Source organism: Mesocricetus auratus, unplaced genomic scaffold (genome assembly GCF_017639785.1).
Source record: "Mesocricetus auratus isolate SY011 unplaced genomic scaffold, BCM_Maur_2.0 Super-Scaffold_6730, whole genome shotgun sequence".
NCBI classification, from domain to species: domain Eukaryota; kingdom Metazoa; phylum Chordata; class Mammalia; order Rodentia; family Cricetidae; genus Mesocricetus; species Mesocricetus auratus.
Genome location: NW_024429184.1, coordinates 31,021,670 through 31,093,758, shown reverse-complemented (window position 1 = coordinate 31,093,758; position 72,089 = coordinate 31,021,670).

Here is a 72,089-nt window from a genome sequence, read left to right as displayed (position 1 = left end):
CTATGTCGAAGGAATTGGCAACAGGGTGGGAGGCTGGGGGGGGGGAATGGTGTGGGGGTGTGGGAGGACAGGAGGGAGAGGGAACTGGTATTGACATGTAAAACAAGCTATTTAAAATTAAAATGATAAAAAACAAGAAAAAATGAATATATAAATAAAAAAAAAGAGAATTCCCTATTTAGTTCTGTACACCACTTTTTAATTGGATCCTTTGGTGTTTTGGAGACTTGCTTTTTGAGTTCTTTGTAAATTTGGAGACCATCCCTCTGTTAGATATGGGGATAGTAAATATATTTTCTCATTCTGTGGGCTGCTTTTTTTCTTGTTGACTGTGTCCTTTTCCTTACAGAAGCTTCTCAGTTTCAAGAGGTCCCATGTATTAATTGTTGATATCAGTGTCTGTGAAATGGTATTATGTTCAGGAAGCAGTTCCCTGTACCAATTTGTTCAAGGGTACCCCCACTTTCTCTTCTAAGAATTTCAGTGTGGCTGAATTTATGTTGAGGTCTTTGAACAATTTAGAGTTAAGTTTTGTGCAAGGTGATAGATAGGAATGTATCTGCAGTCTTCTGCATGCTAATATGCAGAAGTTATGCTGTACCATTTGTTGAAGATGCTGTCTTTTTTCCAATGAAGCTAATAATTTAATTTCTTTGTCAAGAATCAAGTGTTTTGTAGGTGTGTGGGTTAGTCTGGGTTTTCAATTTGATTCCATTGGTCTACCTGTCTATTTTTATGCCAATACAAAACTAGATCAGGACTATAGCTCTATGATAGAGCTTGAAGTCAGGGATGGTGGTTTCCCTGGAAGTCCCTTTTTTGTACAGGATTGTTTTGCCTATTCTGGGTCTTTATTTTTCCATATAAAGTTGAGTGTTTACTGTTTTTTGCTAGGATTTCTTTCAGGATATTTTATCTCTATTTATCCACGTAGTGGATTGAAAAAATGGCCACCAAAGGGAGGGGCACTATTAGGAGGTATGGCCTTTGGGATTAGGTATGCTTTTGTAAGAAGTCTGTTACTGTGGTGATGGGCTTTGCAGTCTCTTTTGCTCAACTTTTCTTCAATGTGATACTGAGTCCACTTTCTGTTGCCTTCTGATCAAGATGTAGCACCATGTCTGGCTACATGCCACCATGTTCCATCATGATGATATACACTTAACCTCTGAAACTGGAAGCAAACCATCTCAATTAAAAGTTTTCCTTTAAAAGAGTTGTAAGTGATATTGGCCTTTAATTTTCTTTTCTTGTAGTTTTCACATAGCTTTATCATTAAAATAAATTTAGATCACCACAAAAAATTGAGTATATTTTGTAGTCATGGTGTTCAATCTCTCCTATTCTTTCTTTATACTACTCTTTATTCATTATTTTTGTAGTTCAATAAAAAATTTCAGATATTTACGTTTCTGTAAACAGACTTTAGAGTTTGAGATGCCATTGAATGTACAGATCTATCGTAGGATTTATATTTTAACATTGTTAATTCCTCAGTCCAAGAATCCAGTCTGTCATCACATTGATTTATGTATCCACTATGTAGAAGTTGAGGACTTCATTCTATGTCTGAGGCCAGCAACATGAAGCTATTAAGACAATACCAGCAATTCCAAGATTGCAAAAGACCCAGGTTGTTCTCACACCAGAAGGAATGGGTTGTGGTTTTTGCCTTTAAAACAAGTCCTCCTCTTTCAGCTCTATCTTAGTCATATTACTCAACTCAACTTTGTACCATGAAACAGCCATCAATGATTCATAAGGAAAGTTGGAATATTTTGTTTTATTACCCCAGTTTGCAAAGTGTAGCAATTAAACTCATAAACAAATTTTATCCATAAATTTTAACTAATTAAATTAATAATGCTTTTAAACTTTTGTCAAATCTGTTTATGAGTATGTAGAAAAAATAACAAATTTGGAATTTCATTTTATTTTCATATAAATAAATGAGAGCAAAATGCCAATTTTATTTAACTTCTTATAATTTCCATTCTTTTTGCAAACATAATTATCTGAAAAATGAACACTATTTTACAGTTCGTTCAACAACATGATGTTCTAACTGAGGCTTTCTGTGTCCTTGTAGAACTGCAAAAAAGCACAGGTGCCTGATTTCACTGAGTTCTCAATAAATAGAATCCAAAAAATTATATTGTTTGCATTCACAGGGAATAACTTTGAAAATAGTCTATTCATATTGAAATCAACTCCTGACTAGGGTTTTTGTGGTAGCAAAAAATGTCTGTTTTGTAATGATTGACACCTGTGTGGCCTCATATAGCACAGGACTTGTTTAGGCAGATATGCAGTCATATTAAGTCCCTTAACTGCAATGTCACATTCAGTATTAGAGTGCAAGTAGACCATGTATTCAAAGAAATGTATTGAACAGTAATTTATTTTCTCTATTTAATAGAAAAATATTTTATATCTTAAGAATTCATCTGATTTCATTAAGCAAATAATACATTTTATATTTTAATATAATGTCTTATTACAGAGTAATCATGTGATTATAAATAGTACTTATTAGTATCCTTTATACAATTTCTCCTAACAACTTAGTGAATATAAAAATATATCAAAGGGATTACTAATTAAAACAAAAAGTGTTTTGAGACTAATCAGGATTGCTTGGGTTTAGTAGAATCAAGTTTGAAAAAGTCCTACTTGCCTCTCCATGTAGCTGGACCTGTAATCATGTCCCACTATGCTTAACTTCTGTTTTAATTATGTGTATATATGTAAATATAAATATATATGTAGATATAAAGACATATACAAATGCATTGCTATCCAGCTTTATTCTTTATGTTTTATTTTATTTTATTTACATATTTATTTATTATTGGTTTTTGAGACAGGTTTTCTCTGTGTCACCCTAGCTGTCCTGGAACTCACTTTGTAGAATAGGCTAGGTTCAAATTCACAAAGATCTACCTGTCTCTGCCTCTAGAGTGCTGAGATTAAAATCGTGCATCACAAACACATGGCTCTTTAAATTTTAGTGTATCTAGGTTCATCACTTTCTTAAGTTATGCATGCTGGTCTATTCCATTAGGTCATTCCAAATGGGGAAATGTATGTGATGTCATTATGTGTTAATAGTCTAATATGTAGCTTGGTATGTATAAGCCCTACACCCTACCACACATACACTTAAATACAATCAGATACTATTTGATTATTTTCCTGTAATTTGTGTCACTATCCAACATTCATCATATTTTGAGGTCAGTTATTATTGCATCTAGTAATATTTTTAGGTCTTATGGATGATTATTTAGTCTGAGATTTGTTTGCATCTTCCACTACCCAGAAAATTAGCCAGTAGGGATTAATGTTCCAGGTGCATAGCACTTTGATTTCTCAGTGTTCTATAGCTCAATTATGCGGTGATGGAAGGAGTAGCAGAAGGAGGGGAAGGAGTGGGAACTGAGATGCTATGTAAAATGAGAAAAGATTAAAAAAAACTAGCTCAAAATGGAATGACTTAAAAATGAGCTATGAATGCCGGGCGGTGGTGGCGCACGCCTTTAATCCCAGCACTTGGGAGGCAGAGGCAGGCGGATCTCTGTGAGTTCGAGGCTGGGCTGGACCGATAGCCTCTGAAACAATACAGAGAAACCCTGTCTCGTAAAAACAAAAACAAAAACAAAAAAAAATGAGCTATGAAATAAAAAGAGAAAAATGTTTTCAAATATTATAGTTTATCAATGTTATGTAAATTCCTACAAACAGATGGCACAAAGAAACAACTTACAAGTTGGATCACATTAAATTAAGAAGAACATGAAGAGTAAACAAGTGAAGAGGAGACACAAAGGTGAGATGAAATGTTTGGTGACTATACAGTGGAAATGAGCTAATGCCCATAAAATATAAGGGAATCAGGAAACTCAAAAGCAAAATGCAAAAGCATGTAAATAAACAAAAAGTATTAAAAATTTTCAGGTGATACATATAACATTACTCAAGACATACAATTGGCCAAGAAATTTGTGAAATTTCCTCTGCATTCCTACTTATCAGGGATACATGAAATCAAAGCAGCAAGAGCATGCAGGAAGTTGAGTGGTAGTATAAGAGCTTAGAATATTTGTTGTTGCAGAAGAGAAGGGTTTGATTTGCAGCACCCGACCATCTATAACTCCAGTTTCAGGAGTTTAAACACTGTCTTCTAGCCTCTGTGGGGCTGAGACATGCATGTGGTAATAGACATACAAAGCAATCATACAAATAAAAAATTAGATACGAAATTTCTGTTTAAAAGAGTATTATTAGAAAAGGAATTAAGATAGAAGCAGACATTGAATTTGAGTGAAAGAATCTACTGAAGACCAGAGAGGGTGCTGTATAACACACAGCTAGAGTTACAGGTGTTTGTGAGCCATTTGACATTGGGGTTACGATTTAAACTCATATTCTTTGAAAGAGCATTGCACATTTATTTTGTTTTTTTTATGAGGCTAGACTTCTCTGTATTGTTTTGGAGGCTGTCCTCGAACTTGCTCTGTAGACGAGGCTGGTCTCGAACTCACAGAGATCTGCCTACCTCTGCCTCCTGAGTGCTAGGATTAAAGGCATATGCTGCCAATGCCTGGCATGAGTACTGCACATTCTTAAACATTAAGTCTTCCATTAAACTCTAGTGAAAACTCTTGGTAGGATATTCTAATTACAGGGTATGGGTTGAGAGGAAATTATTTCAGTTTATCAAAGAAACATCTGCCATCAACTTTTGTTGACCTATACAGATCTGCCTGCAAGACTTGGTTCTTGAAGTTGTTAAAGAATGCAATGGACTATAGTGTAATACAGGCATAATACAAGTAATCAGATACATTGGAATTATGGAATAAGCTCTGGAGAGCATTAGACAACTCCATGCTGTGGAGACAATTGATTTTCTAAGCTCAATCCTCTGGAATTAACAAAGAAAACCTCTCTCTCATTTTAGCCTTTGGTTTACTGTGCTTTGTTATAACAGCCTTAGAAACCTGTAGTAGGTAACAAATATATTTGGAAGTAGGCAATGAATGGGTAAGAGGTAGAAACTGATGTGGTTCCTGTGACACATGAAACAGGCATAATGCTCGCATAGTGGAGCCTTGCAAACTTACATAAATTAAATATCACAGACCAACATTTTGCAATCTTTATAAAGCATTAAAAAAGTACATTGAAAATCCTGAAATATATAACCCTACTTCTAAAGATTAATTTTAATGTTCTAAGACTGAAAATTCAATCATTTGACTGCTAATTATCAGCATTGCTAATATCCCTTTATAAAAAGACCTTCCTTATTATTAGCTTTGAATGCTAACTGACATTCCTAAAGATTAGGGACTGTATCTATCCACAACCTCATAGAATATCCACAATAACAGGCTTCAGATGGTTTAAATGAGATAACTTTTACAAGAGGAAAAGTAAGAATCTAGACTAGTATTTCCTGCACAGATAAGAGTGTAAAAGCTTCTTGTTCTAGTAAATGAATTTATTGACACCTTTTAGTTTAGCCTGAAACACATGGGTATTGTTACTACGAAACATTGATGTGCTCATTTGGCCAAGTATTTGATAAAGTAAGAAATGGGGCTTATTAAAGCACTTTGAACTTATATTTGAGTAAAATAAAATAATCAAAGAAAAGGAAACTACTAATTTGAGATTGGGCAGTATGATATTATGTGGAGGAATGGTACATGGGAAGGAATAGAGGGAGGAAAGGTAAGTGAGGAATTAGTATAGTTCTATTTTCATTAAAAGTAAGGTTTATGTAAAGATATAAATACAAAATAACTGTAAAAATGAGATCTTCAAATTTTTTATCCAACAAAACTGACAATTTTACAAAGTCTTCATTTTCATTATATTTTGTAAATTTCCATCATGTATTTATGATTACCCTTTACTCTATTTCATGGAAGGCAAAATAAAGTGTGGATAAAGTTGAAATGCAACACTTGCTTATTTCACAGAAGCCTTGACTAGGAGTTAAAGACATGCAGTGTGATGAGGAGTTATTTGAAAATTTTCAGTCATTCAACTCAGAAATGTTCTGTTTCCAAGGGTAACTGAAAGCTGAATGGATCATGAAATGACATTGTCCCATCTGTGTATCTGAAATGATTCCAGTGGATGCAAGTTAATATTCCGAGTCCCAATATATATCTGACTATAGCATCATCAGATCAATTGTAGTAAAAATACTCTTTCTGAATTGATAATTTATTTGATAAACTGATAACGTAGACACTGTATTCAGCTCACACTTGATAATAAAGTCATTTAAATTAATTACTTTATTTGAAATTGACTGATAATTATCATATTGATATAGTTAGAAGGCTATATATTTTTCTATTTATTTATTAATTTAATTTAGAAACGAATTTACTTCACATGTCAATCCCAGCTCCCTCTCCCTCACCTCCTCTCCTGTCCCCCTTCAATCCTCTCCCAACCCCTCCCCCAGTCCCCACTCCACACTTCTAAGAGGGTGAGGACCTTCATGGGGGATCTTGAAAGTCTGTCATATGACTTGGGGCAGGGCCTAGGCCCTCCATCATGTGTCCGGGCTGAGACATCATCCCTCCACATGGAATGGGCTCCCAAAGTCCACCTGAGTGACAGGACTAAATGGTGATCTATTGACCAAGGCCCAAAAGAATGCTGAGGCCTCCTCACTGATACCCACATTCAGGGGTCTGGATCAGTCCCATGCTGGCCTCTCAGCTATCAGTCTGAAGACTATGAGCTCCCCCTTGTTCTTCAACAAATGGTGCTGGCATAACTAGATATTGGCATGTAGAAGACTGCAGAGAGATCCATGTCTATCTGCATGCATAAAAATTGAGTCCAAATGGATCATAGAGCTCAACATAAATCCAGCCACACTGAAACTCTTAGAAGAGAAAGTGGGAGGTACCTTGAATGAATTGGTACAGGAGACCACTTCCTGAACCAGTAGCACAGAAGCTGATGTCAACAATTAATACATGGGACCTCCTGAAACTGAGAAGTTTCTGTGAGGAAAAAGACACAGTCAACAAGACAAAAAGGCAGCCCACAGAATAGGAAAATATAATCACTAACCCCACATCTGACAGAGGGCTAGTCTCCAAAATTTACAAAGAACTCAAGAAGCAAGTGTCCAAAACACCAAAGGATCCAATTAATAAAGGAGTTTAAAATGGCTGAGAGACACTTGAGAAGTGCTCAACATCCTTATATATTTTTCGTGTTTCAAAATAGTAACACCTTAAAAGTTAATATAGTTCAATCTAGTACAAATATACTTATCATGTCTTACCTGAAAACTTCAAAAATTCAAATGTTTAATTGAATCATATTTGGCATTCAAAAACAAATGAAACTTAAAAAAGCAAATGCAGAAATATTTGTCTAAACATAAGTCAACTTCTGTACTTAATAATGTAAATCTGGGTACATACTATTAAGCACTAGTTGTTGAGTATTTTATACATTGATGGCATTGTCCTTGTACTCTCATTAAATGACATTAATTGCTTTCACACTACTTTTAAGGATACTTCTTTCCTTCTCAACAATACTGACACCATGAACTTGTTGTGCCATTGCTTCCTATTAAACTCTTACTATTGATGAAATCAAATATTACCTCATTTAGGGAATTGTGAACTCAAATTATTTGGATTATAATAATAACAACATGATATTTTTGTATCTCCACTATTGGCTTGCCTATTGATAAGCTATATGAGATTAAATTTAGACTATAAGAAATTAGCCAGTTGGGAGGAGTGGATGGGGATTGGGCTAGAGGAAGTAAGGGGAGTGGGATTAAGGGTGTGAGGGAAAGTGTGGTTGGGTTGTAAAATAAAATTAAAATAAATAAAATTGCAAAAAGAGTTATATGAAATAATAGAAGCAGAAACCTTGAAAATGTATCTAATTATTTTTTTCTACATTAAAAATAAAAGAAATTAGAGTTACGAATGAGAAAATAAAATGAAAATTCTACAAACTAACTTAAGTTCTATTATACAAGGATGGACTAAAATTTTATCCTACTCTCAGATTGAATGCTTTATCAATGCCGTATTTGTGTGGACATGTGGCATAAACAGCATGCTTTCTTCCAGAGATATTAATAGAATGCAGTAACAAATAAATACAGATATCAGAATATTCTTCACATTTAGTATATTAAAGGGTATCTTTACTTTTATACTGTATTTGCATTTCATATTTCTATGTCATGTTTGAGGGAATCTGTTTTTTATATCATGAAAAGTCATTAATTACCAAAAGTATTATTTTCCTCAATAGGATCTTGAAAAACAGACAGAAGGCATTTTTGTTCCTGAATTATGCTCTATGATTTTGTTAGATAAAATTATTTTCAGTTTTAACATTATGCACTTTCATTTCCTTTTACTCACTGTTTCATGAACACAGAAACTTGTCTATTTTTCTTCTTAGGTCCAGCTTCACCATCTCAAATGCTACCTAGTGGCCTAGATCATCATGATCTTTTCCATGTATTAGTATGGCACTGATGTTCTTTTCCAACTAATACTCTAACTCATCATCAGTCTAATTTCTGCTCCATGAACCTTTCCCTGCACTGTGGCTCTCTGAGCCCTAGACGCAAGGAAGTTTTCCTTTTCCCTATGCAAACCAAGTGCAATGCTGTTGTTCCCATTTTCCTTTTCTGAAGTAGCCACTCTCCATGCAAACCATATAGTTACTTCCTAAATCCTTAATTCTCCATTCAACCTTACTCCCAAGTTCTTTAAAATCCCTTCTCATATTAACATCATAAAAGAAAAGCATTCAGTGGACATGCCATTTTGTGAAACTTTATTGACTTGCCATAATTTATTATTCACCTAAGCACTCAGTGGCTTCTGGCTGTTGAGTTGTTCCAATGGTAGCACAAATAAAGCAAGGAAACAGTTATTTTGTCACTTTTTCTCATCTTTTGTATCCAGAGATCCTAATATAGCAATACAAACATAATACCCAATGAGAAAGCAGCTACTGTGTGTATAAATGGGTGTTTGACTTGTCTCCTTAGATTTCTATTGACCTTGGATGAACATTCCAAGATGACATTCTTCAAAAATTCTAATTAAACCTATAGCCAACTATATTTAAACATTACTTCTAATTTTTAAACAAATTTTATTTTTAATCCAACTGATACTCTAGATTTTTATATTTTTATTTATTTTTCTAAAAATTGTACCTTATCCAGATAATTTACCCTATCGTATATTTTTATTTCTTTATTCACCAAGTATTTGAATTGGTCTTTTCTTGGTTTTCTGTCACAAATAAAAAGAGCTTCAAAAAAGGAACCAGAGCAATGAGCACTTTAAGTTGTATATGTATGCCAGCTAATCTCTCAGTTAGTGATTTAGTGGTTATTTTTTTAAACAATGGGTGCTGCTTATTTCTAATGTTTATACTCTAAGGTATGACATGTTTTCTGTTTTTTCTCTCAGTATGTTTTTATATAAATTAGAAACATGCATGCTTCAAATGTCAATGCAGCTCCCTCTCCCACCCCTCCACCCAGGTCCCTCTACCAGCCCCACTGCAGGTCCCCACCCAATCGCTATATCATTCCCCAGGGAGGGTGAGGCCCTACTTGAGGAGAACTCCAGAGTCTATTATTTCATCCATGGCAGGACCTAGGACCTTCCCAATGTGTCCAGGATGAAAGAGTATCCCTCTAAGTAGAATGGGCTCAGAAAGTTCATTCGTATGCCATGGTAAACACTGATCTACCACCCAAGGCCCCAGAGATTTCTGAAGCCTCCTCACTAACACTACATTCATGGAGTCTGGATCAGTCTCCTGTTGGCCTCTCAGCCATCAGTCAGGGGTTCAAGAGCTCTCCCTTGTCCAGTCAGCTGTCTGTGTGTTTCACCAGCGTGGTCTTGATCACTTTGCTAACCATTCCTCCATCTCTGTTACTGGGTTCCATGGGATCAGATCAGTGTTTTGCTGTGGGTATCTGTCTCTGCTCCCATCAGTCACTGGAGGAAGGTTCTAGGATGGAATATAAGTTAGACATCAATCTTATCAACAAGGAGGGAATGTCAATGTAGTCTCTCCACTATTTCTCAGTTTGACAGTTGGTGTTATCCTTGTAGATCTCTGGAAATTTCACTAGTGACTGCTCTTTCCTCATACCTATAATGACTCCATCTATTATGGTATCTCTCATCCTGCTCTCCTCTATTCTTATCTCGACTCAACCTTCCTGCACCACCATGCCTTCTCCCCTCCTCTTATCCACCTCTATTTTTTCCTGGTTCCCTCTGAACTCCCCCTATGTTCCAAATCTGCTGAGGAGATCTTGGCTTATTCCACTTTTCTGGGGTATCATGTATATCTTTTAGGAATCTCCCTGTTTCTGAAACCCACTGGCACTGGTATTGTAGGCTGATACTCCCCTGATCGATGTCTAAAATACATATATGAGTGTGCATACCATGTTTCTCTGTTTGTGACTGGGTTACCAGGATGGTTTCTTATAGTAAAATCCTTTTGCAAGCAAATTTCAAGATTCCACTGTTTTTTTTCACTGAGTAGTACTCCATTTTGTAAATGTACCACATTTTCTCTATCCACTCTTCAATTGTGGGGTGTCTAGGTTGCTTCCAGGATCTAGCTATCCCATATAATGCTCCTATGAACATAGTAGAACAGACAACCTTGTTATGTGAATGGGCATCTTTTGGGAATATACCTAAGAGTGGAAATGCTGCGTCTTGTGGTAGACTGAGTCCCATTTTCCTGAGGAATCTCCATACTGATTTCCAAAGTGGCTGTACAAGTTTCGACTACAACCAGCAATGGACAAGTGTTCCTCTTTGTCCACATCCTCTCCAGCATAAACTGTCATTGGTGTTTTTGATTTTAGCTGTTCTGACAGGCGTAAGATGATATATCAGAGTTGTTTTGATGTGCAATTGTCTAATGCTAAGGATGTTGAACACTTTTATAAGTGTCTCTCAGCCATTTTAAACTCCTCTATTGAGAATTATCTTTTTAATTCAGTCCCCTACTTTTTAATTGGATCCTTTGGTGTTTTGGAGACTTGCCTCTTGAGGTCTTTATAAATTTTGGGTATCAACCCTCTGTCAGATGTGGGGCTAGTGAATATCTTTTCCCAATCTGTGGGGTGCCTTTTTGTCTTTCTGAACATTTCCTTTGCCTTGCAGAATCTTCTCAGTTTCAGGAGGTCCCATTTATTAATTGTTAACCTCAGTGTTTGTGCTACTGGTGTTATATTCAGGAAGCAGGCTACTGTACCAATTCATTCAAAGATACCTCCTACTTTCTCTTCTAACAGGTTCAGTGTGTAATGATGATGGTCAGTGCAATAGGGAATGCAATATATTTATTTACCAGAGAAAGAAATAATAAATCACACAAGCTGGAAACAGAAGGTTGGCCAGCTTACAAAAGAGGAGGTCCTTTTTCTTTCACTTCCTTTTATCTCTACCTGAGCTAATTTCCTTATTCCTGCCCTCATGGGTGAATAGCTTTTTGGGGCTCACTCTTACAAATATTTCTGGATTTATGTTGAGGGATTTCATCCATTTAGACCAAAGTTTTTTGTACTGTGATAGACATGGATTTATCTGCAGTCTGCTACATGCCAACATCCAGTTGTGCCAGCACCATTTGTTGAAGATGCTATCTTTTCTTTCCATTGTCTACTTTTGGCTTCTTTGTCAAAAATCAGGTATTTATAGATTTGTATATTAATCTCGTTGTTTTCAATTGGATTCCATTGGTCTAGTTGTCTATTTTTTGGCAATACCAAGCTGTTTTCAAGACTATAGCACTACAATAGAGCTTGAAGTCAGGGATGGTGATGCCTCCTGATGTTGCTTTGTTGAGCAGGGTTGTCTTAGCTATCCTGGATTTTTTGTTTTTCCATGTAAAGTTGAGAATTGTTCTTTCTTGATCAGGGAAGAATTGTCCTGGGATTACATTGAGCTGGAGATTTCTATTGGCAAGATTGCCTTTTTTACTATATTGATCCTACCTATCTGGGAGCTCTTTCCATTTTCTCATGTCGTCTTTAATTTTTTTCTTTAAATCTCAAAGTTCTTGGATGCAGGTCTTCCACTTTTTAGTTAGCATTACCCCAACATATTTTATATTGTTTGTGGCAAGTTAAGTCCATTAATATTGAGGGAAATTAATGACCATTGATAACTCATTCTCGGTTGTTTTGAAATGGTTGTTGTCGGTGGAATTGTATGTTGATTTCAACCACTTTTTCTTTTGCCTGTTGGTAAAGTGGGATTAGCTATTGCCTATGTTTTTCTGGTTGTAGTTAACTTTCTTGGGCTGGGTTAGTGGATATGTATTGTTTAAATCTGTTTGTTTCATGAAATATCTTGTTTTCTCCATGTATATTGGTTAAAAGGTTTGCTGGGTATAGTAGTCTTGGCTGTCGTTTAATTGGTAGAATATCTATCCAGGATTTTCCAGCTTTCATAGTTTCCATGGAGAAGTCAGGTATAATTCTGATAGGTTTGCTTTTATATGTTACTTGCTCTTTTTCCCTATCTGCTGTTAATATGCTTTCTTTATTCTGTATGTTTGTGGTCTTGAGTATTATGTGTCAACGGGATTTTTTTTTGGTTCACTCTATTTGGTGTTCTGTAAGCTTCTTGCACCTTCATTGGCATGTCTTTATTTAGATTGGGAAAGTTTTCTTCTATGATTTTGTTGATTTGTTTTGTATTTTATGTATTTGTTCTTTTTTAATAGGCTGTCACTTCTGTCTTATTCCTAAATATATCTACTTTTTCCAACAGATATTTATAGAGCACTTAATGTTGTCAGAAATTGTTATGATATGGAAAATTTAAGTGAACAAAAATTATTGTCAATGTAGTAGAAGAAATAAGTATTAATGAAATAAGCTAATGTAGGTCTCAGGAAATTTTTAAGGGGAAACATAGAGACTGGAATGATAAATGGAATGGGCAGAGGTCACTAATAACCAATATGATGGATGTGTGGAAAGTTAAGAAATGGTGGAGAACAAATGATCTAATTATTAAGATATGTGGGGGCTTTCTTTTGATGTATTTTTCATTTGTATAATGTGTTTACTTTTGGTACCTGCAAGGTTTCTTCAATAAAATAAGCAAGTGTGTTGGAATGTGAATAGTTGGCTACATCTTGAACTTAAAGGAACTCCAGCTCTGAATGACAAATGTATTTGATATTTTGTTTGTGGAGAAGACTTGATTTTCAACCAATTATCCCATAAATAAACATAATTCTTGATTACTGAGCTCTTTCCTAAGGCCTGGGTCATTTTTATACTAATGTATTTTCTCACTGATTCAAGAGTAAGGATACAAAAAGGAACAGGTTAAAATTAAAATCATAAGGGATCAAGTACAAAGTTGATGAAGTTGATTAATATTCAACTAATTTTATAATTCAAATTTAATTGACCTTACTTTTTATGAAACTACTTATATGTGATTCTCTTTACAGGTAATGTGAAGAATTCCAAGAAATTATTGTATTGTGAAATTTCATAACGTGTGTGAAAATGTATGCTGACTGAGGTACTGATGGCTAATTCCTAAATGTTAGGAAGGAGAAAAGAAATGAATAAAATATAAAAGGTGGTTAGAAAGATGGAAGAAAGAATGAATGTGGGATCAAGTAGGCATAATTAGATAATTCTATGAGCCTGTAACCTGAAGGAAATAACAGATTTATGTATGTAGTGACAGTATGAATCACCCTGATCAACAGGGAATTACAAATGGAAACCTTAACACTTACCCTCAGTGTTTTGACTTTGGAAGTAAAATCAACTGAGACAATACAGGATCACACTATTAGATAATAAAGTTGTAAAGAAGAGTCTAATTTAGAAAGGCTCAGGTGGGTTAAGTCCCTCAAAGACAAGCTTTTGGTCAGTAGAGAGTTGATAAATGAATTGCTCATGAGGGATATTGGTCTGAAGTTCTCTTTCTTGGTTGTATCTTTCTGTGGCTTGGGGATTAAGGTTATTGAAGCCTCATAGAAAGAGTTTGGCAAAGACCCTTCTGCTTCTATTGTGTGGAACACTTTGAGAAGAATTGGTATAAGCTGTTCTTTGAATTTCTGGTAGAATTCTGCACTGAGGCCATCTGGACCTGGGCTTTTTTTGGTTGGGAGACTTTTGATTACAGCTTCTATTTCCATAGGGGTTATAGGTCTATTTAAATTGCTTATCTGTTCTTGGTCCAGGAAGTCATCCATTTCCTTTAAATTTTCGAATTTTGTGGAGTACAGGTTTTCAAAGTATGACCTAATGATTCTCTGGATTTCCTCAGAGTCTGTTGTTATGTCCCCCTTTTCATTTCTAATTTTGTTAATTTGCATGTTCACTCTCTGCTGTTTGGTAAGTTTGGACAGAGGTTTGTCTATCTTGTTGATTTTCTCAAAGAACCAACTCTTCGTTGCGTTGATTCTTTGTATTGTTTTCCTGGTTTCTACTTTATTGATTTCAGCCCTCAATTTGATTATTTCCTGGCATCTACTCCTCCTGTGGGAGTGTGCTTCTTTGTGTTCTAATGGAAACTATGCAAAAATATTCACTATAAAACAAATAAAGACTTGTATTTTAAAAAGTTGGTAATATTGCAGTTTGATGTCCTTTCCTACATTTTCATTGATTTTTCTGAGAGACCAAAGCTCTATGATATGACTTTTATTCCTATTCCTGTTTTACAAATAAAACCAAGTATTCCAGATCCATCTACATTGTCCTTCCAATATTTATCACAGATTATAATTAGATTATACGAAAATAGTTGTCTCATTTCTACATCTGTTTCCTAAATGACGCTTTGCTCTGGGGAGTGATTTTACCAGGTTTGTTGCCCAGAGATCCATCCTCAGATTCTGTTCCTGAACTTTCTTTTTCATAAGAATTTGTTGGTGCTCATTTCGAACAGACCTGTTGGAGCAATATTGCTTGGAAGCTAATGGAACAATGCATGAGGCTTCCTCTTGATCCACATCCTTGCAAGAACAAATTGCCACTTGTTTTGTTGAGCCTAACCATTCTGGAATGTGTAAGATGAAATGTCAAAGTAGTTTCAGTTTACATTTCCATGATGGGTAAGGATGTTGTACATTTCTTTAAATGTGTCTTAGTCATTTTAATTTCCTGTGTTGAAAAGTCTCTGTTTAGGTTCATGTCACATTTGGTGAGGGGTGTTTTCTTGATATCTAGTATCTTACTTTCTTAATGTATACTGTATATTAGCCCATTATTGAGTGTGAAGTTCTTAGCAATCTTTTCCCATTCAACCACATGCCAGTATCCTTTGTCTTAGAAAAAATTCTCAGTTTCATGATGTCCTATTCATCAATTGTTGGTTTCATTCCTGTACTAACATTTTTCATGTGCCAGTGAGCTCATGGCTCATTTTCGTTTCTATCACATTCATTATATTTGCTTTATGTAGTATCCTGACCCATTTGAAGCTGGTTCTGTGCAGTGTCCCAAGTACAGAACTATTAACATTCTTCTACAAGCAGGTAACCAATGTGATCAGCAACATTTGTTGAAGATGCTGTCTTATTTTCCAGTGTGTATTTCTATTCTCTTTATTAAAAAATCAGGTTTCCATGGTTGTGTAGAATTGTGTCTGAGTCCTCTATTGGACTGAATTGATCAAATGTATATGTTTGTGTTGTTGTTTTAACAATACCATGGTGTTTTTATTCCTATAGATTTGTAGGAAAATTTGAAATCAGGGAAGGTGACACCTTCAACAGTCCTTTACTATTTAGGATTGTCTTAGCTATCTGTGTTTGTGTGTGTGTGTGTGTGTTTGCGTGTGTGTATGCCTGTATATATTTCAGTATGAAGCTGAAATTTCCCTTTATAGTTTTTTGATTAATTGTGTTAGAATTTTTATGAGAATTGCATTGAATCTATGATTTCTTTTGGTAGGATTGAAGTTCGTCTAGGAGATGGGCATTAATCTTTCTCAAGATCCATACATCCCACTCTTTGGCATATACTCAAAGAATGCTTAATTCTAACAGAAACACTCATTCAACTGTATTCATAGTTGTTCTATTCATAATAGACAGAAAAGGCAAACAACCTAGATGTGTCTCGACAGAAGAATAGATAAAATACATATGCTATATTTGCACAACAGAATATTACTCATGCTTTAAAATAATGAGCTTTGTAGATAAATACATGGAAAGAGAATAAAAAATACCATACTACGTTAGGTATACCAGAGTCAGAAAGGCAAATCCAGTATATGTTTGCTTACATGTGAATATTTGTTATTAATTCAATGTACTCAAGCTACAATTCATAGATATGCAGAGAACAATTATGTTGGTTTGAAAGAAAATGGTCCAAAAATGGAGTGACATTATTAGGAGTTTTGGCCAATTTGGAGTAGATTTGACTTTTTTGGAGGAAGTGCGTCACTGTAGGGTTGGGCTTTGAGGTCTCCTATTCTCAATTGATGCCCAGTGTTACACTTCACTTCCTGTTGCCCAAAAATCAAGATGTAGAACTCTCAACTCCTTCTCCAGCACCATGCCAGCCTGCATGTTATCATGCTTTACACCATGATGATAATGGACTAAACCTTGAAAACTGCAAGCATTCCAAATTGAATGTCTTTCTCTATAAAAGTTTCTGTGATCATGGTGTCTGTTCACAGCAATTGAAAACCTAACTAACACAGCAGGTATAGAGTAAGGGGTTACAGGCAATATATATATTTTGTTTGGAAAGAGAGATAGAATAGACAGATATAGATTAAATGGTTCAGTGGAATGGAAGAATCCAGTGAGGAAGGAGAAGAAATACATTAACAGACAGCTAAAATCAAGTGCCATTTGTAAGGTAATATGAAAACCTAACAGAATGGAATAGATAAGATGATCTAAATGAAATCACCAACAATGTAGAAGACAGATTCTAACTGTATATCTCTTATCACTAATGATTGCAGTATCTAGGATTTTATTATATCTAATTGAGCTATTGGCAAAAGGAACTCCCTGGGACTTTCCAAGCAACCCGTGATGTTGTCAAGACAATAGCTTGATCTCCACAAACTGTCAGTAAGGCCCCATTGCTTAAAACAGCACCTATATATTTCAATGAAAATGGAGATGTCAAACTGGTACCTACCAAAGGTCTTCATCCCAAAGTTCCTGGATTTTTGTTGCCACATTGTACTTTGCAGATTCTCAAAAGAGAAAGGTAAACACCAAGCTGAACTCAAAACCTTTCTCTGTTGTGGTACTCTATCTACAAGATGTGTTAGGGCAATGGAGCACAAACCTTGTCGTAGTGACCAACTAATAACTCAGTTGAGTTTAGTACGAATCCATTGGATGAAACCTGACATTGCTTGGATGACCAAGTATTTGAGATCTGAGACTAGATAGTTCAGGGACCTAAGATAATACCAAATAAATACTGGCCTGAAAAGAATAGATATATTTTTTGGTTGTTGGATCCAGAAACCCCTCCATCCAACTTGGGTGTCAGAAAAGAGGCCTCAGCAATCTATGGGACCTTGGAGAGTAGAGAAATATTTATTTCTGGCATACAAATGGATTCTGGGAACCCATTCCACATGGAAGGATGCTCTCTCAACCTGGACATATGGGGGAGATCCTAGGCCCTGCCCGTGATGACATAATAGACTCTGAAAATCCCTCATAGAAGCCCTTGCCCTCCCTGGGGAGCAGAGATGGGAATGGAGTGGTGTAGGGGTGAACCCCACAAAACTATCCACCCATCAGGGTGGGGTCAAGGTAGAGATGAAAGGAAGTGAAAGAAAAAGGGGCTTCCCTTTTTCTCCTGGAAGCCAGCCATGCTTCTAACTCCTGGTCTGTGCGACTCTCTCCCTCTTTCTCTGGTAAATAAATATATTGTTTTCCCTATATAGCATCAAATATCGTTATATCTGGTGTCAGAAGCGGGATTGAATTTCCACGCAAAACAACAAAAGCTTTAAAGGAATTTTAGAAACAGAAGAACAGAGAGAAGCACAGATTTTGGTAGCAGCATTTTTCTCAGGTGTGCTCTGTTTTGCTAGCCACAAGGCGAGATTCACGCGGCTCACTTACTGGAGTCTTCCTGACTCGGCATAAAAAGAAAAAAAACAGCAAGGTTGTTTTAAGAGATTCTGCTAATGATTGAAAGGTGTGTATGTACAGCTGGAAGTGGCAGCTTTTGCTGGATGTCAGCATGGACTGAGGCAGTGAGCTAGAATCACGCTTACGCCCGCCATCTTGGAAAAAAAGGTAGTTTAAACTGCCGCGGTTTTAACAGATAAGACACGTGGCCAGAAAAACATGAAGATTTACAGTAAAGTCAGACTTGGATGAACAAAACATTTAAAGGTTTACAGTGTGTTTAAAAATATAGGACTGAGAGAGAAAAAGAATCGGGCATAGTAAATAAATAGAAAAGCCGGGTGTTGGTGGTACACGCCTTTAATCGCAGCACTCAGGAGGCAGAGTAAGATTTGCTGCAAAGGCAGAAGCAGGCAGATTTCCAAAGAGAAACCCTGATTCAGAGAAAAAGAAATAAAAGTAAAAGAAATAGAGTAATAATAGATAAATAAATAAGCCACGTAAAGATGGAAAATACACAGAAAATCTGGATACTGTACGCTATTGTGTTTTTAAGTTTTTTCATTGCTAAGGAAGGAACAACTGATAAAGTACACTTGCTTATAAATGCTGCTGAATTAATTCAACTTATATCTTTTAAAAATGCCTTGACTTCAAAATTTAAGTATAAGGATATGTTACTTGGAAAAGGAGTTTTTATTTATGTTTCTACAGAAAATGAAAAGCTGAGGACTCCTTCCAGGCTTCTGTGGTTTGACAAACCAAAACCCCCGGAAGCAGTGGATCAGATGTTCCAACAATTGAAACATCTAAGATGACGCAGTCTTACAGACCCCGAAAATATGGACTTATACAGGTTTCTGAGTTTTGTCATGATCCCCATGGTATAAACAGCGCCCCCCTTACAGCACCAAGCAGTTTGGAATGAGCGACGTCCTAATTCCCATCTTGTTTATAAATCTTTGTTTTCATTTAAATGGGGCTGTTTATAATTGGTTAATGATCACAACCAATCTCTTTTTAATGGTAAAAATGGGAATTATGGTATGGGTATGGTTTTTCATTTATTGAGACAAATTCAAGGTCAATTTTGTGACATGTATATTTCTCCTCTTGATTAAGTATTGTGCTTATACTGATCTTTTAAAATGTAATGGGTAATTAAATGCAGATTATAGATAGTTACTTATAATAGTCAGAACTTATAGTTAGGTAAGTTAGTTTTTCTAGATACACAGAAATATATTTGAGATAGATAAACAGTCTTCAAACCTCTCAAAGACCTTCAGAATATGGCATTTAAAATGATTTAGGGTTCTTCTTGACAATGAGAAATGTCTGCTCCTGGCAGCACCAATTACGTCTGAGAGGAAGATGGGCATTGAAGAAACTTGTTATGGAGTTTGCTTTCAACATGGCAAGATTAGACATTTGGGCAAGAAACTGCTCTTGCCTGTACTGCTTGACTGTTGTTGTATAATTTGGACATGCAGGACCCACAGGAAAGTGACTGCTGAACTCAGTCTTACAGGGATCCTGCTTCATGAAAGAGTCTACTAGACTTTCTGTAAGACAAAGAAAATGACTGACAGACTACCAACGCAGATGGACAGTTTGAAATTTCATGCTTTCCTGAGAAATCTTCTGGACACATTGTGGCCTATGGGATGAAGATGGACAATACAGAGGAACTTTGGGTGACTGTCCAGGTAGCAAGATGTCTCAGTCAATCCTAGTGTTTATATATTATCCTTCTGTGGTCTTTGATAGAGTTGAAGACAGATAGTTATAATTATAGTTTTCCTTAGTTATGATAAAAGATAAGCTACATATAGGGCTTTGGACTCACAAGAATGAGATAGATGATATTTTCTTTAAATTTTGCTAAATGTTAATAGACAAAATGTTGTAATTGTGTTCTTACTTGATAACTGTTATGTTATATATAATTTGACTATGCTAAAGTTAAGACCTTTCTTTTTGTTTAAATAGAAAAGAGGAGATGTTGGGGAAGTCCTGTGCATTTGTCAATAAAGCACTGTCTGGCCAATAGGGAATCTAGATAGGAGGGACTAGGAGTCCAGAAGGACTCTGGGTAGGAGAAATACAAGGAGAGTCAACATGTAACTTCATGGGGTAGGAGCCCGGAACTATTCTCTGGTAAGAGACATACTTAGATTAACAATTATGGGGTAATTACTTAAAGCAGAGCTAGCCAGTCAGAAACAAGAAAGGCCAACAGCTTCATAATTAATATAGCCTACTGTGTGTGTATTTGGGACTGATGCGGCTCTAGAACCAGGCTGGTGGGAAGGCTTTCCCACAAAGAAAAAGCTTCTCTTTACAGAGTGGAGTGGGGGTTTGGGAGGATTGGAGGGTTGGGGAGGAGGGGAGGTACAGGGTACTGAGAGTGACATATGTAAAAAGTTAAATAGAAAAAAAAGAATATATGTGTGTATATATATAATAAATATTATATATATATATATTAGTAAAATGACTCAAATGGCACAGTGTTATTCTGCCATACTCATAGATCTCATTGATTAGTGAATCTTCTTTGCTCAGCCATCATCAGAGATGGTGTGCTTAGCCACTATCAGACAAGGATCTCCTGAAGCCGCAAAACATTCTATCAATGAGATAACTTGGAATACTCAGCCTTAAATTGTATGACTCCATCAAAGTCCACCCCTAAGAGCTCAGGAAACCCTCTAAAAGAGGACGCAGAAAGAGTATAACAGCCAGAAGAGATGGAAAACACCAAAGAAAACAAGGCTCTCAAAATCAACATAAGCAAAGCTCATATATATTCACAAATTCTGGAGGAGCATGCATAGATCCCACATGGGTCTGTACTGGGTTCTCTCTGTGTCTCCATGATTTTTTTTGGTTTTTACCAGACAGGGTTTCTCTGTATTGTTTTGGAGGCTATCGGACCAGCACGGCCTCGAACTCATAGAGATCCACCTGCCTCTGCCTCCCGAGTGCTGAGATTAAAGGCGTGCGACACCACCACCTGACTCAAAGGACTCTTCAATGTATGAATAAATGATTCTCTGATTCTTGAGAATTATCTCAGGATCTTTTACTTCTGTTGGCTTGTCTTGTCCAACTTTGAGTCCATAGTTTTGGTTTAATATTATTCACTTTATTTTGTTATTTGTTTACAAAAATGAATGAATGAAAACCTGGCAGGTAGAATAAAGGTTAACACCTAACAATCACTTATACCTTTTATCCATTGTCTATAACAGAGTGATATAGAATACACCAACCACTTCACTACACACCTCATGGTTCATGAGTACCTGAATAGCATATAACAGATTCCGTAGTTTTCACCATATGTTTTTAATATGGTTATAGTTTGTTGGTTGTTTTTGTTTGTTTGGGTATGAATTCATTTTTTTAAATTTTAATTTACATTCCAACCACATCGCAGCCACCTCTCCCCCTACTCCACCCCCAACCACTCCTCCCAAAGGGTAAGGGCTTCCATGGGAGTCAAAAGTGCCTGGAACATTAAGTTGAGCAGCATCAAGCCCTCCCTTCCTGCACTAAAACTGAACATGGTGCTGGGCATTGGTGGTGCATGCCTTTAATTCCAGCACTCAGGAGGCAGAGGCAGGCAGATCTCTGTGAATTTGAAGCCAGCCTGGTCTACAAGAGCTAGTTCCAGGACAGCCTCCAAAGTCCCAGAGAAACCCTGTCTCGAAAAAACAAAAACAAAAACTGAACATGGCATCCCACAATAGGGAATGTTTTACAAAAAGCTAGCTAATGCACCATGGATAGATCCTGGTTCCACTGTTAGGGGCCCCTCATATAGACCAAGCTACAGAACTGTCTCTCACATTCAGATGGCATAGTTAGGTATCATGGATGATCCACATCTGTTGATCTGGAGTTTATAGTTTCTAACATGCTTGAATCAGCTGTCTCTGTAGATTTCCCCTCCCTGATACTGTCCTCCTTTGCTTATATATTCTCTCTTCCCTATTATTAACTGGATTCCTCTAGCTCAACTTGTTGCTTTATTGTAGATCTCTGCATCTGGTTACATCAGTTACTGGATGAAGGCTCTATGATGACAGTTGGGCTATTCACCAATCTGATTAGAGGGGAATGCCAATGCAGACACACTCTCTGATATTGCTAGGCATCTTAACTGGGGTCATCCTTGTGGATTCCTGGGAATTTTCCTAGCACCAAGTTTCTCCCGATCCCCAAAATGAGTCCCTCTATCAAGATATATCCTTCATTTTGCTTTCTTTCCGTCCCTCTCCCATCCTGTCCTGTCACGTTTTCATTCCATATCTACCCCCCTCTACCATCCATCTTGCCCCCAGTTTACCCAGGATATCTCATCTAATTGCCCATCTGGCAGTGAAACATGTTCCTCTTAGGGTCCTCTTTGTTACCTAGTGTCTTTGGAGCTGCGGATTGTAGTCTGTCTCTCCTTTACTGTACATCTAGTATTCACTTGAGTGAGTACATACCGTGTTTGTCATTCTGAGTATAGGTTACCTCACTCAGGATGTTTTTTTCTAATTCCGTCCCTATGCAAAATACAAAATAATCCAATTTAAAAATGGGGCACAGAAATAAATGGAGTATTTTCAACAGAAGAAAACAAGTAACCAAAAGATATTTAAGGAATTGCTTGACATCCTTAGTCATCAAGGAAAGGCAACCCAAAATTATTCTGAGATAACATCTTTTTTTAATCATTTTTTATTTTAATTTTAAATAGCTTGTTTTACATGTCAATCCCAGTTCCCTCTCCCTTCCCTCTTCCCGCACTCCCCTTCCCCCCCTCCCTCCCACCCTATTGCCAAATCCTTCCACATAGGGGATATCTAGAGTCTGTCATTTTACTCTTGGTAGGGTCAAGGCACTCCCCTAAGAGTCCAAGCTGAGACAGCATCTCTCTTTGTGCTATAGGCACATGAAGACAGTTTGTATACCAGGGATAGACACTGATCCACAGCTCAGGGCCCCATGGGTTGCCCAGGCCTTCTCACTGACACTCACATTTGGGGGGTCCAGATCAGTCCCATGCTGGCCTCCCCACTGTCGGTCTGGGGTCCAAGAGCACTCCCCTGTTCAGATCAGCTGTCTCTGCTGGTTTTGCCAGCCCATTCTTTGCCAATTTGCTCATCACTCCTCTCTGTCACTGGGTTCCTTGGGTTCAGTTCAGTGATTAGTTGTGTGTTTGCCTCTGCTTCCATCAGTCACAGGATGAAGGCTCCCGGATGGTTATAGACATCAAGTTCATTATCAGGAATGAGCATTCGAGGTGGTCCCTCCACTATTGCTTAGCTTGCCAATTGATGTTATACCTTTAGATCACTCGAGGTCACTCTGGTGCCTGATCTGTCTTCGATCCTATGATTCCCTCTTCCCCCTATTCTACCCCCACCCCCTCAACTTCCTGTTCCCCCATGACCAACTCCCTTCCTCTTTACCCCCTCTATTCTTCCCAGGTCCCACTCCCCCCCACCCCTCATCGTGTTCCCCATCCATTCAGAGGATCTTGTCTCCATCCTCTTCTCTTGGGTACTAATGCATATATGCATATCTTTTAGGTTCTTTCCTGTTTCCCAGACTCTCTATCTGTGGAAGTGCAGACTGGCACTATCCTGATCCATATCTAAAATCCATATATGAGTGAGTACATACCATGTTTGTCTTTTTACACTTTTCAAAATACTTAAGTTAAAAAATGCTGAGGACAGCTTATGCGAGAAAGGATGTAGAATAAGAGGAACATTCCTCACTGCTGGTGTAAATGAAAACTTGTGAAGCCATTTTAGAAATCAATATTGTGCCTTCTCAGAAAATTGGGAATTTACCTCAAAATCCAGTGATACCACTCTTGTCCATATACCCAAATGATGGTCAATTATACCACAAGGACACTTGCTCAGCACTGTTCACAGCAGCATCATTTGTAACAGCAAGGACCTGGTACCAACCTAGATACCTCTGAACCTAAGAATGGATAAAGAAAATGTGGTACATTTATACAATGGAGTATTATTCAGCTATTAAAAATCAATGGTTTTATATTGTTTTCTTAATTTAGGGGTTTTATTGTTGCACTGAGTTTTTATTTGTTTATTGAGAAAGAAATTAAAGTTGGGTGGATAGGTTTGCAGAGAATATCTAGAAGGTCTTTTGGAAGTGGATGAATATGATCAAAATATGTTTAAATTTGAAAGCTTTTTTAAACAATAAAATACATAATTATAAAGAGGAATTTCAGAGTATCTTACTCTTGGGAAAATGCATACAGTACTATCAAAGACAACTTCAGTCCTGTTTTAATAGTGGAAAGTACATATGATCAACTATATAATATTTAAACTCCTGATGATATACTATAAATTACTTGCATATTTTTGAATATGGTAGTTCAAAAGTTATTTAAAGAGATGCATGAATAGCAGTAAGATTCTCATACTCAAGTTTTGTAATTTATATGAATTATTTAAACCTACATTGTGAATCTGTTATTTGTGCCAAACAGACAAGATTGATCAACCCATTTAAAAATTACATTTCTCTTTCAGTTTTATGGAAAACATGTCAGAAAATATGGTTTCATGTAGGCTAGGTGAGTACCCTACCACTCATCTCCACTTTCAATTTTTTTGTTTGGTTCGTTTTCAATAAGATATATAGACAAGTCTTACTAAGTTCAGTCTGGTATTGAATAACTCTTATAATTCAGGAGTGTATTTCCCTGTGATACTCTGCTTCAGTCTCTCAAATACCTTGTGTACAGGTTTGAATGACTTTGCTACAAGTCTCAAATTTTCCTCCACAGTAAATGTCAAAATAGCCATTACTTGATTGAATTTATAGAAAATTTACGTTCATATACCAAACATCATAATTGTGACAAATGATGAAGTAATGATTTCTGGTCCAGTGAACTTCTGTATTTGCAGAAGGATATCTCTACAGTATATTTAGCTATGGACCAATAGTATCATAGGAAATAATGAAATGGTTGGTATCCATACTCTGGTATCATTTGTGATTCTTTCTCAGAAAGTAATATATAACAAGTCTTTTATTTTAGAGCTCTTCTCTTTAATGCTGCTTTCTATTTCATTCTTGTCTCTGTCTCTTTCCCTCACTTATGCAGCAGAACATGGGTATATACATAAATAGGTATAAAACACATATTAAATTTATCCCCAAATGACCACAACTATCCCCTCATAATGTCACCATTAATTAGCTACTTCTGATTGGCATTGCTTATATTTGACATAGAACACGATTTCCATCTTCTTGGAAAATATAAACATCAAAGTTTGGCAAAAGCTTATCCAAAAAGTCCTGCAACCAGACAACATGGTAGTTTTCTTTAAGAGGATATAACAAATACAAACAAACAAAACAATACAAAAAACGCATCAATGTGTGCTAATGTGACTAACAAAAATCATAGAAAAATAAAAGTCACATGTATATCATTTTTTAGTTTGTAAATTTATATCAATAAATAATATGTTAATTGTGATATTTAAATGGTTGCATCTTTGTTTTCCTATCAAAACTGTTGGAACATATTGCCTGCAATATAGCAGGTTCTTAGTGAAAATTCAATGAATGGCTGTTTTGAATCTCGGGTGAGAAGACAAAATTCACAGGAAGTGACTGGCATTTATCCAGTACAACAAGAAGCAAACCATTGTGAAGATAATAGACCTTCAGAAAGACTCAATAGAAGGGAATATAATGATTAATCTGAAATTTGGAAAAAGGAGAACCTGATGATTTATATTTATTGAAACTTCATAGAGACCTAGAGTCACCATAGCGAATAAACTATGAGAATATTTATGATAATTTTCTAGATTAGGTTATATGAGGTGGGAAAACTGACCGTCACTGCAAGATAAATAGTTCTCAACCTGTAGGTCGAAACCCCTTTGGCAAACCTCTGTCTCCAAACATAAATTACATTACAACTCACAATAGTAACAAAATTATACTGATGAAGTAGCTACAAAAATAATTTCTTATCTTTTGGGGTCACCTCTGCAAGAAGAATTCTATAATAGGATCACAGAATTAGGAAGATTGAATACCACTGTTCCATTTTGAATGAAAAGAAGAGTATTGCATTTTCCACTGTTTTCTGATGCAGTTTGATGGCCAGATGCCCAAAGTACCACTGCTGTGATATCCTAGATGTGAAGTGTGAACCAAATAATCTTGTAATGACATGTTCAGTTGATATCCCTGAGGGGCGTGCTCTGAAGAGAAATGGAGGAACGGATCTCAGAGAGAGGGGAGTGGAGGGGGAGTGGATGGAGGGTAGCTGTGACTGAGAAGTATAGGACCTAACCAGGCCCCTTGAATGTGGTTGTCAGTTAGGAGGCCTTGGCATTCTATGGGGCACCAGTATTTATCCCTACTGCATGAATTGGCTTTGCAAACCCATTCCCTGTGTAGGGATACTCTCTCAGTCTAGGTACATGGGGGAGGTCCTATGTCCTGCCCCAAATGATGTGACAGACTTTAATGATACCACATGGAAGGCTTCACCCTCCCTGGAGAGCAGAAGTGCGATGGAATGGGGAGCTGGTAAGGGGGCAAGGGAGGATGGGAGGGAGAGGAACCTGGGATTGATACATACAATAAGATTGTTTCTACTTTAAAGGAAAATTTATAAAATGAAAATAAATAATTTTCTCTTGAGCTGTTTCTGTTGGGGAGCATCAAGGTAACAGCAAAGAAGATGCAGTGTAACAGCTATTCTAAGACTGAAGTTCATGGATCTGTTTGTGGAAAGTTCGTTTTGAACCAAAAATTGATAAAGGAGAGAGGAAAAAACTTAAATTCTAGTGTAATGATCATTTATAGGTATGAAGAAGAGGTGCGGTTATAAAATGGTGAGTTGATACATACAAGTGGCATAAGAAATAAGGTGACAAAGGAGAAACATACTTATAAATTGGGTAAATGAAGGCATAAAACTTTGGATTCCATAAATTCTGTATGCCACATTTTGTGATATCTCTCAAGAAGTAACTTAATATCTTACTAGGAAGACAACTGTTCCATCCAGATGATTAATTAATCACAGTGCTGAAAGTGTGAAAAATCTACAGTTAGGGCTTTTCCACCTAAGAGGGAGTCATTTTGCTTTAGTGATAACAAATGAAATGGTAGAGATTAATCACTAAAATTGTACTGTGAATTTGGGACCATGCAGAGCCAAACAACAGGGACACAGAAATGGTAAATGGCAGTAGCCTTTTTTATGAGAATTCCTTTGTAGAGTTAATCTGAAAAACTATTAGAGGATTCATTTTGATGAGTTTTGGGTTGTGTTTTTAAGAGAGAGGGAGCATAATTAGGGATTTAAAACAGTATTCATACAAAATGTACGGTTAAAAGATAATTGGTTAATATGTATTTTTATAGATGACTCATTTTATCTACAATCAATTCAGTGCCATCATGTGCTGCTTAATAATGGAGAGTATTCAAAAATATGTTTAAAGGAATCCGTAAAACATAACTGGTGACTTTTAGAAGTTCAGAAAGAGTTTATTTGGAGACAGCACATAGTTTACTGAAGTCTCCTGGGCTTGTTGACATGCTGGCCCTTTGTGAATGAGGCCTTTTTATTCTCCCTTCATTTGTTTAGCTCTTTACCTAATTGATTTTCTGTGCTAATACACTAAAGGTCTAAAGAAGGCAGTGCCTCAGGTGTGACAGATGAAATAAGGTGCTTTTAGGCATTGCTTTTATCTTCCATGTCTAATGTGTTGGTTACAGCTGTGCAGTTTAACAGCAAAATCGATACATCATTTACTGCCAGTACCTGAAGGAATTTGGAAGTCCTTCAGTATTTTAACTATTAGATTTCCTTAGAAAATTTATTTAATACTTACTTACTTGTCTGCTTTCTGCTCCTAAGTGCCACAAGGTAAGAAGTTCTCTTATCCTCCCAGATTTCTTAGGCAGTGTTATTTCTACTAGCTAGTTAAGTTACTTTCCTTTGCATCTTGGAACATCTGCCAATTAAATGAATCCTAGAAAGCATAAAATAAATGTTTAAAAAATCTTTTAGATTTTGTTTAAATCATTTTTGAGCACAGGAATTTAGCAATTAGCATATGTTCCACGTAAATAGAAACACTGTATTGTGCATGAAAAGGAGGATATGTGAGGGCACTTGGGCAATTCTTCATTTAAATGGATATGTTTATTGCCAGTTTACCATTTTGCGTCAGCATTTCTATGATGTCTACATAAAGTAGAAGCAACCCATGTTTTACTTCAATAGAACATTCACTCTGTGCAATATTTCCCTGTCTTTCCTCTTCCCTTCTCTCTGTGTCTGCCTCTCTGTTTCTCTGTGTCTGTCTCTCTGTCTCTCTCTGTCTCTCTCTGTCTCTCTGTCTCTCTCTCTCTCTCTGAACTCCAATTCCTCATGTGTGGACAGCTGCCATGTTTGTTCAAATGAAAATGAAGACACTGAATCAGTGGAAACTTCAGTCACATTGTGTCTATTTACCACACAGTGTTTTTTGTTATTTCAACTTACATGACTTTAATGAAGTATGTCTAACTTTTATTAGTGTTATGTTGTTAGGTGTAATAATTCACTACTATGCACTCCTATTTGGTGGACCAAAATAATTCAACATTATCAATATTTGAAGATTGCTTTTCACCAGTTAGTTATTGTAGATTCATAAGTATTATAAACAATTATTAACAATTAATTATTAATTCATTCTTGACAATTTTGACAATTCTGTCAAAAAGGAAAGCATATGTTTATATAGTTGTAAACAAATCTATGTATATTATCTGTAAAATATTTATGTCAGCAGTTACTTAGTGTAAAGTTTTTATTTATTGTCCAGAATCATGAAACTTGTGTCTAGGCAGATTCTGTTTGATTTGGAACTGGACAAATTTTATCCATGTTTGCTCTAAGGGCAAAGAGACAAAGTGAAACTTACTTTGACCCAAATCTATTTTCACAGTGAAACAATTTTCATGTTGAAATGGTATATCTACAGTTTGTCCTCATTAGTAATTTCATATATTAGCATACTGGTGATTTGTTTTATATCTGAAGGACTAATTCTTCTGCCTATTATGTTGATGTCTGCATTTTTTTCGAATGTTGGCATTATATGTAAAACAAAAGTCACAAGGGAATGTAGGTGAAGAGGATTACGTATCAAGAAGAATATTCAACTGGAATATTTAAACAACTGAATCTGAAAACTCCTTCAAAGCACTTCATGTTTTAGTCAAATAAGTAAGTAAGAAAAAAGTCTTATTTATATGAAGCAATAATTTTTTTGCTCTGGGAAATATTTTCTTATATGCACCTAAGATGGTCATAGTCTCAAGCTGTCTCTCCATTTTTATACTAAGCAGCACAATCAAATTGTTTTACACAGGTTTCTTTAATCCACTTAATTGTTTAAAATGGAAAGCTAACCAATTTTATCATTTATTATCTTGTAAAGTTTGAACTATCAATTGTGTGACATATATAGCTAGAAACATGAACTATATATGGGTTATCTCATGAGAAGCAACATCAAAAGCACAAAATCCTTAATTCTTTCAGAATTAAAGTCTTTCCCTATTTCCCAAAATACTTGTGTTAAATATAACAGATATGCACATATATATGTTAGACATCATATTTCTAATTACTTTAGTACTTTTGTGAGCTACTAATATGTCATAGTAGGGGACTAGGAGATTTACAGAGGAATTAGAAATGGTCACTATGCCCTAAGAATTATGAAGTGGTTTGGAAGCCATTCATGTTTATAAGCAGAATTTTAAAAAATGAATGGAAGTGGTGAGAGACTTGTCCTAGTTAGGGTAACTCTTTTTGATAAAACACCATGGTCAAAACAACCTGGGAAGACAAGAGTTTATTTGGCTTACACTTCTATGTTGTATTCCATCATTGAAGGTAGCCAGTGAAAGAACTAAAACAGGGCAGGAACCTGGGTGCAGGAGTTGTTACAGAGGTCATGAAGTGTCTTTGGTTACTGGATTGCTCCTCATAGCTTGCTCAGGATACTTTCTTATAGAACTCAGGAACATCAGTCCAGGGTGACAAAATCTACAGTGGATTGGACCCCTCCACATCAATAACTTTTTAAAAAAATCTCTACAGGTTTGCCTATGACCCTGTCTTATAGAGGCATTTTCTCAACTGAGGTTCCCCCCTTTAAAATGACTCTATCTTATGTCAATTTAATATTAAACTCGCTAGTGCAAAACTTTATGAAACATAGTCTGAAAACCGAGCTCCTCTGTTGCTAAGGAATCCACACTAATTTCCTCAACAACTATTCATGCCATACTGTATCATGGTGGCATTTTTTCAATTATATATTGAACTGATTTAGCTGTTCTTAGATACCTGGGTTTATGTTTATTTGTGATACTTATATTTGTATTGTATACTCTGAACCAATTCTGCCCATGTCTTAACACTACTTTCGCAGTAATTTAATATATTTAAAATAACAATGTCAGTAATTCATAAAGAGTTCTTAACTTTATGTTATCCTACAATAATTATAAATAAGGAATAAATGTGGAGATAATGTATATTTTGTTTGTGTATGTGTTTAGGGTATACACATGTGTGTATATATGCACATGGGTAGAAGGTGATGTTGTATGACCTTGTTTAACATACATTTTGAGACATGGTCCTCATTAAACCTGGAACTTGCCATTTAAAACCACCCTGACTTCACAGCAAGGCCCCAGGATTTCCTTTCTTTTATGCTACATCTCAAAGCCTACAGACATGTGACAATATACCCAGATCTTTCACGAGTGTTGACAATTCAAATTCACATCCTTACTTTTGTCTATCAAGTATGTTAGCCTTGGAGGCATCTTGTCAGCCACCCAACCACATTTTAATGTAATATAATATCTCTTTGCTTGAAATTATGTTTATCAATTTAATCTTTAATCAAAGCTTGGTGCTTCAGAGGTATTTTCAGTGTTTTATTGTGTTGTTTACTTAGCTACAATTTATGCATAGGATAGCCTGGAATAATATATTGAAAATGCGGTGCATAGGCATGTTCTAAAATCTTTCAGTTCTTGTGGGTGAACACAGGGCATGCAGTTAGGCTTTAGTTAAAGTACTTTTCCCCAAAATCTTATGTATTAAACAGTGCTTTAAGAATCTTTGGTACTACTGCCCACCCCACCCTGCCTCAGTTTACCCAGGATATCTCATTTATTTCTCCTTCCCAAGGCAATCTTGTGTGAGCTCAGGGACTCTAGATCTGACAGTCCTTGAGCCTGCATGGAACCAAACCAGACCCTGTTTATGTGAGCAACAGTTTTGTAGCCTGGTCTGTTTGTGGGACTGCTGTCTGTGGACCCCTAGTGCTGGAATTGGCTTTTTGAATCCCATTCCATAAGGTAGGATGCCTTGCTCAGTCTTATTGTGTGGGGGGTTCAATATTTGGTTTGGGGATGGGGAAGGTCCTGCCTCAACTGAATGTGCCAGGTATTGTTGACTCCCCATGGGAGACCTTACTCTTTATGAGGATTGAATAGTGCTTGGTTGGTGGGAGGGGGATTTGAGAGGAGAGAGGGAGAAATGTGTTTGGTATGTAAAATGAATAAAAAATATAATTATAAAAAGAACCTGTGGTATCTGCAAAATTGTAGATTTACTAAATGCTTTCACTTAAAGTATAACAGAAACATAGAATCCCCATAACCAATAATGATCATACAGAGTTAGAAGCCACTGATTACATAATATGTAAAATGTAGCTAGAAATTTGGAGGCATTGTAGGTAATCAATTTGTTAATCTGATCACATGTTAATTGAAAATATATATCAACAATTATTTGTTACTATATAAGGGAGCTATGAGAATAGAAATGGACCAGACACTTAAAAGTCATTGAGGATGGGTTAAAAGTGTGGTAACTAGGAAAACAGAACTAATTTACTTCTGAAATATGAATCGTCCTGCATCATTGTATTGGGCAACCATGCAATAAAAGGCATTTGAGATAGTGCTTCAAGACTACACTATGATGTAAACCACTCATGAGCATGTGTGTAGGGATGGTGATTCTGTTAAATGGTTTAGGATTTGTAAATAAAATGATGAAAAATACAAACAACAAAAGTATCCTTGGAAATGAACTTTACCCCCCCTGTACTTTCTTACACTTTTCTTATTCAAAACTGTCCCATATATCACTCCTATCTTTCTAATACATGACCCTCTCTTAATTGTTTCATCAATCTTTTTCATTAATGTAATTATAGAATTTCTCCCTTCCCTTTCCTCACTCAAAAATCTGGCAAATGTCACTCCTATCTTTCAAATTCATAGCCAGTATTTCATTAAGCGGTACAACATTCCATATGTGTATATAAACTTATATTCATAAATATAGCAAATATTCCTTGTATGCATCTTTTAAAGGGGTGAAAGTTTAGAATCAAATAACAAACTAATGTATCAAATTTGGTACTACCATCTACACTTCAGTTATTACAAAATGAAAGTGCACTGAAAGAAGGCATGTTTTAGAGGCCATTCTTTAAACTTTAATCCTGAAAGGATTATTGATGAAAGAGATTACAATGGAGATCAAAGGTCATAGTACAAAGACGCAATTTGTAATGACTTTGAAAATAAATTCTGTACACTTTTGAGTCTCTAAGTGTTTCCAAGTTGTTTTAAGTAGCTGAATATACATTAAATTATAGCACACACGCACACACATATATACACATACATGTACATATATATTATATATGTATATACATATAAAAAACTAGTGATAAAACCCAGGGTATTATGCATGCCAGGCCAATATTCTGTGACTGCGTTATCTGAAATCCTATGATGCTCTTAATCTTCCAACCATGGTGAATATGAAGCATGACTTCATTTTAATCTAAGTACTGAAGAGAATCAAGGTTATTAACTTCCTTTATTCCAATGGATCACGAGTAATCAGGTGGCCTATGACTAAACCATCTTTTTAAGGCATATGTTGTATTATATTTGATAACACAAAATGTAGGATTCCCAGATTTAATTTTTAAATGGAAGAAGCACAGGTCATATAATAGTGGACGAACACTGCAACAAGTGATGAGCTTACAGAAAAAGTGATTTCTTAACTGCTTTGGGTTTCTTCCCATGATACTCAGGTATGCATCCTTGAAAGACTATTCAAGAAATGGATCTATGTAGTCCTAGGCTAAAAAATAAGTGGGTGTATGAGTCTGTACATTAAAATGAAAGAAATTGTAGGCTTTTTTCTTTTCTTCTTCACCGTGTCCTTTATGGAGAGCTTAGCTTCTGAGTTTTGTATCCTTCCAGTATTCTGTTTTGCTACTGTTTGTAAGATCTCATTGACACAGAATCAGATGATGAGGAATACATGCTGTAGTGGTTTATTTCACAATAAATAGCAATAAAGTTGCAGACAATTTAAGTTAGGCTTCCAAAAAAAAGAATTGCAAATTGATATAGACATTTGAATGTTAAAGCATAATGCTTTAATTAGTTCATTTGTCTAGTTTTACAATACATTTCTGCTTACATCAGAAGCAACCCTAATTCTCTTTATCACAATATGGCAATCAGTAAATCTAGAAAATGTTTACATTACTGTTTCATGAAAAAATTTTGGGTCATGATGGAGTCAACTCTAATTTATGATAAGTAATATTAACAAATTCTTATTGCAATATTGAAAGTCAAGGAAATGAGAGCCAATATCATGTTGCTCCTTTTACGTTTTGATATGCAAGGTGTATATTTTAACCCATTTAAGGAGATCAAGAAAACAAAACTAAATGGGACTTGTGTGGGAGTCATTTTCAGCCTGTGTCAATGTCATTGTCAATATATTTTTTAAATTACATACCAAGTTGCTGCTTTACATTTATCATCTGTGAATGTCAGTCACTTCAACAACACTTCACACTGATGAAAATTTGTAGTTCATCTGATGTTGGATATAGCGAAAATGGCAAGTGATGAATGGTGAATTATATAGTTAGGTGTTCAGAAAATAATTATATTGCAGAAGTAGTCCCAGTGGTTTTCATCATTTAGTTTTGGAACTTATTGACCCCTGGAATCACAAAGGAAACATTATATGGAAACTCTGAACATTTTTCAGATAATCAGCCCAACAAATATATAATACAATAAGTTAAAATGAAGCATGCAACTTCTAAAATGTGCCAGGTGCTTTAACATTTTATACATTTATAGTGTTATAGGGCACAGAAAATACCTAGTTGCTCATTAAATCCTTAGATATGTCATTCATCCTTGATTCTCCTTTATAAAAGTACAGATTTAGTTCTACACCTTGCAAGTGTTCCCAGAGAAAAAAGACATTAGCTAATTGAGATTCAATAAAATCTAAGATACAGATAAAGTTCCAAGGCCATAAATTTTTCTACAGCACATAATAATGTTTTATTCAAGCCTCCTCAGTAATTAGGTATATGTTAATGTAATGCATTTAGTATCATACATTCAACCATCTTTTTATTCAACTGTAATTTACTGAATATCATCAAAATATAGTATTTTTTGTCTTTTAAAACAGATTTTAAGGTATCACATTATACTATTTCCACATACTTTGAAACAGTTGTGATACTACAGTTCAAAGGAAGTATCATTTTATCAATGGGTGAACTGTGTCCTATGTATATAACCTCAGAGCTCTTTCTCATTCTTTATGATATGGTGCCAAAGAAGCTAAATTAAGGCTATTACCTCCAGTACTTTTCAGGGAAGAGAAGTGCATTATATTAAATTAGAAGTGGGAAGATTAGAGCTTCCTCTACACAGTATAGCAAAGCTATGAATTTGCAATGTTACTGATGAATTCAAAACTCTTTTATAGGTCATTGAAATTTGCTTGAAAATGACAACATTATGATTTCCGAGGAGACATTTGAAATATTGTCATCCTTTCTGGAAAAAACCTTGAAATCGTACTTTAGAGATAATATATTTGAAGAAATTTACTTTTCTTGTGTATGTATATTCTCATCAATTGTTCATGGAATGAACTATTTTAAAACAGTCATTATAGTCATTCTCATCTTTAACCAGCCAAGATGTATTGGGTCCATTTTTTCAACTTTTTAACTGGAAATATCAGGATCATAAAATAGTTGTCACAATGACCATGATCATAGGAAGAAAAATATTTTCAGGAGTTGCTCTCCTAACAAGAACTTTTAGATATCTATGGTTGAGGAGAAAATGGTTGTTTTCAGTTCATGCCAAAAATCATGGACTGTAATCTTTGAAGAAAGGAAAAAATGGATGTATTAGGTTATTTGCTCCAATATTCCTCCTTGGAAAATTTCCACTTTAAAGAAAAGGAAAGTGGATTTTCCAGGGTGATTAAAAACTTCATAAACATTAATCAATTAACTTTACATTTTGTTACTACAAATTGAGAAACATATGAACACTGATTATACACAGATTGAACTTTGATAATGCTGCCAATAGAGTAAATGTGAAGATGAAATAGTTTTCTTATTCATAAATGCCTGGTTATACCATTTGCTTTTCTTCCAGCCATTTTACTTTAATAGTGAATTTAAGAAAATTGAGTGTTGATTGGAAGGATTACACATCAGTGGTATTGTTAAACTTATACAAAACTAAAGGTCATTTTAGAACAATGTTATGAAAAATTACAAAGGGCAAACAATGACAACAAAAGTAACTTGTGGTTATCAGAGAAATTGTAAGTAACTTCTTACATACTTGGCAAATGAAGATGTAACATATTTTAGTAGTACTTATATCTAGCATTCTACAACATAACATCACTATATATTATATGCAAGCATTAAGGGCCTCACATGAGAATAAAAAAGCTAATATGAAAATAACAACATTATTTCTCAATTTTATATTCTGTTTTTTAACCTGCATTGTCAACTTGCTAAATTACACTCACTAACTAGAACAAGAGGATACATATCTTAACCTGTTTGTGAGACTATCATTATGCTATCAGTAAAAGTAGACAAGAACTTTACACACATAACACACAAAATCACAGTCACAATTATAAATGCCCAAATTATAAAACAATGTATAAGTTCAACCAGCTATAAAAAAAGGTTAAGAAGCAATCCACTGAATGTAGATGCATATATACAAACATATAGGCTAAAAGAAATAGGAAAAGCACACTGTCACATAAGTAGGCATTATAGACACATAAGCATCTTTGAATAAACCAAACAAAAATTACCAGTGATACTTTTCAGCCAACCAGGAATCAAGAGACATTTCTTTAACTTGATAATATATGTTCAAAGATCACCCAATTTAAAATAAGTATAGAAGATGATATCACGATTCTTTACTTCTTTCCAATGTCACATATAATTTCTTGATGAATTCAATAAAAAATAAATAAGAGAAATGTAAATTATGATGGAAATATTAAATTATTAGCATTGTAATATTAATATTTTGGTAAAATATTAAAATTATATAATCTAAAGAGGAAAACAAATAATTTGCAAAAACGCTTAGACTAATAAGAATGATACACAAAGCTCATTGCTCTACTACTGTTGAATAATGAAAATGTGAAGTTAAAATTTTGAAGTACAATGAAATTTATATTACACTTCAAAGATTCACGTAAAGAAACTAACAAGAATAAGTGAAATTTTATAAAATCTGAGGAATATTACAAAAAATGAATAAAACTCATATAACTAAATGGATAAATATCCTATGCTCATGATTGATATGATTTGACATTGTAAACATTTCCACTTATACCAAGTTAATGTATGCATCCAATTAGAAAGAAGTTAGTATTATGGGAATATCACCGAATCTTGGAGTTTACTTGGAGATAAAGGTTACCTAAATATAGAAGGAATTAAACAAATCAGGACACAGAACACATGCAAAGACTTATCATGAAGACAAGTGTTAAAGGGAATGAGATATTGCTTTAATTATACATAAGTAGACCAATAGAATGGGGACATACATGAGTACTGTGAGTTGATTTTTTCACCATGAGTGACTGACCAAAGATAATTTTCCAAAAAAAAACCGATTTGGACTAAGTGCCATCACAAGAAAATAAACATCTAGTCACAGACTATATACTACATACACACACACCACCACCACCACCACTACCACCACCACCACCTCCAAATGGATCATGAACCTAGATATGAAACCACAAAGAATAATATCCCTAGGCTCCAAAATTTATATGATATTTACTGGGAATGCTGAAGGATTTTTAACATAGTAGCAAAGGTAAAATTCACAAAAGAAATAATTGAGAACCTGGATCTCATAAAATCCAACATATACGTTGCTTTAATTTTTCAAACATTATCTAACTGTAAACATCCTTTGTCACCTTTATGCTATTCACCTATTATAGAAACTATAGGTAATATCAAGAAAATACAAATATAATGAAAATGACTTTTTTTTGCCCCTGCCAACTTCAGAAAATTTCATAGCTTAGATTTTTAATTAGATTATCATTAGTACAGACAACAGTGCCACTCATCCAGTACTTTTCGATTTCTTTATCCTCATCCTAGTCACCACTCCTGTATGTTAAGAAATACGTCCTTGAAAGTGTCTCAGGACAAAGAAGAGTAAATGTGTGATATTGAATAAAATATTCACTAGCTCCAATTAGGTCTAACCAATGTGTGGTTCTCAATGATACGAATTCACTTCAAACTTTGGGAAGTCATTACAAGGAAGGAAGGAAGAAAGGAAGGAAGGAAGGAAGGAAGGAAGGAAGGAAGGAAGGAAGGAAGGAAGGAAAAAGAGGCCTAGTTAGTATATACAGTCTATCAGGAGAACAAATTCTAGAACTTGATTTTGGAAAGTTCTTTAGAAACTGTTGGTAGTGGGACCATGATGTTTACCTAGTGCTTGAACTGGTATTTTGGAGTCCATTCCTTTTGGAGGAATATGTTACACAACCTATAGAGGGGAGGGCTTCTGTCCTGCCTCAAGTTGAAGAGTCAGAGGTTGTTGACTCCCCATGGGAAGCTCTACCCACTCTGAGGAGTGGAGAGGGTGGGGAGCAGAAGGAGGAGAAGGAGTGGGACCTGGGATTGGTATTAAAATAAGAAAAGACTATTTTAAAATAAAAAATAACTTAATAAGGGTGAAAGATTTATACAATCTGAAGAGAATCCAGAATATTGATGCAAAAATACTTAATAAAACACTGGCACATCAGATCCAAGAACGCTTCAAAAAAATCATTCACCACAATCAAGTAGGTTTCATCCCAGGAATGCAGGAATGATTCAACATATGAAAATCCATCAATGCAATCCACCATATAAACAAGCTGAAAAACAAAAATCATATGATCATACCACTAGATGCAGAAAAAGCATTTGACAAATCCAACACCCCTTCATGATAAAGGTCTTAGAGAGATCTGGGATAGCAGGAACATACCTAAACATAATAAAATCTATGTATAGCAAACCAACAGCAAATATCAAACTAATTGGACAGAATTTCTCTAAATTCAGGAACAAGACAAGGCTGTCCACTCTCACCATACCTTCTCAATATTGTATTTGAATTCTAGCCAGAGCCATAAGACAACAAAAGGAGATCAAGGGGATACAAATTGGAAAGGAAGAGGTCAAACTTTCACTATTTGCAGATGATATGATAGTTTACATAAATGACCCAAAGAACTCTACCAGGGAACTCTTACAGCTGATTAACACCATCAGTAAAATGGCAAGCTACAAGATCAACTCAAAAAAATCAGTAGCCCTACTATATACAGATGATAAAAGGGCTGAGGAAGAAATCAGAGACGCATCACCCTTTATAATTGCCACAAACAACATAAAATAAATTGGGGTAACATGAACTGAAAAAATTAAAGACCTGTATCACAAGAACTTTGAGTCTTCAAAGGATGAAATTACAGAATCCCTTAGAAAATGGAAAGATCTCCCATGCTCTTGGATAGGTAGGATCAATGTAGCAAAAATGGCAATCCTCCCAAAAGCAATCTACAGATTCAATGCAATCCCCATTAAAATCCCAGCACAATTCTTCACAGACCTTGAAAGAACAATAATCAATTTTGTATGGAAAAACAAAAGACCCAGGATACCCAAAACAACCCTGTTCAACAAGGCAACGTCCAGAGGCATCACCATCCCTGACTTCAAGCTCTATTATAGAGCTATAGTCCTGAAAACAGCTTGGTATTGGCACAAAAATAGACAGGTAGACCAATGGAATTGAATTGAAAATCTTGATATTAACCCACACACTTAAGGCAACCATTTTGCATTATTGCTCCTACCCAAAAGACAGTCATAAAAAAATCATAAAATTTCAAATAATACTTCTATAGGAACTATAATCCTTGTAAATATAATATTATATCCATGCATAATCACTGATAAACATTTTGATTTTCCCAAAATGCACTGGAAATACTAAATGCAGCTCAAGAGGCCAGGAGGAACCAGGAAACAAATTCTTTTTACCCTTGCTTCACTATCTTGCCATCCTTGTCAAGTAAGCTTTTCGTAGGTTCTTCTAAGTCCTTATCAAAAAGTACAGGGAATTAAATATATGATTGATTATAAAATTCAAGATGCCTTAGGATCTTCTCGAGGCAATGGAGGGTGCATATTTAAAGGAGGTTCTGATAAGACACCACCAGTACAGTTGGTGGTACTATTTTTCTTTAGATTTTGCCTGAATGGGGAAAATCATTTTTTTCTTGTTTTTTTTCCTCCAATTTTAAGGTTGGATCATCCAGTTTATATTCATTAAAGGGACTATCCATCTCTTCCTCATGATTACTATCTTCCTTGCTTTCCTTAAGCATGTTGATAGTACTCCAAATTCATGCCAAAGTGACCCAAAATTGAACAGGGATATTTTTGTTTTATATGCATTTTCAATAATATTTAGTACTCTATCCTGCTCTTCTTATTCTGAAACTCATTCTGGAAATCAGGAATTATAATAAATAAACAACTTGCAAATAAGTTAATAATTATAATTTTAATACTTGGACTTCTTTTTTAAAATAATGTCCCACAAATTCAATATAAGTCAAAGTCTTTGCTTGTTTCCACCCCAGTTTTCTCTCTCACCTCTTTCTGTAAAAGTTTGCACTCCATTATCTCATAGCCTACTTCAGGTCCCTGTTTGGGGTCACTTGTCACTGCACTAGAGGCAGTGGAACCTGGGAGAATGGAGACAATAAATGAGGAAGAGTAAAGATTCATACAATATCCCACTTGAATCAGAGCCTCAGACAATTTGACTCTGAGGATTAAGAGAGATCACATCATGAGTTCAAACTGTGTACAATCACAAGGACAAGCTACACATACATGGTAAGAAACCCTTTTTTTCAAAACAGAATAAAGAAGATAGTTTAAACATTTGATTAAATAACAACAGCAAGCCATAATGAGCAATCTGAAGCAAAATTACTCCTGTCTGCTCTACCTGAGAGAAGCACAAAAACACATTGTTAAAATAATTCTGTGTTGAAGAAATTGAGTTATCAATACTTGGAGTCTTCTCACAAGCACTCAGAACTCTCCTCACATGACAAATACTTAGGCAGTATTTCCACAAGTTGTTAAGAGCACTTGATGATTACAGTCATTTGCAACACTTGTTCTAGGGTTTTCAACATTCTTCTGGTCTCTTTGGGACTCCATGTACATAGTAGAGATACATAATGCAGTCATAATGCTCATAAAAATAGAACAGAAACATATTTATTTCAAATTACTAACTAGGTGATGAATAAAATATTCAAGTACAAGGAATATGCATGTTGCCATGCTTGTGAATGCAAATTCAGACATGCAGGTGTACGTACTGATACTGCTGAGCTTCTCCATACTCTTTCCTGCTACATGACCTCACAGACTAACTTCTACCCTATTATTCATTTCCATCAGCATTCCTTTCAGACTGCCCATGAGATTGCTTGACTAATATCTTTTAAATAATATAATTGTTCTTTGTAGGATTGAACAATATAATTTTGTTAAAAGTTGATCTAACTGTACTCTACTAACTAGGACCATTTCTTCTATACATTACCAGAGTGCAGGTCTTTTATAAAATGATATCCATGTCATGGTAAAGGACTGTTTTTACAAAACGCCTAAATATTTAGCTGTTGAATGAATGATAACTCTTAGCATTCATACTTAAAGCTATAGATGAAGCAAATATTTCCTTGTTTTAATGATCTGACAATGTGGGATAAAGGATAGAGTAGCAGTCTTCAGATTAGTGAAAATCCCAGTAGAAGGAAAGTTATGAACTAAATAATCATATGAATGCCTTTTCTGTCTAGTGAGTTCAAATTCACTATTGAATGCATGATGTAATAGTCACAGAGATATTAATTACTATAATCCATGTTTACTAGTAGCTCAATGTAATGATAATGTCCAACATTGATTATGTAATAAATTATATCAATGCAAAGTTTTGAGAATTGTAATTTAAAGAGAAAAAAGTTTGACGATGAATGACAGACTTATAATACCATTGTACACATCTACTCATTCTAACAGAAAATATATCTGCCCATTCAATTGCTCGAGAAATTCATCAAGTTTTGATGACACATGGGAAGGAGGCATACTTCAATAGATTCCTATAGAGATTGGGTTTATGCTGTTCTTGATGGTTCAGTTTTACACCAATGTAGGACATTACACTTATTTTATATTATTTTGGTCATGATTGTATTTCTTTCATTTTAATCTCTGTATATAATAATTTGCTATTAATCCCAAGACATATATATCAAATCTTCATGTTGTTGAAGTAATTAAGGTACAACATAAAAAAGAAAATTGAAGGTATTATTCCTTTTTTTTACAGTAAGGATGTACTTTCATAACAAATAGGTCTTTAGCTCTTCAAACTCATAGAATAATTTTGCAATAAGAAGATCCCAAAATTTTTTGAGACATTTGTCTTATCAGTTTGGAACTTGGTGACATGATTATATGTAACAGACATATTGATTTATAGACTAGAATTGAAGACACAGAAATAATTTTTCACACCTATTAATACCTTGGTTTTAACAAAGAAGCCAAAAAATATGTATAGATGCTTGACAAACTGAGTAGCATGAGTAGAAAAATGAAAATAGTTCCATATTAATCACCCCACACAGAATTCAATGGCAAATGAATTAAGGACCTCAATCTAAGACCAAATAGCCTGAAGCTGATAGAAAAAAAAGGGAGTAGGCTTGAACTCATTGATACAAGAAAGGGATTTCTTATGAGAACATGAATAATACAGGCACTAAGTACAACAACTTATATATAGTACATCATAATGTTAATAGTCTTCTGTATAGCAAAGCACATTGCTATTAGATCAAAGAAGTAACCTGAAGAATGGTAACTACTTACCAGTTAGACATATAATAAAGGGTAATTTTTTAGAATATATGAGTGACTTAAGAAAAACAAAAAAAAACCTGAATAGCAAAATGCAAATAAATAAATTTTAAAATGGTGTACAATACTAAGCATATGGTGCACAAAAGGCAAAGTATAAATAGCCAAGAAATATTTGCTCAGCACCGTTAATCATTAGGAAAATGCACCTTTAAACTACACTTAGATTTATTCTTACACCAATTGTGGGAACAAGAGACCTTGGCCAGAGGCCCACTTCCCCATCAGCCTGGGAGCAGGCAGCTGTAACCGGTGTCTGCGACTGCAGAGAAAAACATGTGTGTCTGCGACTGCAGAGAAAAACATGTTTACTAAAAACAATCCGTGTCTGTAACCACAACTAAAAACATGTTTACTGGAGCAATAAGTTCCTGATGTTTATGGAAGGACTTGCCCACAAGAACACCCTGACTGTTCTGATGACTAACCACCTCTTCCTGAGCTCCTACCACCAACTCTGGTGTCAGGGTATATAACCAGCCGGGGTAAGAATAAAGCTAGCCTTCTTTCACTATGGACTGGTCTCTGTGTCATCAATCCTGACACCCTCCGCAGATTCTAGGTCCCAGGCTGCACAGGCACAGCAATTGGAGGTCCCACCAAGATGCGAAAGAGAGGTAAGTGGATAGTGTCATCCCTTTTGCTGGCTGGGAGGATTTGGGAAAATAAGAAAAGAAACCATGGGGAATAGTCCCAGGAAGCTTGAATTACAGTGTCAAGTAAAAAGGTTACTTGAAGAACAGGGGACTACAGTCAAGGCTATAACCCTGGAAGGCTTTCTAACATCGATCTAATGAGTGAGCCCATGGTTAATTACTCGGGGAGGCTTAAATGTCCAATATTAGGAGGAGGTTCACCGTGATCTTCAGAAACTTTTACAAAAAGAGGGACCTCAGTCCTTGTCCCTATCCATATTTTCCTTATGGAGATTAGTGAGGGGTGCACTCTTGACAGATAAAGTTTGCCTCTGCCAGATAGTCCAGGCCACAAAAATAGTTTTTTTCAGAGTTACAAGAGACTGAGACTTGAGCATCCCTGTGTTCAGAGTCAGGGAGTGATGATGAATCATCTGAAAAGACCCTGTCTGAAGCTAGAGGCATCATAGTTAGTAAGGATGAGGAGGAGTCTCTTAGCAAAAAGGCAAAAATGGATAGAGATCTCAGGGCATGACCCAAAAAGAAGGACTCTGGTCAGAATTGGTTATATCCTTCTCTGTCAGACCTAGAAAATGAAAGTAGCTCAGACCCTGAAGAGTCAGAGAAGGAACAGTCACTTGCTGAGATCTTGGCCCTTAAAAATATCACTAAAAAGACTCTTATTAAGTAAAAACAGGACATGGAGGAAGGCCCTCCTCCATACTCTGAAAAAAGGGACTCCTCCTATGATATGACCCAATCCTTCTTGGACCTTGAGGGAAGACCCAGAAGAGAGGTCAAATGATACCCCGTGGCCCCGGAAATGGAAGTTCCATACCTAAACAATCCTGGGCAGGTCATTCAGTGCCATGACCCTTTGAGCTTCAAATACATAAAACAACTTAAAGAAGCAACCCTAAATTATGGAGCTCAGGCTCCCTTTACAATTCCCTGAATGGAATCTTTTGCATCTCTTAACTTGACACCTAGTGATTGGCAGCAGCTTTGCAGATTTGGAGAGGTGAGTTTCAAGAAAGATGCAACCAGACAGTCCAAAGAAATGCACAGGCTGGACAGCCCCAGAGAAATATGGAGATGCTTACTAGAAGTGGTCAATACACCACCACTCAACAATAAGTGCAAGATGACATTGCAGTATATGCCCAAGTGGCAGCAGCGGCCCAAGGTGCTTGGAAAGTATTACCTTCCAAGGAAGGAGGGGATCACTTGACCAAAGTCCTTCAAGGATCCTGTGAACCTTTTTAGGACTTTGTAGACTCCCTCAGTCAAGTAGTGGAAAGAATATTTGGGGGCATTGGGCCTGTCATCAAGTAGATGACTTTTGAAAATGCAAATAAGTACTGTAATGAAGCTCTTTGCCCCCATCACAGCAAAAGTCTAAATGACTGCATCAGGATCTGTAGGGACACTGATGGTAACTTCATCCAAGGAGAAGTGTTAGCTGCTGCTATTCAACCCAAAGGGGGGAAAGAAAGACCTAATCAGGGATGGATAAAAACATGTTTCAGCTGCAGTAGGGAGGGACAAGAGAGTGACCTCGAAACACTATTGTTAGTCTCAAGAGACCTGGTTTATGGTCCCGTTGCCAAAGTGGGTATCATTGGTGCAATGACTGCCCCTCTAAAACTGACCTGGAGGACAATTTACTCCCTGCTAATAATAATCAGGGAAACTGGAAGAGGGCCATGCCACCAGACCTCAGAACCAACGTTTATGGGGCAATGGCCCTGCTGTGGGCAGTCGCAGGATTCATTTTCTTCCCCAGAGAAATTCTGTCATCTCTCAGACCTCCTCAGAGCCACCTCTGGGAGTCCAGGATTGGACTTCGGTCCCTCCACCAGACAATCTTAACACCCGAAATGGGGATCCAGGACCTCCCTACTGGGGTACTCTAGAGAGATGCCTTTTCCTTGCTAGCTGCTTTGGTTTATCCCCCCGCCAGCCGCCTGGGCTCTGCCGCTTTGTAGTCCCTAAATAACACACAAGATGCTGTATTAATTATGAAGCTGTTGGCCTTGCTTGATTCTTACTGGCTAGCTCTGACTTAAGTATTTATCCCATAATTGTTAATCTAAGTATTTCTCTTATTATAGAAGATTCCAGGCTTCTTATCCCTCTGGCAGTTACATCTTGACTCCCTGTGTTTCTCCTACCCAGAGTCCTCCTGGACTCCTAGTCCCACCCATCTTGCTTCCCTATTGGCCAACAGTGCTTTATTGACATATACACAGGACTTTCCCCATCAGGGTACAAAGACCATTGCCCCTTGGCACAGTCAGATTACTCTTGTGACAGTCCAGTACTATCCTTCGAGGCATCCAGGTACACCCTGGTATTATAGACCAGGATATCGAGATTAAAATAATGACATCAGTGACCAGTGGGGTTGTTGCCATCCCAGCAGGAGAGCAGATTGCTCAGTTGCTCTTCCTCCCTACAGCTCCTTGTGAGGCTCAAAAAATTAAAGAGAAAAGGGGTGACCAATGTTTTGGAAGCACCAGCCCAGCAGTCTTTTGGGTAGCCACCATGGCGAATCAGTCCCAACTTACATTAGGAATAGAAGGCGAGTCCTTTGAGAGGATGTTTCTGCCCTCTCAGATAAATTCTGGCCCTCTCACTGGCCTAAACAGGAAGGGGTAATGACCCTCCAGGGAATAGGACAGACTATGCCACAAAAAAGCCTCAGAATTCTTAGGTGGCCTGACTGTGAGTGCCACACAGGGATTTTTCAGCCTTATATTTTGTCTGGTCTCCCTACAAATCTCTGGGGACAGGACCTCCTGCAAGAAATGCGAGTGAGCCTCACCACCCGGGCACCCAAGTCCAAAAGCAGGGCCCTCCAGATGATGCAAAGGATGTGCTGGAGTCAGGAAAGGGGACTAGGTAAACTAGAGTAGGGAGAGGTTTGCTTGGTGGCATTCCTCCCTTTGGATACCAGGGCCCCGGGGGAGAGAGAGGGTTTTGGCCACTTTTGATGAGAGTCAATGTTGCGTTGCCAGCCTCCATACCCATCACATGGCTATCAGATGATCCAGTATGGGTGGAACAGTGGACCTTAACAGTGGAGAAACTTCAGGCAGCTTACCAGCTAGTTCAAAAACAATTGGAGGCAGGTCATGTGGTCCCCTCCACGTCCCTCTGGGATACCCCGGTATTTGTAATTAAAATATCTCCAGGGAAATGGAGGTTACTACAAGACCTGAGGGCCATGAATGCAGCTATGCAGCCTATGGAGGCACTCCAGACTGGCTTGCCCTTTCCTGTGGCCATTCCTAGAGACTGGCATTTGATTGTCATTGATTTGAAGAATTGCTTCTTTTCCTTTCCTCTGCATTCTCAAGATAGTCCTTGGTTTGCATTTAGCCTTCTTTTGATTAATTTTAGGGAGTCTGCCCTTCACTTTCAATGGGTGGTGCTCCCCCAAGGCATGGCTAACAGTTAAACTATATGTCAGATTTATGTAGCTTCTTAGATTCCCCTTAGGTACAAGTTCCCTGATCTTTACATTATCCACTACATGGATGATGTTCTTTAGGCCACGGCTGAAGATCCAAAGGAGACCCCTTATACTTACTTGGGTCATCAAATTCAACAAACTGGCCTCTGGCTCCAAAGACTCCAAAATGATTGTTCAAATTTGGAAATGCTTCATGATTGGCAGAGATTTTTGGGAGAGGTGCAGTGGATTTGCCATTCTCTTTCTATTAAAACAGCAGCCCTTATATCCCTTTATGATACTCTTCCTGGGGATCCTGTTCCGACTTCCCCTAGACAGATTACACCAGAGGCCATGGATGCCCTACAATTGTTGTTAAAAAGTATAAAGAAAGCCCAGTTTTGGTGTATAGATTATGGGCAGCCTCTTGTTCTGGTTGTACTTTCATCTAGCTTTTCACCCACTGCTGTGTTTTGGCAGGCTGGTCCTATTCCTTGGATACATTTGTCGACCTCCCCTAAGAAGGTAGTGGCCCCCTACTATGATCTGATTTTGCAATTGTTGTGGATGGTGTGCAAGTATAGCATCCAAGCCTTTGGAAAGAGTCCTGGTAAAATTATCCTCCCTTATGATAAGGAACAAGTTGCCCCTTATAATTCTATCAATGCGGGGGTAAATGGCCAGAGCCTCATGGCTAACCATCTTTGGCAAATGGATGTCACTCACCTGTGGCAGGCAGGAAAATTAAAATACATCCATATTTCAGTGGATACGTATTGTAAACTGATGTTTGCCTCTCTCCACTCAGGAGAGAAGAATAAAGATGTTATTTCTCATTACTGCAGGCCTTTGCCTATGGGCATTCCCGATGCCCTAAAAAATGGACAATGGCCCTGCCTATTCCAGCAATCATTTTGCTGCCTTTTGCAGGGAACATCACATTGTCCATTCTTTTGGTATTCCTCACAACCCCACAGGACAGGCCATTATGGAGCACACCCATGCTACTCTCAAACAGTATTTTAATAAAATAAAAAAGGGGAAGTATGTTACCCCCCAATATTCAGTTATCCACCATACTTTACATTTTAATTTTTTTGACCATGGACAGTAATAATTTATCTGCTATGGAGAGACATTGGAACAAACCCTCCCATATTTTGGGATGGGTCAGATGGAAGGATTTAATTACAGGAAAATGGCAGCCACACACTCACCGATTAGCTAGGGTTTGAGGAGCTGTTTGTGTTTTCCCTCCAGGAAATGAGAAGCTCATTTGGGTCTCCAAACGGCGCATCAGGCATGTGGTCCCTGATATGTTATGAGAAGCTTTTTCTTTTGCTAGCCGCTTTGGTTTATCCCCCGCCAGTCGCCTGGGCTCTGCCGCGCCAGCCTGGTTCTAGATCCGCATCTGTCCCAAATAAACACACAGGAGGCTATATTCATTATGAAGCTGCTGGCCTTGTTTCTCTCTTACTGGCTAGCTCTGCTTTAAGTAATTACCCCATAATTGTTAATCTAATTATGTCTCTTACCGGAGAATAGTTCCAGGCTTCCTACCCCCAATGGCGTTACATGTTGACTCTCTTGTGTTTCCCCTTCCCAGAATCCTCCTCGACTCCTAGTCCCTCCTATCTAGGTTTTCTATTGGCCAGACAGTACTTTATTGACAGGCAAATAACAGGACTTCCCCAACATCTCCTCTTTTCTGTTTAAACAAAAGAAAGGTCTTAATTTTAACATAGTCAAATTGTATATGACAGAACAGTTATCAAGTAAGAACATAGTTACAATATTTTAGCAAGATTTAAAGAAAATATCATCCATCCCATCCTTGTGAGTCCAAAGTCCTATATGTAGCTTATCTTTTATCATAACTAAGGAAAACTATAATTATAACTATCTGTCTTCAACTCCATCAAAGACCACAGAAGGATAATATATAAACACTAGGATTGACAGAGACATCTTACTGCCTGGACAGTCACCCGAAGTTCCTCTGTAACGTTGGGGCATCCATCTTCAGCCCATAGGCCACAATGTGTCTGGAACACTTCTCAGCAAAGCAGGAAATTTCAAACTGTCTATCTGCATTGGCAGTCTGTCAGTCATTTTTCTTTGTCCTGCAGAAAGTCTCGTAGACTCTTCATCAAGCAGGAACCCTGTAAGACTGAGTTCAGTAGTCACTTTCCTGTGGGTCCTGCATGTCCAGATGATACAACAACAGTCAAACAATCTAGGCAAGAGCAGTTTCTTGCCCAAATGGCTAATCTTGCCATGTTGAAAGCAAACTTTATAACGAGTTTCTTCGATGCCCATCTTCCTCTCAGATGTAATTGGTGCTGCCAGGAGCAGACAATTCTCATTGTCAAGACAAACCCTAAACCATTTTAAATGCCATGTTCTGAAGGTCTTTGAGAGGTTTGAAGACTGTCCATCTCAAATATATTTCTGTATATCTAGAAACCTAACTTATGTAACTAGAAATTCTATTATAAGTAACTATCTATAGTCTGTATTCAATTATGCATTACGTTGTAAAAGATCAGTATAAGCACAATACTTAATCAAGAGGAGAAATATAAGCATCACAAAATTGACCTTGATTTTGTCTCAATAAATGAAAAACAATACCCATACCATAATTCCCCTTTTTACCATTAAAAAAGATTGGCTGTGATCACTAGCCAATTATAAACAATCCCATTTAAATGAAAACAAAGATTTATAAACAAGATGGGAATTGGGACGTCACTCATTCCAAACTGCTTCCTGCTGGAAGGGGGCGCTGTTTATACCATGGGGATCATGACAGAACTCAGAAACCTGTATAAGTCCATATTTTCGGGGTCTGTAAGACTGTATCATCTTCGCTGTTTTGATTGTTGGAACACCTGGTCCACTGCTTCCGGGGGTCTTGGTTTGTCAAACCACAAAAGCCTGGAAGGAATCCTTAGCTTTTCATTTTCTGTAGAAACATAAATAAAAACTCCTTTTTCAAGTAGCATATCCTTACACTTAAATTTTGAAGTCAAGGCATTTTTAAAAGATAGAAGTTGGATTAATTCAGCAGCATTTATAATCAAGTGTACTTTAGCAGCAGTTCCTTCCTTAGCAAGCAAAAAACTGAAAAACACAATAGCATACAGTATCCAGACTCTCTGTGTATTTTCCATCTTTACGTGGCTTATTTATTTATCTATTATTACTTTATTTATTTTACTTTTATTTATTTTTGTTTGAGACAGGATTTCTCTTTGGAAATCTGCCTGCCTCTGCCTCTGGAGTAAATCTTACCGGCGTGCGCCACCACAACGCCGGCTTTTGTATTTATATACCACTTTATCATTTCATTTTCTCTCTCAATCTCACATATATTTTTAAGCACACTGTAAACCTTTAAAGGTTTTGTTCATCCAAGTCTGACTTTACTGTAAATCCTTATGTTTTTCTGGTCACGTGTCTTAACTGTAAAACCGCGGCTGTTTTAAACTGCCGTTTCAAGATGGCGGGCGTAAGCGTGACTCCAGCTTACCGCCTCAGTCCATGCTGACCTCAAGCAAAAGCCGCCACTTCCAGCTGTACGTACACCCCTTTCAATCGGTAGCAGAGTCTCTTAAAACAACCTTGCTGTTTTTTTTTTTTCTTTTTATGTCGAGTCAGGAAGACTCCGGTAAGCAAGCCACGTGAATCTCGGCTTGTTGATAGCAAAACAGAGCACACCTGAGAAAAATGCTGTTACCAATAATCTGTGCTTCTCTCCCTTCTTTTGTTTTTAAAATTCCTTTAAAGCTTTTGTCATTCTGCGTGGAAATTCATGATCCCACTTCTGACACCATTCTGTTATGAGAAGCTTTTTCTTTTGCTAGCCGCTTTGGTTTATCCCCTGCCAGTCGCCTGGGCTCTGCCGCGCCAGCCTGGTTCTAGATCCGCATCAGTCCCAAATAAACACACAGGAGGCTATATTCATTATGAAGCTGCTGGCCTTGTTTCTCTCTTACTGGCTAGCTCTGCTTTAAGTAATTACCCCATAATTGTTAATCTAAGTATGTCTCTTACCGGAGAATAGTTCCAGGCTTCCTACCCCCAATGGCGTTACATGTTGATTCTCTTGTGTTTCCCCTTCCCAGAATCCTCCTCGACTCCTAGTCCCTGCTATCTAGGTTTTCTATTGGCCAGACAGTACTTTATTGACAGGCAAATAACAGGACTTCCCCAACACTGATATTGCTCCTGATACTGAGAATGTTTGCCATGTTCAAGATGGTCCAACCATCGCCGAACAGGCAGGTAAGGGCACTGGTGAGGACCCCCCCCCGTTTTGATGCCAGTTAGTCATTCCAGCTCCCTGTTCCCCATCTTTTATAGCATTAATAATACACTGGGAGGGGCTGCTGTCAATGAGAGATTGGACAGTCAGAAATTAAACAATCTGAGTTTCCCCCTAAAGGTAAATCTGGTTTATCAAGATATTTAATATCTCCATGCTACCTAATTCCTCCTATAAGCATTCTTGTTTAGTGTTGAGAATTCCTCCCTGGCAGATTTTTCCCTTAAATGCCACCAACAGTCAGATGTTGGGCCTGAGGGGTATCCGGTATCCCATTAATCAAGAGAGATCTAATTTGATAAAAAAAAAACACCAAAACCTGCACCTACTTGCTGGAGAACCAGGAGGGACTTTTTTTCTTTATTTTCTCCTGCCCTGGGGGGATTGTCTCACAGCTGAACTGTGGAGATTAAAGGGGGCTGGCACTATTTAATGGTATGGGCATAGGCCGCCTTTCAAAAATTCCTCTGATAATGGGGAAGAACTTCATTTCAGGAACCCCATTCTAGTGGGGATCATGCCCACATTTTGTAGAATGTACATTTGTGGGACCCAAGCCTGCTTGGATTCCTGCCCCTTAGTTCTGCCACAGGGGTTGGCCTTTAACGCTACGGTCTCCTGGAATGAGTCCCTTGTCTTTGAAACCTCCCTCAAGGTTGAAAAGGGGGAAGAAAAAGATTCCCTATTGTTAGCACAGCCTGCTTGCTACCTCCTTTCCTTTTGGTTTCTTGGAATGGGATGGGGGAAGGAGGGTAGTCTCTCAATTGATTTCCTAGCTCCTATGTTCTGTGTAATTGCTGGCCATCTGGAGATTCTTACATCTTGATCATCCAGGTTCCCTCCCTGGTTCCCACGGTGATGGAAGATCAACACTCAGGAGAGGAGATCATCCAGTATCACTCTAAGATTAACATTGGCATCATGGCTGCTGTTGTTGCAGCCATCACCATATGGGCCACTGCAGCTGCCATGGCCAGAATTGCCATTGCCCAATCTTCCGCTAAAGCAGAGACCATTAACAGCCTTGCTGGTAGAGTTAGCGAAGTGCTGACCCCCAGAATTCCCCCAATTTGCATATTCAGCTGCGACTGCTGATGTTAAATAAACATACTGCATCACTCCAGGAACAAATTAATGCTCTGTGGATAGTGCAACAATTGTCTTGCTCACATTTTTATCATGCTACATGTGTAACTTCAATGAGTGTATCTAATGTATCTGTGCAAATGTGCCTTCTAAATGCTTTCCTGATTAGAGCTTGGAATGTTAACTTTATAAACTTTATCACTGTTTTGGCCCATCAAATTGTAACTGTAAATCATACTTGGGTTACCCTTGTAACAGAGGAAGGCTGGTGGAATGCTGTGGCCCAGATTAGAGGATAGGTACATTGATGGGGAGGCGCTATGTCAATGGGGATCCTGGGAGTGGTAGCGTTATTCTGAGTTCAATGAGCCTTGTTCCATAGGCAACAGATCCATCACCAACTATTGCTCAGCTTAGTCCATGGCAATCCAGATAGCCATGAAGTCTGGTTACAGATGACTCAAGGATGAGGTTCCTGATGATGGGCAACCTGTGGGGAAGAGACCTTGTGCCTAAGACAGGGGTCACCAGGTCCCCCAAAGACGGGTCAGGGAAGGTGACCCTACTTGACCTAAGACAGGAGTGCCCCATTAGAAAATAAAAAAAAGGGAGGAACTGTGGGAACAAGAGACCGTGGACGGAGGCCCACTGGGAGCAGACAGCTGTAACTGGTGTCTGCGACCACAGAGAAAAATATGTTTACTAAAAACAATCCAGTGTCCATAACAACAAAGAAAAACATGTTTACTGGAGCAATAAGTTCCTGATGTTTTCGGGAGGGCTCGCCCATGAGAACATCCTGACCATTCCGATGACTAGCCTCTTCCTGACCCCTCACCCCTGCTGCGGATGTCAAGCTATATAACCAGTGTAGGCAAAAACATTTTAAGAGCCAGACATGGTGGATGAATTCAAGGACATCATGTCTTCCAGGCACAACATCACTGATATACAAATGGATTGCTTGTGACAGTATGTACAGCGTGTGCACAGGTTCCAACCAGACAAAATTCCCAGCAGCCAGGAGAGAGGATGGAAATAAACTCACTCTTTTAGCTGAAAAATTATTTATAATTAATACCTGCTAAAAAATGGATTGTCACTAGGTATATTAATTATGCTCCAGATCAGGCTCTGTTCTCAGGAGTCACTAGCCAAAAAAAAAACAAAAAACAAAAAACAAAAACAAAATACAGATTGCAGTTTTTGTTTGTTTGTGGAGGGTCTTTAATTTGGAGGGAAGAAGGACATGAAGTTGAATGGGTCTGAAATATGTTAGTGCAGGGGGAAATATGCTCAAAGCAGAGTACAGGGATGATTATTAATAAAAATTTTATTTATTAGAAATCATGTGGTTTTCAGGGAGGACCTGAAGAGAAACATGCATGGTAACCCAGAGAAGGGTTACAGGATGAGATCTCCTAATTGGATTGGTGGGGGAAGAAGGGGAGGGCAGAAATAGATAGGTGAAAAAGAGGGGTAAAAGAGGAAGGGACAGATAGACATGGGAGAGCACGAAGATTTAGCCAGGGTAAGAACAGAGGAGAGAAGGATTGTAGATACTATAAAAGAGGGAGCCATTATAAGTTGGAGGAGAGATGTGGCACTAGTGAGGTCTTCACAGATCTACAAGAATGACACCAGATGGCACTAAGCTTACCTTAAATTCCCTCCCATGATAATGAGAATGATGACTACCTTATATGCCATCGTAGAACTCTTATCCAGTGGCTGATGGAGGCAGAGGCAGACACCCACCACTGGCAACTGAATTGAACTCCTGGAAACCAGCTGCAAAGAGGAGTGATGACTAAAGGAATCAAGATCAGGCCGGCAAAACACACAGAGGCAGCTGTCCTACACAAGAGGGAACATATGAACCCCAGAGAGATGATTGAGGGCTCAGCATGGAACTGATCCACACATCCCTTCCACCAAATCTAGGTGACAGAGAGGAGGCCTTGGTAATCTTTGGGACCTTGGAGAGTAGAGCAATATTTATTCCTGGCATACAGGACTCTGAGAACCCATTCCACATGGAGTGATGCTCTCTCAGCCTGGACACATTGGGGAGGACCCAGGCACTGCAGAATATGATGTGACAGACTCTTAAAATTCCTCATGGAAGCCCTTGCCGTCCCTGAGGAGCAGAGGGGGGATGGAGTGTGGTTGAGAGGTTGGGAGGATTTGGGGGTCGGGGAGGAGGGGAGGGAGAGGGAACTGAGAGTGACATGTGCAAAAGTTAAATAAAAATATGGAAAAAATACAAAGAACGAAATCTTTGTGGTTTATCTTAACCAACTCCTTAAATTGGAAAATCTTGGACTTAACAAAAACATCTTTCCTTTCAAGTATGGCATACCTTTCTGTGATTATATGTAGAAACAATAACTTACAAAGACTAAGAAAGATAGAATATAAAACTCTGAAGTTTCAGAACAGTGCATCTCATATGCACTGTGCCAGTTGCCCAACCTCTGCCTCCACAGTACTTCATAGGCTGCTTTCTCTATTGTATACCTCAAAGCTACAGCTTATTCATAAAGAATATATGAAAATATAAACCACAGTTAGAATTATCCACATAAACTTTTTGCTGTATATTTGGTTTTGTTTTCTGTTTTTTGTTTGTTCTAGTGTGGTAATGAGACACTTTTCCATATTTAAGACTATCCTTGAATATTTTTAAAATCCCAAGATGTTACCTCCCTTCTAATGCATTAATGACAGTTAGCATAACTTCCAGTGTATGGTTATCATGCATATATAGAAGATCACATTCTTATCAATAAATGGGCATTTCTTTTCCATTAAAGATAATTATATATTACAAGTATATAGTTTTTGTATATAGTACAAATTTCTGACGTGTACAACACACATTTTCTAATATTGAGGGATATTTTAGCTTGAAAACCAATAAATGGTAGTGACTTACTACATTTCCAAATTTGTATTGAGACTCATTAAGTTAGCAAAATATTCAGGTCTTTCTGTTCCTAATGTTGGTTAGTTACAAGTGTTTTGAAAGTATTGTAGCAAGAGATTGCAACATTCTTTACAGCAAGTATAACTCTGTTTATTTACCATATAACTCAAAATATTTACAAACATGACTTAAATGAATTTCACACATTATATTTTCAATTATATTACACAAATTGTGTGATTTATTATGAACAATCTTTGACTGCTTCATCTACACAGAAAATCTGTAGAAAAATCAGAATCAATGTAATTCTTTAAAAAATGCTATATTCATACTCAGGACTCCTAAGTCTCTATGTATAAAAAAAGAAGTTTAAAACTTCAAAAGATTTGATATAATAAGGGGGAACTCCTAATCCAAAGGGATTTTTCCATTGAAAACAATTAGAATTTAACAGGAATTTGTCAACCAGCTATCACACTTGGCCAGCACTTTTACTTTTATGAAATGTGGAAGAAATGGTGTGAAACAGCAGAGGTTCTAGTGAGATGAGATTTTCTAAGCAATAGAACATATGATTTAAAAGTTCCCCAAACTCAGAAAGGTGTCTGAAAATCTTAGCAGTGGATATACTGTTGAGTGGGAAGCAAACTAAATAACAAAGTAAGCATATATTTCACATAAAATATAATATTCTGTGGACAATTGCTATAAGATTTAAATGTAACCTTGCCTTTGCATAATGAATTTCATTATTTCACTCATTTTGAATATTTTGCTTTCAGAGGTTACTACTTTTGTGTTCTTTTTTCTTGAGACTGGAGCACACTGTATGGACCATGGTGGCCTTGTGCTCTGCCATCATGATTTAGCCTGTTGAAAGGATATCAGCAGAAATTCTGAGTTTGCTTTTGCAAGCCATATATCCAGAGAAAGATAGACAGAGACAAAAAGAGACACAGAGAGATTTAATTCTTCATTAGATTTCTGTCCACATAGATGAGTCTGTAGGATTTACAACATGGTACATAGATTTAATCTACTCATGTGGGTTAATGAAGTTATGTGACATTATGAAATAATTGAATCTTCTCTACTGTAGCTAGGTGGATGTGTTTTGAGACAATCTTTCAATATTGCCATCCTTAATAGCATTTTGAGCATACTACACTGGAAAACTCTAGCGAAATGTAATTATTTTCTGCCCTTAAAGGTAAAAGAAAAACAAAACCAAGACTAAGTACTAAAGCACATCTGGGATAGATTTAATGCCGCTGAATGACATAGCACAGCTTTCCATACTGCCTCTGAATTACTGGCTCTGGGAGGTGTGAAGGAGGCTTAGGAGCCTCATAGATACCTCCATGAATGTTCCCCCAAGTTGGGGGTAGAATATGGAAAGCACATGGAGTGTTGATGGCATTAAGGATGGTATTGAAGTCATTTAATGACAGTGTTATCAAAGATTGCACACCAGCTCTCACAACCATGGCAACCATAGGAACTGGGGGTGACCAGAAAGCTTTCCAAAATAGGCTTCTTCAAATACTCTCCTAAAACTGTCACCAAAGAACTGTTGACATTTTACATTTTTCCTTAGATTGGGGGCTAGTTATAATTTTAGGATTTTTTTCTTTTTAGAACATTAACATTGGAAGCTATATCACTCTTCTCTATAGTGACTCACCAGAAACGGATGTAATGAAAATGGAAAATATATACATAGTGAATATTTTTATTGAATTAAAGTCATTTAAAACAAACACTGAAACAATTCATTAACAATTTATGCCAAATGCTACCATATATGTAGTGTTCATATTTAAAGTTAATATTTAAGTTCCTAATTTAATTTGTAACATTTCATTACTTTATTATCTTCTAAGTAAATCAGTGTACATGAATTAAACTTGTTAAATAGGCTTAAAATTGGCTCAAAAGGTAAGGATGGTTGCTTTTGAGCCAGTCAGTGAGAGTTTAATACCTGAGTTCCATATGATAGTAAAAACAAACAGAAATTCCACTCCAAAAAGGTGTTCTTTGATCTCCACATATAAGTCATGGATAACACCCCACACACATACACACATGCACAATAAAATTATATTCTAGTGCTTATTACATTATTGTGCTTAATTGATAATAGCACTTCTGATGACTCAATAGTGTACAAGTTGATTATCATTGTGCATTGAGCATTTACAATTTCACCTTCCCTGATAACTTCATACATACACAGTAATTATAATTCATTTCACAGTCAACTGAATGTATTTTCCTAAACACATTCTTTAGATTTACAATCCCTTCTCATAGCAGTTCAGTTAATTAAGATGTGAAAGAGAGACTCCAAAGATTGAATCTTCCAGGTTTCATAATGGATAGAAAGTGTACCTGAGATTTAATTTTGGTATTGTCAATATGTTTGTTTATCTTAAGCCACACCTGTTATTTTACTGCGGATTTTTCTTTCTGTAATGATAAATGGGATGGGGGCGTCTCAGGTGTTCACCTTCCATTTGTATACAAATATCTGTTTACATCTTTGAACTATTTTTAAAATGAACAGTCGTTCTATATTTTAAACTTGAGGGATTTTGTGTAAGCTGCATCTTTTGTGGCATGAAATATTTATATGTATATTTTTCTACCTGCCCCTTATTTGTTTATTTTTTCATTGATACTCACATAGATTTTGTTTTTTGTAAGCTTTAAAATGAGTTGTTTTAATCTTCTGGATTTGTGCTTTTAGTATTAAATATGATAGAATGTTGATTAAAAAGGATCTTTTTTAGCTGGTGGCAGTTATGATAGTCACCAGTCTGATTACAAAAGAAAGCTATTTCAGGCACCACTTCCACTATTTCTAGGCGTCTTTGCCGGGGTCATCCTTGCAGATTCCTGGGAGTTTCCTTGGACCAACTTTCTCCCTAAACTCAAAATGGCCCTCCATCAAGATATCTCTTTCATTACTCTCCCCCTCTATTCTACTCTAAACCTGCTCAAACTGATCCCTCATATTATGATTCCCCTTCCACAACACCACTACCTCCAGTTTATCCCAGAGATCTCATCTATTTCCCCTTCCCAGAGAAAACCATGAATCCATGTTTGGAACCTCTTTATTACCTAGCTACTTCCTGTGCTTTACATCTAGTATCTACATATGAGTGAGTACATGTTTGCATTTCTGGGTCTGAGGCATCTCACTCAGAATATTTTATTATATTTCTATCAATTTGTCTAAAATTTTATGATGTCCCTGGTTTTTGTTTGGTTTTGTTTTCTTTGCTTGTTTGTTTTGGAGGCTCTTTTGCCAATGTGTAAATGTACCACATTTTCATCATCCATTCTTTGGTTGAGGGGCATCTAGGTTAATTCCAGATTCTGTATATTATGAATAGAGCTGTTATGAACATGGGTGAGTAAGTGTACTTATGGTGTGATTGAGCATCCTTTGCTATGAGAGCCTTCTTCCAGTAACTTATAGAAGCAAATGCAAAATCTACAGCCAAGCACAGGGTGGAGCTTTAGGAATTCTCTTAAAGAGATGAAGGCGGATTGTACTATAAGAGCCAGGACCTGTCAAAGTTATAATGGGGAAACCCCCAAACACAGTTGGCATGACCTTGTAGGACCTCACAGGATATGAACCAACAACAAGGGAGACTACACGGAGCCAACCTAGGTCTCTGTATGTGGATGACAGTTGCTTTGTTTGTGGAGCTCCTCGCAGTGTAATATATAGCTGTCATAGCATTGGAGTTGGCTTTTAGGAACCTATTCCCCATGCTAGGATGCCTTGCCTAGACTTAATGCAGGGGGAGGAGCTTGGTCCTGCCTCAACTTGATATGCCATGCTTTGTTGGGTCTCACAGGAGGCCTGCCCCTTTCTGAATGGAGATAGAGGATGAGTAGATGGGGTGTTGATGGGAGATGGGGAAGGGAAAAGTAGGAGTGGTGGGAAGGAAAGCTGTAGTTAATATGTATAATGAAAGAAATAATTAATAAAAATAAAAATTAAATATTTTCCTTTGTCAGTGTTTATCCTTCATATTCATTTTACCATTTTACATTTATGGTTTATGTCTATGATGTATTTTAAGTACATATTTGCATATAAGATATCAGGTGTGGCAGCTGGAACCCACTCACTTTCCCTTCTTTTTCCATGTTCCCTAAGCCTTGGTGTAGGCTTGGAAATAACTTCTTCATGGCTCAGTCTTCTGCTTCTCATCATTGTCAAATATCTGATGTGTTCTTGGTGGGCTACCTTACTTTATAATTAGGGTGTTATTGCTATCAAGAGACACCATGACCATGGCAAGTCTCTTAAAGGGAAACATTTAATTGAGTGTGCCTTAATTACAGTTCAGAGGTTCAGTTCATTGTCCTCATGGTGGGAAGCATGGCTGCATACAGGCATACATGATGCTGGAGTAGGTAAGAGTCCTATATCTTGTAGGCTACAGGAAGTTGACTGGAACACTGGGCCATGTCCTGAGCATAGGAAAAATTAAAGCCCACCCTGACAATAACACATATCCTCCAACAAGGCCAAATCCACTCCAACAAAGCCACACTTCCTAATAGTGTCACTCCCTCTATGAAATTATAGAGCCCCATTTAATCAAATTACCACATTCCACATTCTGGCCCCCATAAGCTTGTAACAATAGCATAATGCCAAATGCAGGTACACCAACTTCAAAAGTCCTATACACTGTAATAGTCAACAATGTTTAAAAGTAAAAAAAAAGTTCAAAGTTCAAAGTGTCTTATGAGATTCATGCAGTCTCTTAATTGTAAACCCTGATCCTGGTAAAATCAACATAAAAACATATCACATACTTCCAACATATAATGGCTTAGACTATATATTACCATTCTAAAACATATAGAACACAACATAGTGAGGAAATACTGGACCAAAAGAAGACTGAAAAACAGATGGGCATACTCCAAACTCTGCATCTTCAATATCTGATGTCAAACCACTCTTCTGATCTCCAACTCTGTTCAGCTTTGTTGACTGCAACACAGGTCTTTCTCTTGAGATGGTTTCACTCTGTTTTCAGCTCTCCTCAGCAGGTATCCCATGACTGTGGCATCTGTAACATTTTGAGTCCTCCAAAGGCAATTTACTCTTCAACTTCACAGTTTCACACAATGGTCTTTCTACTAGTTCTCCATTCAGGGACACCCATGACACAATCCTGCCCTCAGAAAATTTATTCCATAATTCCTGTGTTCTATCCTTAACTTAAACCTAGAACCACATGGTTGAAGCAGCCAATTTCTTCTGCTTACTTGAGTGGAACTTTTCAACCTCCTTCAATTACGTATTCACTAGCTTTTTTCATCATGGTCTAAGCTAGGTGTTATCTTGGCTGTCCAGGCTAGCCTCAAACTCAACATCCACCAGCCACTGCCTTCCCAGTGCTGGGATTAAAGGTATGTTTTACCAAACCTAGCTCTAAGCTATTCATTAGTTCCTTTTCACAGGTTGGATATTTAGCTAGGTGGTATCTTGCCTTGAGGTCATCACTCCATTAATTCTATTTCATAATCCATTTATATCTTTGAACACAGTACTTAGCTCTATTCCACTTTCTGGTACTCTTTTTCTTCTCACATATTTTTCCTTCCTCAGCTTGCTCCTTTTCATTTTATATCTTCAACAGATTTAACACTAGTAGCCACAAAACAGAGTCTACACAAGGCTGCTTTGAGATTTCCTCTGCCCACACAATAAATCCAAAATTGTTCACTCTTTCCTCACCCAGACTCTTGGGACAAAAGGCAAACAGCAACTACTTTCTTCACCAACACAGTGTAAGAACCATATTTATGAAACAAAATAAAATACATCTTCTACTCTGTATACTCTTGAGAACGCCCCCTAAAGTTCATCAAATCACATTCAATGCTACTGTCTTCCATGCTACTACTATTATGGTACATTAAGCTACATTTAAAGCATTTAACTGTTTCTCTTATCCTTATTCCCAAAGGAGATATTACTCAAAACAAACAAACAAATGTGATCAGCCCATCACATCAATACTCCTGTCCCAGGTAGCAATTTCTGTCTCTGGGTTTTTATTGCTGTGAAGACACCATGTCAATGCAAGTTTTATAAACAAAGAGCATTTAGTTTTAGTGGCTGACTGTTTCATTATCATCAAGGCAAGATCATGATGGTATGTAGGCAGATGTGGTGATGGCTACATCTTGGTTTGCAGGCAACAAAAAAATGACCAAGACTGTTGTAGTATTCTGAGCATAGGAAAACTCAAAGCCCACACTCCACAGTAACACTTCCTCCATCAAAGCAATTCTCACTTCAACAAAGCCTCAACTCCTAATAGTGCCACTGAATTTGAGATTATGCAGGCCAATGTCATTCAAATTACCACACTTAGACTCATTCAAGAACAAATTTTTCTTTCTGCCAACATCACATATAGTCATAAGTACACCTTTGTATTAACCATTTATATTATCTAATAAGAAGACAGTTTTACCCTGCTTATCAAATGTCATGAATATTCCTGTCTTTTCAGTTTCTATATAATTTTCAAGATACATTGAGAAAAACAACATTGTTTAGATTTTGCTGTGTATTGATCCATTTATGGATAATTATAGAGCAATGTTGTTTCTTCAAATTAATGAACAAAGTGTAGATATGTTTAGCTTTTACTTGGATTCATTTGACATGTTTTGAGTTCCTTTGTTCCTGTCATGAAGTTTTCATCATACTAATATGATACATATTTTGATAGATTTGTGTATCATTTTGTCATTTCTTTACTGTCCTCCATTTCCTGTGTTCATTTTAAAATAAAAATATTTATTATTGCATTTGTTCCAAGACACATTCATAAAATCACTCAGTGTATGAAGCTTTTGGTTATACCAGTGATCATATGAACAGAAAAAATATAGAGTGCTTTACCTCCAGTTAACATTTTGATTGGAAGGAATATACTAATCTAAATTTGGGGAAACCCATGAATCCCAAATATAGAGAAAAGAAGCGGCATTTTGCTAATTTCTTACAAGGCATTGAAATTTATTGGCTAGGAGGAAGGTATTCTTTCAGAAATTTCTGCACATTGTTTAAGGACATTTATTTCAATGACAAAATTGTGACAAATGACATCCATTATTATCTCATACTACTCGCACATTTCTCTTACATTAAAGTAAAGAGTTGAGAGACAGACATGTGACACAGAGACAAGGATTATACTGTCACATAGCAAGGATCTGCAGCATAAAACCAAGGAGCCCAAAGGAGGAGAGGAACTTGGTGTGTAATGGACATTACGGTTAGAGCTTGCACACATGGATTCTTACTCTCAGTAATGTTGCTGTAACTATTTCAAAAGACACACTCTATTTTAGGAAATAATTACATGAAATTTAATTGTGATTAAAACAATATTAAATCTCATTTAGTGTGACTCAGACTGAGAATGTAGCATTGTTAAAAAGAAACCCAGTTTAAAAATTAAAGTTGAACTGAAATATAATGACACATTATATACATATATGTATATATAAAGAAATTCAGTAGGGGGGTTATGTAATCTGTCAAAGCTATAATATAAAAACTTCTAAATCTTGGAGCATCATTTATTTTTCTAGAAATAAACATCCTAAAAACACAATAAAGGAGTGTTGACTTCTGGAAGAAAATTTTGTCATAATTTGATTATCAATTGCTCAATTTCTATCAGTTAATAGATGAAGGCTCTTTTATGACAATTGGGGTAATCACCAATATGATTACAGAATATAGCCAGTTGAGGCTACCTATCCAATATTGCTAGTACACTTAGCTGGTATTATCCTTGTGAATGCACCAGAATTTACCTTGTACTAGGTTTCTACCTGACTGAAAAATACCCCCCCATATCCAGAAAATACTTTCAGTATTGCCTCCATCTAAACTTAACCCAATCATTAAATGATCCCATCCACAATCACCAGTAATCTACGAAAGGGATTTCTTATACTCCCTTTCCCAGGGAAATCCATACATTCCGAATAAAACATTAGTAGCACAGACCCTGAGAGTGAAAGTTAATAAATGGGACATCATGAAACAGAAATGCTTCTGTAAGGTAAAGGACACTATCAATAGGACAAAATGGCATCCTACACAACAGGAAAAGGTCTTCACTAATTACTTAACTGATAGAAGGCTGTTCTCTAAAATGTATAAACAACTCAAAAAACTAGACATAAAAAATCAAATAATCTAATTAAACAATGGGGTACAGATCTAAACAGAGAATTCTCAACAGAACCTTCTCAGATGGCTAAGATACACTTCATGAAATGTTCATCACCATCAGATAAATATGAATCAAAATCACTCTAAAATTCCATCTTACACATACCAGAATGCCTAAGATAAAAAAATACTAATAATAGATTATGATGCAGAGGATGCAGAGCAAGGGGGAATACTCTCCCTTGCTGGTGGTACAACAAGGTTGGAAATCAATAAGATGATTTCTCCGAAAATTGCTACTCAATCTACCTCAAAATCCAGCTATACCACTATTGGGAATATAAAGCAGTTTTATTTGCAATATAAAAGCCAGAACCTGGAGACAACCCAGATGCACCTAAACCAAAGAATGGAAAAAATGTGGTATATTTACACAATGAAATATTATTCAGTTGTTAAAAACACTGACTTCAGAAAAGTTGAAAGCAAATGGATGGAACTCGAAGAAATAATTCTCAGTGAGTTACCCATATACAGAAAGAAAAGCATGATATATACTCACTCATAAGTAGCTATTAGCTATAATTTAAGGATAGCCATGCTATAATCCACAGTCCCAGAAAGTCTTGATAACAAGGAGGGCCAAAAGAAATGGAAATTTTATTTTTTTATTTTAATTTTAAATAGCTTGTTTTACATGTCAATCCCAGTTCCCTCTCCGTCCCCTCCTTCTGCACCCCCATTCCCCTCAGAATCCCACCCTATTGCCAATTCCTTCCACATAGGGGATATCTAGAGTCTGCCATTTCACTCAGGGTAGGGTCCAGGCACTCCCCTAAGAGTCCAGGTGGGAGAGCATCCCTCTTTTAGCTATGGGCACACAATGTCTGTTTGTATTACAGGGATAAACACTGATCCACTGCTCAGGGCCCTATAGGTTGCCCAGGTCTCCTCACTGACACTCACATTCAGGGTGTCTGGATCAGTCCCATACTGGCCTCCCCGCTGTCGGTCTGGGGTCCAAGAGCCCTCCCCTGTTGAGATCAGCTGTCTCTGCTGGATTTGCCAGCCCATTCTTTGCCAATTTGCTCATCACTCTTCTCTCTCTGTCACTGGGTTCCTTGGGTTGAGTTCATTGCTTACCTATGGGTGTTTGCCTCTGCTTCCTTCAGTCACTGGATGAAGGCTCCTGGATGGTTATAGACATCAAGTTCATTATCAGGAATGGGCATTCGAGGTGGTCTCTCCACTATTGCTTAGCTTGCCAATTGGTGTCATCCCTTTAGATCACTAGAGGTCATACTGGTGCCTGATCTGTCTTCTAACCTATGATTCTTTCTTACCCTATTCTACCGCCCCACTCAAACTTCCTGCTCCCCCATGACCTACTCTCTCTTCCTCTTCTACCCCTCTCTTCTTTAAGTATGTTGAGCACTTTCTTAAGTGTCTCTTGGCAATTTTAACCTCCTCTATTGAGTTTTCTCTATTTAGTTCTGTACCCCACCTTTTAATTGGATCCATTGGTGTTTTGGGGACTTGCTTCTTGAGTTCTTTGTAAATTTTGGAGATTAGCCCTCTGACAGATGTGGGGTTAGTGAATATCTTTTCCCATTCTTTGGACTGCCTTTTTGTCTTGTTGACTGTGTCCTTTGCCTTAGAGAAGCTTTTAAGTTTCACGAGGTCCCATTTGTTAATTGTCAATCTCAGTGTCTGTGCCACTGGTGTTATGTTCAGGAAGTGGTCTCCTGTACCAACTCTTTGAAGAGTATCTCCCACTTTCTCTTCTAAAAGTTTAAGTGTGGCTGGATTTATGTTGAGATCTTTGATCCATTTGGACTTAAGTTTTGTACAAGGCGATAAACATGGATCTATCTGCAGTCTTCTGCATACCAGTACCCAGTTATGCCAGCACAATTTGTTGAAAATGCTCTGTTTTTTCCAGTGTATAGTTTTAGCTTCTTTGTCAAAAATCAAGTGTCCATAGGTGTGTGGGTTAAAATCAGTGGTTTCAATTTGGTTCCATTGGTCTACCTGTCTATTTTTGTGCCAATACCAAGCTGATTTCAGGACTATAGCTCAATAGTAGAGCTTAAAATCAGGTATGGTGATGTCTCCTGAAGTTCCTTTGTTGTGTAGGGTTGTTTTGGCTATTCTGGGCCTTTTGTTTTTCCATATAAAGTTGATTATTGTTCTTTCCAGGTCCTTGAAGAATTGTGATGGAATTTTGATGGGGATTTCATTGAATCTGTAGACTGCTTTTGGCAAGATTGCCATTTTTATTATGTTCATCCTACCAATCAATGAGCATGGGAGATCTTTCCATTTTCTGCTTTCCTCTTTGATTTCTATCTTTAAAGACTCAAAGTTCTTGACATACAAGTCTTTCACTTCCTTGGTTAACATTATCCCCAGATATTTGATGCTGTTTTTGGCTATTGTAAAGGGTGATGTTTCTCTGATTTCTTTCTCAGTCACTTCATCATCTGTATATAATAGGGCCTCTGATTTTTTTGAGTTTACCTTGTATCCTGCCACATTGCTGAAGGTGTTTATCAGCTCTAGGCATTCCCTTGCAGAGTTTTTCGGGTCACTTATATAAACTATCATGTCATTTGCAAATAATGAAAGTTTGACTTCTTCTTTACCTATTTGTATCCCCTTTATCTCCTTTTGTTGTCTTATTGCTGTAACTAGAACTTCAAGTACAATATTGAAGAGATATGGAGAGAGTGGACAGCCTTGTCTTGTTCCTGATTTTAGAGGAATTGCTTTGAGTTTCTCTATATTTAGTTTGGTGTTAGCTGTTGGTTTACTGTATATTGCTTTATTATATTAAGGTATGTTACTGTTATCCCTGATCTCTCTAGGACCTTTATCATGAAGGGGTGCTGGATTTTGTCAAAGGCTTTTTCAGCATCTAGTGAGATGATCATGTGGTTTTTCTTTCACAGTTTGTTTATATGGTGGATTACATTGATAGATTTTCTAATGTTGAACTATTCCTGCATTCCTGGGATGAAGCCTACTTGATCATGATGGATGATTTTTCTGATGTGTTCTTGAATCTGGTTTGTGAGTATTTTATTGAGTATTTTTGCATCGATGTTCATGAGGGAAATTTTAATGACCCTTTTTTACTAATAACCGTTTAATAAGGAGCTGCAAGTTTGTTTGTTTCCCCAATGAGTTTTAAGACAATTTTTACACTCTTTTAAAAACGGAAAAGGAATAGTTTCTCAACAACTTAGACCAGAATCTTATAAATATTTTAAAAATGAAAAACTATAAACGATTCAAAGAATAATAAATATTAGAGCCAGGAGCTCTGTGTGTTTCTGCTTGCCAATCATCTGTGAATGAAAAGACACATAATGGTCCCAACACCAAGATAACAATCAAGGATGACACAGGTAGATCTACTAAGTGGAATGATTCTGCACTATAGACGCCTATATTATATAATTTGTCCTATTCCTATCACTATATCAAGCTATAAACTACCCTTTTGAAAACACTAGATTTGAATCTAAGGCCATGGGTAGTTAGGCTTCATTACAGATATGATACAGTGATGGTTCAATGCAAGAATATCTGTCAATATGGGCCAACATACAAACAAATTGAAAGAATAAAAGCACATTCTGAAATAGTCTTTGCCAAAATCAAAGAGCTCATCATGGTAAAAGTTTTGAAGATATCAGGGATACAAGGAACATACATACATACATATAATAAAAGTAGTATACAACAAACCCAATAACCAACATCAAATTGAATGGAGAGAAACTCAAAGCAATTCCACTAAAATTAGGAAGCAAACATGACTATCCACTCTCTCCAAATCTACTCAATATAACACTCAATGGTCTTAGTCAAGCAGTAAGACAACACCTGGAGTTGGAAAGGAAGTGGTCAAAGTTTTCCCATTTGCTGATGATGTGATAGCATATAGAAGCAACACCAAGAATTCTGCCAGGGAACTACCACAGCTAACAAACACTTTTAGCCAAGTGCTGGATACAAGATTAAATAAAAAATTGGTAGACACTTACATACAAATGATAAAAGGGCAGAGCAAGAAATCAAGGAAAAATAATGTTGACAACAGTGACAAACATTACAAAATATTTTGGGGTAATTATAACCAAATAAGTGAAATACGTGAATAACTTCAAGTCTTTGTAGAAAAAAAAAGTAAAGATATGAGAAGATGGAAAGATCTCCCTTACACATGGGTCAGTAGCATTAACATAGCAAAAATGACCATCTTACAAATGAGCAAACCTCATTAAGAAAATCCAACACAATTCTTTACAGATTTTGAAAAACAATAACCAACTTCATATTTAAAATAAAAACAAGACAAAACACCTAGGATAGATAAAACAATCCTGTACAATAAAAGAACTTAAAGAGGTATCACTATCTCTGATCTAAATACCTAATTTAGTGCTATATAATTAAAACAGCATAGTTTTGGCATAAAAAATAGATACATTCATTGATCAAGGGAATTAAGTCGATGTCTCAGACATAATCCACACACCTATGGAAACTTGACTTTGACAAAGAAACCAAGCTATACAATGGTAAAAAGAAGTCTTCTTCCATAAATGGTATGGGAATTACTGGTTGTCAGAATGTAGAAGAGTGCAAAGAGATTCATGTCTATCACCTGAAGAAAATGCAAGTCCAAGTGGATCAAACACCTCTAAACAAATACAGTAATTCTGAACCTCATAGAAGATAAAATGGAAAATGTCTTTGAGTGCATCAGAATAAGTTCCTGAGCAGAATACCAATAGCACAGACATTAAAACTGAGAAATAATAAATAGGATGTCGTGGAACTGAACATTTTCTGTAAGGCAAAGAATTGCCAATGGGACAAAATAGCAGGCTATAGAATAGGAAAAGGTTTTTATCAGCTACAGTTCCAACAAAGGACTGATTTCTAAAATATATAAAATACGTAAGCAAATAGGCATCAAAAACCCAAATTGTACCATGGAAATAAAAGACCCATAGACTGATATTGGGGGTCAAGCTTCCAACTGAAGATCAGAAAACCAAAGCATCCTGCCACTAGCTCTCATTCAACCTCAGGCTGAAAAGCTCCATGATATCAGACTACGGTCTCTCCTCATCTTGGCTGGAGAATCCTGAGATTACAATGCCTTCCTATCTTCAATGTGTATGGAGAGGGAATGCCAACTCTGAGACCTTGCCCATATCTTATACACCTCCCTAATGCTGGCATTAAACATGGGTGATTCCAGGTGCTGGGATCAAAGGCATGAGCTCTGTTACTCTTGTGTAGGCCATGGCCATGGCAGCCTTGAACTAACAGAAATCAGTCTACCCTGAGTCTGCAATTAAAGATATCACCATATCAAATAATCCAATTATTAAAAATTGGGGTATTGGCCCAAATAGAAAATTCTCAATAGAGGAATGCCAAATGGCAGAGAAACATGTAAAGTAATCTTCATCATCCTTAGTCATCAGGGAAAACAATTCCAAATGAGTCTAAAATTCCATCTTATACATGTACGAATGGATAAGATCAAAAACATAATAACAGCTTATGATAGAGAAGATGTGGAGCAAGGGGAAAAGAAAGCTCCAATTCTGGTGGGACTGCAAACTAATACATCCATTTTGAAAATCAATATGAAAGTTACATAGAAAATTGGAAATCAATAGCTATATCACTATTGGGCAAATACCCAAAGCATACTCAATTATACCACAGGGACACTTGCTCAAATGTGTTCATTGCAGCTTTATTCATAATGGCCACAATCTAGATGCCTCTCATCTGAAGAATGAATAAAGAAAATGAGGAACATTTACACAATGGACTACTACTCAGCTGTTAAAAACCATGAAATCAGAGAAATTGAAGACAAATGGATTGAACCAGAAACGAATCATCCTAAGTGAGGTAACACAGACCCAGAAAGACAGACATGGTATGGACACACTCATAAGTGGATATTAGCTGTAAAGTAAAGGATAACCATTCTACAGTCTCTAGTTCATTGAGGTTAGGTAACATAATCTGCCCAAGGGGCAATAAATGTATCTTCCAAGAAAGCAGAAAAACAAGAGATCTCCTGGTTGGCCTGAGGAAGGTGAGCACAGTAATTTGAGGAATAGGGTTAGGAGCTGCACAGAGAAGCAGAGTAATGAGAAAGGTTATTGGAAAGGGGGGCTTTGAAAAGTTTGGTAGAAGCCTGATGCAGGCAAACTTTTAGGACTCTATTCCTGGCAACAACGAGTTTATCCTGAAAGGGCCATCCTTGTGTATAAGATTAGTGTCTGTTCTGGGTGTCTCAGAGACCCAAGAACAAACATTGGATTGAGTATGGGAATCATAAAGAGGAGGGAAAAAAGCAAGCTGGGTCAGAGACATTGGAGGAAAACCCACAGAATTGGCTAGCCTGACTCATGGCAACTCAGAGTCAGAATCAGCTACTAGGGAAAGTGCATAGGACAAATCTAGGTCCTTTGCTTATATGTAACAGTTACGTATATGGGTCAACTAATAGACCTGGTAATGGGAGTATGGTGCTTTGGCTGGCTTGTGAGAACCTATTCCTCATGTTGGATTGTCTTGCCCAGCCTGAATTCAGGAGGACTTGCTTGGACTTATGGCAGATTAGTATACTATGCTTTGCTTATACCCATAAGAGGCCTGCCCCTTTCTGGGCAAATACAGAGGAGGAGTGCATTGAGGAGTATGCACGGAGGAAGAGTGGGAGGAGAGGAAGGAGAGGATGGACAGTCAGAATGTAAAATAAATACATTAATTAATAAAAAGAAAAGCTTGAAGAACAATATCAGTGATTTCTTTTTTTGATCAAGGTTTCTCTGTGTAATAGTCTTGGCTATTCTAGAACACCCTCTATAGACAAGACAGGCCTTGAAAGCACAGAGATTTACCTACCTCTGTCTCCCGAGTGCTGGGATTAAAGGTGTGTGCCATCACTGTCCGGCCATATCGGTGATTTTAATGACATTAAAACGACACACATTACATCAAGAGGCATTTGAAGAAACAAAATCTGTGTTGCTCTATTTTCCCAAAGGAAGAGTTTTTAACATATGTAAGATTACTGAAATGCAAAGGAAATGTAAATACTTTTTGATACAGTTTTAATGTATAAATACCTAACTATGGCAACAACAAATGAAGAAAGGTATAAGAATAAACAATATTGCATCAGGACTTCTCCCTTCACTAAAATAGATATAATAATGAATCTAATTGACTTTAATTAGCTTCATACTTTAAAACTATACCATGAAAATTAAAAATATACACATTGAAGACCAAATAAAATACATAATCAATATTTGCACACATACAAAACTTTGAAAATAATTACAACTTCAGAGTGAAAATATTGGTAAATAATACATTAATAGTATTTTAATTTGTTTCTCTATCACTGTGAAAATCACTATGATTAAATCTAATTTCCAGAGGAAAGGGTATTATTTCATCTCACCCTTAGGTAGCAGTGAAACATCTAGGGAAGCTAAAGCCAGGGTCCAAAGTGGAAACTTGCATCCAGAAACTCAAGCATCGACTGCAGAGGAACACTGCCACCTGACAGACTTTTCCTAACTCACTCAGCAGGCTTCCTTACTCAGCCCAGAACAACCTGTCCAGGGATGGTGCTGCCCAAGGTAGGTTGGGCCAGTCCACATCAATTATTAAGAAAATGTGCCACAGATTTGTTCATAGAACAATTTGATTGAGGCAATTCTTCAGTTCTTCAATTAAGGTTCTATTTTTTCTAATGGTTCTAGTTTGGGTCAAGATTATAAAAATTAACAAGTTCAAAGACCAACATATATTCATATGATAGCTAATAAACACACACACACATGAGCACGAGAGAGAGTTAGTTTAGAAGTACACAAAGCAAACAGTGATGAAATAAACAGAAAATGGGCTTTTCAGGTTTAGCTGAGTAGTGGCTGATATCAGAGTAAGGCAGGTAAACAGTGTGTTCAGGGTTGAGTCACCTATGAAGAAAGTAGTTTATGCAGTACTTTTCCCACTCTCTCTTTATAAATATACATTTATATGTATATATTTATATATTCAAGTATCCAGACTATGGAACATAAAATGACATCTGACAGTCATACAACAGAGTGAAACAAATTTTAAATAGTTGAAATTATTCATATTATTTTTATTATACCATAGTACAGCAGATATTAATAACATAAGGAGTGCCTTGCCTCTAATTACTGAGACATATTGCTATTTTTTCCATACATGCTTTAGAAAACCTTTTTCTGCTTGAGTGCAATCGAACATGTACAAACCTTCTGATAGTATTGGTTATATTGATAAATATATGAACCCACTTGAAGTTTTCCTACTAACTCACTCAATCTACTCCCTAAATAAAGGGAGTATAATGGAGAATTTAAATTGATGAAGGAAAGTTCCTTAGTCTCCATAAGTGTTATGTTAAAAAGCTATGGAGTAGACAAATGCAAATTAATATTCTGTCCCTACTTCACTGCAAATATGTCCCAGCAATTTGATGGAGGCAATGCTTCAGTTCTTAAATTAAGGTTGTATTTTTTCTAATGATTCTAGTTTGGGTCA